Raw genomic sequence first — 72,089 nt, forward strand, 5'->3', positions numbered from 1 at the left:
TTAAGATGAAACCAATGCGAGATGGTCCAGTTAGATCCTAGCCGGGTTTAAGGGGGTTGGGGTCCCGGTCACATGTTGGTGTACGCTGGGCAGAATTTTGACTAGTTCTGAGCCTGCATTCGGACACCCCTGCACCGATTGGGATGAAACCAATGCGAGGTGATCCAGTTGGACCCTGGATAGGCTTTAGGGGGGTTAGGGCCCAGGTCAGACCTCCCGTTGGTGTGCGCTGAGCAGAACTTTGACCCAGGGAACCTGTTCTGAACCTGCATTCGGAAACCCCTGCACTGATTGGGATACAACCAATGCAAGGTGGTCCAGTTGGATCCAGAACAGGTTTTAGAAGGGTTAGAGTCCTGGTTGGACCTACTGTGGTATATGCTGGGCAGAATTTTGACCCAGGGAGCTTGTTTTGAGCATTCCACTAGATGAATTTGGATGAAAACTTAGACTGGTAACATTGGATCCCAGAAGACATACTAGGGGGTTGAGGACCCAGTTGGATGCTGGGCAGTACTTTGACCCCGGGAGCCTATTCTTGCCCTTCCACTGGATGGATTTAGATGAGATTTAATATAAAAACAAAAATGACACTTGCCAGCCACCTCATGGGTGTATTGGAAGCTAAGCTGCTAATTATTTTTAAAAGGATGACAGTTACATCCAACTCATTGATAAATTAAAGATTTAAATCCTGGCAACGCCAGGTACTTCAGTTAGTAATTATATAAATGTTTTGGTTAAAGTCCGTCCCACAGTTTCAAATATTGTAGAACATTTCTAAAAACTGGTGCAAAAGATGCAGATGGTCTTGCCCATAATGACCATATTCTAAATAATTTTTCTAGTCTATTTTAAAACTTAAAGTAAATGCCTGATGGGATCAAGAAGACTTCTTTGCACCAGTTTTCATAAATCTTGAATTGAACTATCAGACTGCATTATAACTGTTCTCGAAATTAGTCGAGCCGATTGTCTGCAACTGTCTCACCAGGCAACTCTTGAACAACTTCCTCCACAACCATCTTCAATCCGGCTTCCGCCCCCTCCACTCCATTGAAACCGCCCTGGCCAAAGTTACAAACAACCTTTTCTTGGCTTCATCCAGGGGTCACTTCTCCCTCATCCTCCTGGATCTCACCACGGCTTTTGACACCATCGACCACCCCCTCCTGTTGCAGACCCTTATTTCTCTCAGGTTTTCTAGCTCTGTTCTCGCTTGGTTTACCTCTTACCTCGCCAACCGCTCCTTCTTTGTATCTACATTTGGCTCACCCCCCCCCTCTGTTCTCCCTGTAGGAGTCCATCAGGGCTCCATGCTTGACCCTTTACTCTTCTCGCTGTACACTACCTCCCTGGGTGATCTTATCACTTCCTTCAGTCTTCAGTATCACCGCTACGCTGATGACATTCAACTTTACATCTCTTCCCCTGATCTCCCCCTCCCATCCTTTTCGCATATCTGACTGCCTCTCTGCCATTTCCTCTTGGATGGCTTCACGTTTTCTTAAAATCAACATTGACAAAACCAAACACATTGTCTTCCCTCCCTCTAAATCCTCATCCCACCTTGATCTCTCTATCACTGTTAACAACACCACCATCTCTTCTGTTTCCCAACTCCACTGCCTGGGTATCACCCTTGACACCTCCTCTCTTTTGCCCCTACATGCAATCTCTTACTTAATCCTGTCGTTTCCAACTATGCAACATCACCGGCATCCGACCCTTCCTATCTCAGGATGCCACCAAAACCATTATCCATGCACTCATCATTTCCCATCTTGATTACTGTAACCTTCTCCTCACTGGCCCCCACCGCTCCCACCTCGCCCCCTTTCACTCTATACTTAACGCGAATATGAGACTTATCTTCTTTTCTCGCACTTATTCTGCTTCCCCCCTCTGCCTTGCCCTTCACTGGCAGCCCTTCCCCTACATAATCCTTTTCAAACTCCTCATCCTCACTTACAAGGCCCTCTCCCACTCCACTGGCCCATACATCTCCAAACGCCTCTTCATTCACACCCACTCCCATTCCCTGCGATCGGCCAGCGACCGTCACCTCTCCTCCACTTTGATTACCACATCCAATGCCACAATCCAAAACTTCTCCTGGGCTGCCCTCCTCCACTGGGACGACTTCCCACATTTTATCCAACTGTCCCCCAATCTGTGCTCCTTCAAACAGGCACTTAAAACTCATCTGTTCCTCAAAGTCTACCAACCTTCCACCTAACCATTTCCTTACCTCTCTCTTTCCCTGTTTCTATACGCGCTCCTCTTCAGCGTGATCCCCTCCACTGACTCCCCATTATGCCTGCGTCTGTTTGCCCTCCCTTTAGTATGTAAGCTCTTTTGAGCAGGGCCCTCTTCCCCCCTGTCTTTTTATCATTTCTTCTTATCCAGCTTCACTGTACTAGCTATGCTTGGAGCTTCCGGAGTCTTGGTTTTACTCGGTAATTGTTGTGTACTGTTTTACCCTGTATGATCAACTGTTTGTATTCTGTACGGCACTGCAGAAACCATGTGGTGCCTTATAAATAAATGATAATAATAATGTTCATGCTCTCTGGGTAGTCATAGAATATGTGGATCCAATATACAATATTACAAGTGCTTACCTGGAAGAGCATAATCACAGAGTGAGCGAAACAGTATCCTCTCAACTTCCTGCAAGTTGGGACCAACATTCCGTTTCCAGTCTCCTTTTGTGAACTTAGTTAATATGAGGGTCGGGGCTAGTTTTCATAATTTCGGATATCAAATGTATGATTTTTAAGAATTTATAGAAATCTTTTGAAGAAAGGTTAAATTGCTCCTGTAATTGATCTAAAGGTAATAAACCATCTACATTAATTTAATTAATTTGGGATGCAATACCTCACGCATGCCACTCGTCCTTAGCACACATGTGGTGCAAATAAGTAATAATTATACTTACCCATCATCCACCGATATTTTCTGCCAGTGGGGACCGGGGAAATGCATACTGAGATCATCGCGCTTAGCCACTGCACTTTAAAAACACTAGAAGAGTCAGCAAGTGGGGGAATGGCACTAGAAGTTCCAAAACTCCCCCAATCCAGGCTCCTAGAGGAGACCCCTTTTTCAAGTAATGTGGCCCCTGAGAAGTTATTTTCTGGTGATTATGTGTAATCACCTCCTCCATCCTGGCTTCTATAAACTCAGGAAGAAAATGATGGGTCCACTTAGTCGTTATTGTTTGGTGAGCATATGAGATCACCAGACAATAACACACCACACTGTAGAAAACAGTAAGGAGTGCAGGGATGGGGAGGGGTGTTGTAGTGACAGATCTCCCCCAACCTGGCTCCAAGAAATTAGTCCACTCTTTCAAATGATATGTCTTTTTATTAGTTAATGTCTGTTGATCACCAGATAATAACACCCCACATAAAGTTAAAGTGTTTAGAAGACTAAAGTTTGGGGAGGGGGGGGGGGGGGGTTACAATGCTGAGGCCTCCCTATCCTGGCTTCAGTAAATAAAGGGATACCCTCATTTAATATGGTAAGTTGTGTATTTTTTTTTTTTGGAGGGTCAAATAACAAACAAAACCGATATGCAATGTCAACAAGGAAAAAGAAACACATCACGTAAAACATGATATAAAATCAACAGAATATCATAAAAAAATCAGTGCAAAGAGGTCAAGTTACGTGTATAACGATTGACCAGATTTTTTTTTTTTAAAAAAAGATGTAAGGGAGAAAGCAAAATGCCGCGAAAGAGGAGGGCATAACTGTTAGGAACTCTTCCAGCCGGCACAACACAACCCGGAGTCTACTCTGTCAGTCAGGTGTTCACTGGAGCCCCTGATGGTGGGGACAGACTGGGCTGCAGACTGACAGAGGGTCGTGAAGTGTGTACCGACTGGGGAGAACCCAGGCAAGAAGAGTCAGGTCCACGCAGAGGTCAAAAGGCCGGCAGCAGGTATCAGTATCGATGAACAAGCTGAGGTCAGAGGTCACAGGCAGAGAAGCGGAACGGGTAAACGAGCCAAGGATCAGGGTCACAGGAAACACAAGCGAAGTCCAATACAAGCCAAGGGTCAAACACGGGTAGTCAAAACGTAGGTAACAGGATACAGGAACTGGAACAAGCAGGTCAGCAGACTGGAGCACAGAAGCTATAACCGGCAATGAGGCAGCAGACCTCATTGCCTTAAATACAGACACAGACCAATCAGCAGTTGAACACACTCCTGCAGGCTAATTTACTAGTATCCAGCAGGGCCAATCAGGTCTTGCCCCTGACCTACACAGTTGCAGGCTAATGCCTGTTACTAAGCCTAATCAGCCCACAGGCTGCCTGCTACGCGCATGCGCCCGGCTACCAGCACCGCCGGGACGCAGCGCTAGTGTACTAGCGTCTGGCCGTTGCCCTGGTAACGGCCAGACAGGAAGAGGAAATGACGTCCCGGTCGTCAAGGTGACGGCCGGGACGCTGGGGCGCATGAGAAGCGAGCCGCGGGCGGCTGTGAGTACCGCCGCGGCTCGTGACAGTACCCCCCCCCCCTATGAGGAGGGGTCAAGGGACCCCGACACCCAGGTTTTCTTGGAAATTTCCTGAAGAATTCCTTCAATTGTTTGGGAGCATGGAGTTGTCTCCGCGGAACCCAAGAGCGTTCTTCTAACCCGCGGTTCCTCCACTGTACCAAAAAGTGCACCTGTCCTTGCACTTTTTTGGAATCCAAGATTTTCTGAACACTGTACCTCTGTGGCTTGCCTGAAGACTGGGCTTGAGCTGGATAAAGAACTGGTTTTAACAGAGAACAATGAAATGTGTTTGGAATTCTTAACGAGCCTGGAATTTTTAACCTAAATGCAACAGAGTTCACCTGCTTGATGATGGAAAACGGCCCGATGAATTTAGGGCCCAACTTTTTGCAAGGTTGCTTCAGCCTGATATTTTTTGTAGACAGCCAGACTCTCTGGCCAACCTTAAGAGAGCAGATGGTACGGTGTCGGTCCGAATTTTTTTTTGCAACAAGTGAGGCTTGTCTTAAAGATGAGTGCACTTTCTTCCAGATAACTCTGAGATCCCTGGCAGTGGAACGGATCTCCTGGATACCAACGGACTGGAGAGAATACAAAGAGTTCGATCTGGGGTGAAAACCATAATTGCAAAAAAACGGAGAGGTTTTGGTGGAGGAGTGACAGGAGTTGTTACAGGCAAATTCCGCCCAGGGCAACAAGGAGGACCAGTTGTCATGGAACTCCGACGTGTAGCATCGCAAGAACTTCTCCAAAGACTGGTTAACCCTTTCCGTCTGCCCATTTGACTGAGGGTGGTACGCTGATGACAAACTAATCTTGATTCCCAGGAGGGTACAGAATGATCTCCAGAACTGCGCAATGAACTGAGAACCCTGATCGGAGACGATGTCTGTAGGGAGTCCATGGAGGCGAAAAATGTGTTGAATGAACAGGACGGCCAAATCTCGAGCAGAAGGAAGCCTGGCTAGTGGAATGAAATGCGCCATCTTGCTAAACTGGTCTACCACAACCCAAATGGTATTGTGTCCCGCAGAGAGTGGTAGATCAACTATAAAGTCCATGGATAGATGTGTCCAAGGTTTAGCAGGAGCGGCTAACGGAACCAACTGCCCTACCGGGCGAGTCCTGGGAACCTTGTTCCTGGCACAAACTTCACAGGACAGGACGTGACCTTTGACGTCGGCAGATAGAGATGGCCACCATACGGTACGGGAAAGTATCTCTAGTGTTTTGTAGATGCCAGGATGTCCAGCAGTCCGACTGTTGTGTGCTTCAGCAAGAACTGTCTTCCTTAAATGAACTGGGATAAACAACCGTCCTACCGGAGTGTTGTCAGGAGCCAACTTCTGAAACCTTTGTAAGGTACAGCTCAGATCCTGAGTTAATCCGGCATGGACCATGGATACAGGAACAATGGGCTCTGGGTTAGTGACTGGGGCATGATGTGCCAGAAAACTTCTAGACAGAGCGTCCGCTTGAATATTTTTAGAACCAGGACGATAAGTGATAATAAAGTTAAATCGGGTGAAGAACAGTGACCACCGAGCCTGACGGGGGTTTAGGCGTTTAGCTGACTGAATATACTGCAGATTCTTATGATCCGTTATAACGGAGATCTGGTGTGCAGCGCCTTCCAACCAGTGTCGCCATTCCTCAAAGGCCCATTTAATTGCTAGCAATTCTCGATTTCCCACGTCATAATTGGTCTCCGCTGAGGAGAATTGGCAGGAAAAAAAGGCACATGGATGCAAGCGGTGAGTCTGAGGATCCTTTTGTGACAAGATAGCTCCAGCACCGACGTCAGAAGCATCTACCTCGAGAATAAATGGTACCTTTGGGTCCGGGTGTCTGAGGATCTGAACGGACACAAAAGCTTCCTTTAAGGTTTTAAATGCATTTATTGCTTGCCGTGACCAAACAGCCGGATCACCCCCTTTGCGAGTCAAGGAAACGATAGGAGCCACGATGTTAGCAAAACCGCCAATAAATCTCCTGTAATAATTAGCGAATCCTAGGAATCTCTGGACCGCCTTGAGGTTATTGGGTTGTACCCAATCCAGGATTGCCTGGACCTTGGTGGGGTCCATGGAGAAACCCTCTGAAGAGATTATATAGCCAAGAAAGGATACCTTCTTAACCTCAAACTCACATTTTTCGAGTTTAGCGTAGAGATGATGTTCCCGTAGTTTCTGTAGGACTTGTCTGACATGACTCCGATGTGCCGGCAATGAATTGGAATATATGAGAATGTCATCTAAGTAGACAACAACAAAGTGTCCCAGGAACTCACGTAACACCTCATTAATTAAATCCTGGAACACAGCAGGAGCGTTACTAAGGCCAAACGGCATGACCAAGTATTCGTAGTGGCCCGAGAGCGTGTTGAACGCCGTCTTCCACTCATCACCTGCTCTAATTCGTATGAGGTTATAAGCACCACGAAGGTCGATTTTTGTGAAGACCGTTGCTCCTCTTAATTGATCAAAGAGTACAGAGATGAGAGGAAGCGGATAGGTGTTTTTAACTGTAATAATATTCAGTCCCCGATAATCGATACATGGTCTGAGTCCACCGTCCTTCTTGGACACAAAGAAGCACCCAGCCCCTACTGGAGACTTAGATGGCCTGATGAAGCCTTTCTCCAGATTTTCATCAATGTACTCCTGCATGGATTTGGTCTCTGGACCGGAGAGAGAATACAAACGTCCCTTGGGTAGTTTAGTACCTGGAATTAACTCGATGGCACAGTCGAACTCCCGGTGTGGTGGTAAAATATCAGCAGCCTTTTTAGAGAAGACATCCCAGAAGTCATGATACTGGGAGGGAAGCTGCTCCGGAATGGACCGAACCACACGTAGAGGTACTGTCAAACAGGACTGTGAACAATGAGGGCTCCACTGGACAATCTCTCCTTTTGCCCAATCTATGACAGGGTTATGACAGGATAGCCAAGGATGACCTAGAATCAAAGGCACTGACGGGCATTCAATGAGACAAAAGACTATAGATTCGGAGTGGAGAGCCCCAATCCTCAATTGTAGTAGCGGGGTCTCCCAGGTAACCTTACCGCCTGGCAATGGAGCACCATCTAAGCCACATACCGTGATGGCAGATTTGAGTTTAACCCGCGGAATTCCAGCAGAGCGGGCAAACTCGAAGTCCAAGAAGTTACCTGCAGCTCCACTATCAATGAAGGCCGCCAGACCCACAGAACAAGCACTGAACGTGAGCTGTGCAGGAACCAATACCGCATTTTTTGGGGAGACAGTTTGTAGACCTAAGTGAACTCTCCCCTCGTTCCCTAGGCATGCTCGTTTCCCGACTTCTTTGGGCAAGAACGGGAGAAGTGGCCTCTTGCGCCACAATATAAACATAAGCCTTGTGACCGTCTCCTGTCTCTTTCCTCAGAGGAAAGACGGTATGCTCCCAACTGCATTGGTTCCTCACCATCCTGGGAGATAGGAACGAAGGCGGATGGAGGTGATGACGTTTCCTTTTCAGTTTTCCGCTCTTTATATCTCCTGTCAATTTTAATGGAGAGATGCATCAGATTCTCCAAAGAGCTAGGAGACGGGTATTGCACCAGCGAATCTTTAATCTGTTCGGATAGGCCGACACGGAACTGACTACGTAAGGCAGGGTCGTTCCATCCACTGTCAGGTGACCATCTACGGAATTCCGCGCAGTATTCTTCTGCCGACCGTCGGCCTTGTTTCAAGGACCGTAGATGAGCTTCCGTGGAGGCCACTCGATCCGGGTCATCATACAGTAAACCCAATGCCTCAAAGAAGGAGTCTACGGACTGCATGGCTGGACTGGTCTGTGGCAAAGAAAATGCCCAGGACTGGGGTTCACCTGTAGAAGGGAAATAATAATCCCAACTCGTTGCTGCTCTGAACCGGAGGAGCGGGGTCTCATCCGAAAATAGAGCTTGCAGCTCTCCCTGAAGTTCCGAAACAAGGTTCTATCTCCGGAGAACCGATCCGGTAAATTCATTTTGGGCTCACAGATGGGATCTGGAGGAGATTGTGAAGCTTTTGTGGCTTCTTCTTGAACAGACATACGCTCAGCCAATCCCTGCATCATCTGATACAAAGACTCAACATGGCCTGCTAGGGTTTGTGCCGGAGACGGTGTGGATCCACTTGCATCCATCCTAATCTTGTCTCCGTGAGTGGGCCGGTTATAATGTTAGGAACTCTTCCAGCCGGCACAACACAACCCGGAGTCTACTCTGTCAGTCAGGTGTTCACTGGAGCCCCTGATGGTGGGGACAGACTGGGCTGCAGACTGGCAGAGGGTCGTGAAGTGTGTACCGACTGGGGAGAACCCAGGCAAGAAGAGTCAGGTCCACGCAGAGGTCAAAAGGCCGGCAGCAGGTATCAGTATCGATGAACAAGCTGAGGTCAGAGGTCACAGGCAGAGAAGCGGAACGGGTAAACGAGCCAAGGATCAGGGTCACAGGAAACACAAGCGAAGTCCAATACAAGCCAAGGGTCAAACACGGGTAGTCAAAACGTAGGTAACAGGATACAGGAACTGGAACAAGCAGGTCAGCAGACTGCAGCACAGAAGCTATAACCGGCAATGAGGCAGCAGACCTCATTGCCTTAAATACAGACACAGACCAATCAGCAGTTGAACACACTCCTGCAGGCTAATTTACTAGTATCCAGCAGGGCCAATCAGGGCTTGCCCCTGACCTACACAGTTGCAGGCTAATGCCTGTTACTAAGCCTAATCAGCCCACAGGCTGCCTGCTACGCGCATGCGCCCGGCTACCAGCACCGCCGGGACGCAGCGCTAGTGTACTAGCGTCTGGCCGTTGCCCTGGTAACGGCAGGACAGGAAGAGGAAATGACGTCCCGGTCGTCAAGGTGACGGCCGGGACGCTGGGGCGCATGAGAAGCGAGCCGCGGCGGCTGTGAGTACCGCCGCGGCTCGTGACAATAACGCAGGGAGAGAGGAGAAGAGAGACTAGAACAGAGCAGGAAAGGAAGAAAAGGGTTCTCGAAAAGAGGACGGATATATGTAGGTGTAGAGTCAAGTGAAAGGGGAATAAGCCTGAAAAAACAAGAGCCATGGGCTCCATACCTTAGTGAACGATCTTGATGTCCTATTGATGATGCTGGTCATGTATTCCAGGCGCTGAACCTGCCAAACTCTGTTAATAACGGCCTGAAGTGATGGTGGAGACTGCTGCCTCCAGTCTGCTGCAATTTGGCAGGTAGCTGGCGACAAGATATGTCTAGCCAGCTTATTCTCGTGTCGAGACGCCGCGGGCGCTCCCAAGGGCGTAAGTTGTCTATTTTTATAAATGGGCTACCCATATTATTCCTACACACTTTGTGTTATTCTTTTAAGACTACAAATTTGCAAAACATATTTTTCAAGTGGAGATTTTATTCTGAAAAACTATTCCTCTTTTTTGCTGTTTCAAAGGGCCAAAGCAAGAACAATAAAGTATTTTTTCATGTTGTTTAGAAAAGAAATACACACATGCTTTTAGTTAATTTTATTGCAATTTCAATTAAGAAAACACTTGTTTGTCCACGTTGGGTAGATTTTCTTTGCAGTGTTAGGAGGTATAAGCAAACTAATGATATTTTATGAAATTTTAAAATCTTTTTGACTAAAAAGAAGGTGTCATTTATGTGAGTACTGCATAAACAAATTATTGATAATAATGTTGGATTATGACTAGCTCAAAAAGTGCCAGAATGGATTCAGTAGAGACAAAGGGGTTCCAATCCACTTCCAATGTGTCTAGAGTTAATGTAGTCATGTAATCATATTTTTAATAGCTAGTCTTCAACGGGCTAGTCTGAGTTTAAGGATTTTGAAGTAGTGAAAGAGACCAGTCTCATTATTGTGAATATATACATAAAGTTTGGAAGGGCTAAACCACCCTGATTTTTTTTAAGAGCTATATGGTGATATGCCGTTTGCTCTGTGTTTACAGATATAAGTAATCAGTATTGAATGGAGTTTATACAGTATATACATTAACATATACATTATTTTAGCATCATCTTGAAGGCTTCTAGCTGGCCTAACCTGAAGACCTCATATTTTGTCTAAGCTTTTGTTAAGTTAGTGAATTGTAGAATTAATGGGGAAAATTGGAGAGCTTTAGATATTTGTGTACACTTTATAAAAAGAGGCTTTGCTATAGTGGTCTAATATCTCATGTAGAGCCAACTTGACGTGATTACTTGACGTGAAATCTACTTCTACTAATATATTTAGGACCTTTCGGGAAATGTCTGATGCTTTGCATCTGGTTACAAACCCAACCTGTCCAGGGTGTATCAAATGTGGGAAAAAGGGGCTAATTCAGTTTGCTACAAATTTGACATGTTTTTTAATATCTGTATTTAATAAGGCGATTGGGCTATAGTTTTTGTAGTCAGCCTGGGTCCTTTCCTGGTTTAGGGATTAGCACGACTTGGGCATTCAGGATTTCCTCCGGAAAGCTTCCTCTCTGTGTCTGCGTTATATATAGATTTGTTAGGATAGGTTTAAGTTCAGCTTGAAAGGTTGTGTAAAAATTGCTAATAAAACCATCAGGGCCAGTGGCTTTATCTTTTGATAGTATTTTTGATTACTCCTGAATTTCCTGCTGTGTCCATGGTACATTTAGTGATTCCTTGCTATCTTAATTAAATGAGGGTTTTTGAGATTTAAATGATTGAGGAATGCTTAAATGGTATTCCCGGAAAGCTGGTATGTATCTTTATTATCCTTTAAATTGTTAAATAAATTCAGCAAAGTAGTTGGCGAACATATTGTGAATGTGGGATTAGAGATTTTAGAGGTCAATCAGGTGTTTTATTCTATTCCTAGCTTCTATTTCTAGCTTCACGTCCTCTAAGTTTCCTGGCTAACTGCCTGCTGGCTCTATTAACTGCGATGTAGAATTTTTGGTGTAATCAAGTCAGTGCTGCCTGCATGTGTGTCATAAATATTTTCTGTAATTGATTAAATTTAGTTATTTTCTAGGGGCTTTCGAGGAATGTTTTTTGTTCTGGTTTTCTAATGATTGCTCTGCATATATAACATCAGGGCTTCCGATAAGGCTGTTTTGAATTCTTAAGAAGTTAATAAGTAAATAGGAAGTTACAAAGGTTTTGGCTGTATTTTAGTTTGTTTAATGGCATATTGCTACATTAAAGGCTATATTTGGAGTATATTTATGAATGTGCTTTGTTGTAGGGCCCACATATCTGAGAGTGTAAAATATATGCATGAGTATGAGTTATGAACATTGGTAAAATGTGTATAATCATTTTCATCAAGAGCATTGGTTCTCCATATAACACATGGGTCATGTTCCGCTAAGAAGTTTTCTGAATGTGGTTAAAGAGCCTGATTTATCAATGGTTGTTTTGCATTGGTGTGTATGTGGTTTATCTAATATCGGATCTTATACTAGATTACAGTCACCTACAATTATTAACTATCTGCCATTTTAGCTTTAATTTTAGATTTAAAGATAAAAGAGTATTTTAAATCAATTAAGATGGCATCTCCATTGCGCTTGAATGAACCATTAGCAATTTTTTTCCCTTTGATAAATAGAGCCCAAATGCTCCATCTAAATGATACAATATATGTATTTATTTCACAGCATATCCAATAATATGAGGATTAATGAGCTTCAAAGATGTTGGAGCAATTATGTGGCGCAGATTCAACTTTGAGAATTTAGCATTTTCCAGGTCTTTCCATGTGGTCTTTCGTACACTACAGCCATCAAAAATCAAATTCCAGGTGGGATTAATGACTTTCTGAAAAAAACTAATCCAGCTGGACTCATCTGTGCAAGCCACATGTTCTAGGAAGTAGACGGCTCCACCCTGAAACAAAACAATAGAATAAATAGAAATATACATACATATAAATTGAACTACATTTGTTAAAACTACTTGAAGTAAAGTTAACTGTAAAAACAAGCTGGATGTATAAAATGTCATTTCATATAGAGATGCATTTGAAACCACGGTCTCCTCAGCATCAGTTTGACAGGAACCTTATATTAGTACTATGTACTATGTTTTCCTGCTTGACCCCATTCCCTTCCCAACATCATGACACTGCACCTGTTGCATGTTTCCCTGTCTGCACTAACATAATCACATGAGTGATACAGCTCACTGCTTCCAACATGACCAGCACACCCTTATTCCCACATGAAAACTGGGAACACAGACCTGCAAGAGATGAGGATTAATGACAAAAAGGTCCCCTTACCCTAGTCAAATGCAACATAACACATGGTATTTAATTGTGTACTGTACACTATTTTTTTACTTAGAAAATCACTTAATGTTGGTGATTAGGCATACTTGCCAACTCCCGGAAACAAGTTTCTGGGAGAGGGGGCGTGAGTGGAGGGCGGGAAGGGGCGGGGCGAGACCAATCTTGTCATTTTGTCCCCGCCCCCCGCGAAAACGTAATTTACATTGCGGGGGTCGGGCCAAAATGACGTGGTTGGTCTCGCCCCGCCCCCTCTCGCCCTCCAAAATGGCGTGATATCCAGGATCCGGCAGAAATGCTAGCTCGCCCGGGAGCCCAGGAGACTGACCCGAATTTCGGAAGTCTCCCGGACTTTCCGGGAGAATTGGCAAGTATGTGATAAGGTGCTGCAATATTTATAGAAAAAACAAATTGTGCGCACAGTAATTCTAATACAAGCACGGACAAACTGCTGTAGATCATACAGGTTGTCCAGACCTGTCAAAGATATCTGCAAACAAATGGAATAGATCTAGCTCTTAAACACCCGTACTTTGAGTAAGTATATAACTCATACAATATGGCTGATGAGATAAAATACTAGTTTAATAAATTAAATCCAGTAAAATAAATAGGCACAAACAAAAACAGAGATACTAAAATTAACACTTGTAACTGAAATATAAAACAATGTCTTGAATTTTAGGTGTGCGGTGTGTACAGCTGATTAGGTCCAAATAACACGTGACTTCCTGTAGGCGGGTGTAGGTCTGAACGTAGTGAAGGCGGTACCCAAACGTGTTTCTTCACTATTGTGACTTTCTCAATGGGGAATGCATCGGTCCTGTGTGTGTCAGTTTCAATAGTCCACAGGTTTATTGACAGATAGTGAATTGGTTCATCGTCCAATCGTTAACATAATTAGCTTATAAAACGGTACAATGTAGGAATCGATAAGAATACATGGCAGAAAATATTGACCAATAGGAAAGATAGACAATTGGTTACATTGAAAGTGTGGTACATCAACTAAAAGAATAAATATATGAATAAAAAGGGGATTCCTCTAACCTACCATTTTGCCTACTAAAATTACAATGGAAGTACTACTCAAAGTGCTATTCTGTTTAAATCTAATTATCCCAAACATCAAATAGATACTAAGAGCTGTAATGGAAATTGTTTCACATGTAGGTGACATTTTTATTCTGAGTACATATCACTTAACATCTGCCCATCTGTAAACTTTGTGATAAAACCTGCAGATAAAGGGGGATTGTGATTTTAGATAGCAGTTAGTACAATGCTGAAGCTCTAAGGCTTTTAGGAGATTCAGACACATACCGAACATTGAAGTCTGACCCCATTAGTATATATCAAGAACTACTAACTAGTTTAGTGAAAAATGGTTTCCACAAGGGCACCAAAAAAGAATATGATTTCCTCAATGTTAAACATCCAGTCATTCCAGTTTTTTATTATTTACCAAAGATACACAAAAACCTACAGAACCCTCCTGGTCGACTCATAATCTCTGGGATTAAATCATTAACAGCAAATCTTTCTCAATATCTGGATCAATTTCTTCAAAAATACGTGAAACAACAGACATCCCATCTTTAAGACATGATGCAAGTATTACAAATTTTACAAGATATTACGTGGCAGTCTGATTACTGGCTGGTCACAAGTGACGTTGTGTCTATATAAACGGTCATCGATTATTCACAAGGACTAGCCAGTAAACTTAAATTAAATTAAAAAGTTAAATATCATCTCACAAATGGCCATAATATCAAATTAGAGCAAACTGAATTTATTATTGAAGATATCAATTTCATACTCAAAAATTTTACCTGCAGGTTAGGGGCACAGCTATGAGGACCAGGTTCGCTCCGAGCTACGCCAATCTTTTCATGAGTAAATGGGAGGATGAGGCGATATGGTCAGACCATGGCGTTGGAGTGAGCCTGGTCCTCTGGTGAGCAGGTCAGATCCAGTCCATATCCCAGGTGGTCCAAAACCTTGATCAACAATTATCTGCTCAGGAAGAGGCCACCAGAGCCGCGCAAGTTCAAGTCCAGCAGAACCCGTCAGCTCCTGCCGTGGAGCCCAAGCTGAACTTGCCGGATCGATTATCTGGTGACAGAAGTCTCTTCCGTAACTTTAAGGAGAGTTGTAAACTTTACTTCCGTCTCCGATCCCGCTCCTCCGGCTCTGAACAACAAAGAGTGGGTATAGGGATTTTGTTGCTTCAGGGGGACCCGCAGTCTTGGGCCTTCAGCTTGCCTCTCGACAGTCCTTCGCTGAGGTCTGTGGATTCTTTTTCCGAAGCCCTAGGCCTCCTGTACGACGACCCGGATCGGGTAGCATCCGCTGAGGCCCACCTCAGATCCCTAAAACAAGGCCGACGCTCTGCCGAAGAATACGCTGCCGAATTCAGGCGCTGGTCCACTGACAGTGAGCGGAATGACCCAGCTTTACGCAGCCAGTTCCATTTGGGGTTGTCAGAACAATTAAAGGATTCCCTGGTACAGTACCCTTCACCTACCTCCCTGGAGGGACTTATGCAGCTCACAATCAAAATTGATAGACGCCTCAAGGAAAGAAGAGCTGAGAAGGAAGCACCCACTCCCAGTACATTCCTCTTTGTGCCTACTTCTAATATAGAAGCTGCGGAACCTATGCAGCTAGGCGCCTATCGCCTCTCCCAGGAAGTGAGAACTAGGAGACGCACCTTAGGCCTCAGCCTATATTGTGGAACCAAAGGTCACCTTCTGCGCTCCTGTCCCAACAAGTTGGGAAAAGATCAGGCCTAGAGAAGGTGGAAGAAATTCATCTAGGTCTGCAGTTCATTTTTTCCAAAAATGCATTATTAGTTCCTGCTCATCTTTCCTGTGGATCACACTCCTCTGTCATCTCAGCATATATTAATAGCGGTCCCGCAAGCAACTTTATGGATATCAGTTTGGCCAAGTCCATTGGAATCCCTTTCATGAAAATGAATTCCGCTATCACTGTTTGTGGTTTGGATGGGGGTCCCTTACCCGGAGGCAGGATTTCCTTCATGACTCCGCCCTTTACGACTTACAGTTGGGTCTCTTCATTCCGAAACCCTGTCTCTTCTCCTCATTGATTGCCCTTCCATTCCACTAATTCTGGGTCATCCCTGGCTCCACCTCCATAATCCCGTGATCAACTGGAATCTTGAAGAAATTACTCGTTGGAGTAGTCACTGTTCTCAAAATTGTTTGGCCATGTCTCTTCGGCTCCTGCAGCCGCTACCGGATCAACTGCCTTCTGCGTATCGTGAATTCCAGGACGTGTTTTCCAAGAAGGCGCTGATTCTCTACCTCCACATAGAGACTTCGATTGTGCCATTGATTTACTTCCAGGATCCAAGTTGCCCAAAGGAAGGTTATAATCCCTTTCTGGCCCTGAGACTGGCTTGAGGGAGCAGTTCATACAATTTCAGTCTTCACTGATCATAAAAACCTGTTGTACATTGAGTCTGCCAAACGGTTAAACTCCAGACAAGCTCGATGGGCCTTATTCTTTACCCGTTTTAATTTTGTCCTAACCTACAGACCTGGCTCTAAGAATACTAAGGCGGATTCTTTGTCCAGGAGCTTTCGACCTCATCAACTACCCACTGGTGAACCTTCACCTATAATTCCGGCTTCTATCATTCACACCGGGTTGACTCAGGACTTAGGAAACACCGTACGTCAGTTTCAAAAGATAGCCCCTGCTGAAAAACCTGTGGGGCATCTTTTTGTGCCGGTGCATCTACGTAGAGCTGTCCTCTTTGAGGTCCATGAGAACAAATCGGCCGGGCATCCGGGTATCTCTAGAACCCTTGAAACCCTTACACGTTCTGTATGGTGGCCTTCACTGTCCTCGGATGTTGAGAACTTTGTCCGCACTTGTGAAGCTTCCGCAAGAAACAAAACCTCCAGAATCTCTCCTTCAGGCCCACTTATGCCTTTGTCTACACCTATGAAACCCTGGACACATCTGTCAATGGATTTTATTGTGGATCTGCCATACTCTTCAGGAAACAACACTATTTGGGTGATAGTAGACCGTTTCAGTAAAATGTCCCATTTTGTTCCTCTGACCAAGCTCCCTAGCGCTCAGAATCTGGCTGTGTTATTTGTACAGCATGTTTTTCGTCTTCATGGTTTACCCATTGACATAGTTTCGGACCGGGGCCAGGGCCGGATTAACCATAGGGCTAACTGGGCTACAGCCCAGGGGCCTATGGCATCCAGGGGGCCCTTGAAAGTGCTCAGCAGCAGTATTGATCGGGCGGGGGCGCCCCTGGCCTGATCAATGCTGCTGAGCACTTTCACTGCGGTCCTTCTCCGGCGCGCTGTAGTCTCCTTACTGAGGAGACCTCGTGAGTCTCACTCTCACGAGATCTCCTCAGTAAAGAGCGTACAGCACGCCGGAGAAGGAGGTAAGTGCCGGTGGGGGGCGGGGAGCTCGAATCACTGGGGAGGGGCCCTCACAGGGGAATGGAGGCCCCCTTAGCCCAGGGGCCTCCATTCCCTTAATCCGGCCCTGACCGGGGCTCCCAATTTGTTGCTCAGTTCTGGAGGTCCTTCTGTAGTATCCTTGGGATTAACATCAGTCTCTCTTCAGCCTATCACCCTCAATCCAATGGACAGACTAAATACAGAAATGAACCAATGAGAGCCTAGCTCTCTAATTGCAGTCAGACTGGCCACTGTTTAATTAATTAATTAGCCCGCAGGCTGCTCGCATATTGCACATGCGCCCGGCTGCCCCATAGTTCATGGACGCGGCGCTGACCTACTTAGCGTCCGACCGTTGCTACGGCTGGCCCCGGAAGTGCCGTCCCAGTCATCATAGCGACGGCCGGGAAGCAGATGAACTAGGAGACGCACCTTAGGCCTCAGCCTATATTGTGGAACCAAAGGTCACCTTCTGCGCTCCTGTCCCAACAAGTTGGGAAAAGATCAGGCCTAGAGAAGGTGGAAGAAATTCATCTAGGTCTGCAGTTCATTTTTTCCAAAAATGCATTATTAGTTCCTGCTCATCTTTCCTGTGGATCACACTCCTCTGTCATCTCAGCATATATTGATAGCGGTCCCGCAGGCAACTTTATGGATATCAGTTTGGCCAAGTCCATTGGAATCCCTTTCATGAAAATGAATTCCGCTATCACTGTTTGTGGTTTGGATGGGGGTCCCTTACCCGGAGGCAGGATTTCCTTCAGGACTCCGCCCTTTACGACTTACAGTTGGGTCTCTTCATTCCGAAACCCTGTCTCTTCTCCTCATTGATTGCCCTTCCATTCCACTAATTCTGGGTCATCCCTGGCTCCACCTCCATAATCCCGTGATCAACTGGAATCTTGAAGAAATTACTCGTTGGAGTAGTCACTGTTCTCAAAATTGTTTGGCCATGTCTCTTCGGCTCCTGCAGCCGCTACCGGATCAACTGCCTTCTGCGTATCGTGAATTCCAGGACGTGTTTTCCAAGAAGGCGCTGATTCTCTACCTCCACATAGAGACTTCGATTGTGCCATTGATTTACTTCCAGGATCCAAGTGGCCCAAAGGAAGGTTATAATCCCTTTCTGGCCCTGAGACTGGCTTGAGGGAGCAGTTCATACAATTTCAGTCTTCACTGATCATAAAAACCTGTTGTACATTGAGTCTGCCAAACGGTTAAACTCCAGACAAGCTCGATGGGCCTTATTCTTTACCCGTTTTAATTTTGTCCTAACCTACAGACCTGGCTCTAAGAATACTAAGGCGGATTCTTTGTCCAGGAGCTTTCGACCTCATCAACTACCCACTGGTGAACCTTCACCTATAATTCCGGCTTCTATCATTCACACCGGGTTGACTCAGGACTTAGGAAACACCGTACGTCAGTTTCAAAAGATAGCCCCTGCTGAAAAACCTGTGGGGCATCTTTTTGTGCCGGTGCATCTACGTAGAGCTGTCCTCTTTGAGGTCCATGAGAACAAATCGGCCGGGCATCCGGGTATCTCTAGAACCCTTGAAACCCTTACACGTTCTGTATGGTGGCCTTCACTGTCCTCGGATGTTGAGAACTTTGTCCGCACTTGTGAAGCTTCCGCAAGAAACAAAACCTCCAGAATCTCTCCTTCAGGCCCACTTATGCCTTTGTCTACACCTATGAAACCCTGGACACATCTGTCAATGGATTTTATTGTGGATCTGCCATACTCTTCAGGAAACAACACTATTTGGGTGATAGTAGACCGTTTCAGTAAAATGTCCCATTTTGTTCCTCTGACCAAGCTCCCTAGCGCTCAGAATCTGGCTGTGTTATTTGTACAGCATGTTTTTCGTCTTCATGGTTTACCCATTGACATAGTTTCGGACCGGGGCCAGGGCCGGATTAACCATAGGGCTAACTGGGCTACAGCCCAGGGGCCTATGGCATCCAGGGGGCCCTTGAAAGTGCTCAGCAGCAGTATTGATCGGGCGGGGGCGCCCCTGGCCTGATCAATGCTGCTGAGCACTTTCACTGCGGTCCTTCTCCGGCGCGCTGTAGTCTCCTTACTGAGGAGACCTCGTGAGTCTCACTCTCACGAGATCTCCTCAGTAAAGAGCGTACAGCACGCCGGAGAAGGAGGTAAGTGCCGGTGGGGGGCGGGGAGCTCGAATCACGGGGGAGGGGCCCTCACAGGGGAATGGAGGCCCCCTTAGCCCAGGGGCCTCCATTCCCTTAATCCGGCCCTGACCGGGGCTCCCAATTTGTTGCTCAGTTCTGGAGGTCCTTCTGTAGTATCCTTGGGATTAACATCAGTCTCTCTTCAGCCTATCACCCTCAATCCAATGGACAGACTGAAAGAGTGAACCAATTGTTGTAACAGTGTCTATGTTTCTACACTACTGAGTTTCAAGACAATTGGTCATCATTGCTTCTGTGGGCTGAGTTCGCATATAATAACGCCTCTCATTCCTCCACTCAAACCTCTCCTTTTTTCTGTAATTTTGGCTTCCATCCGGGATCCAATTCCTTGTCCTTGCTCAACTCTTCTGGCTTTCCGGAGATCCGTTCCACAGCTTCATACCTCAAATCTGTTTGGAAAAGAGTGCATGCTGCATTAGTATGGGCCTCTTTCCAGTCTAAAAAATTTGCAGACCGTCATCGGAAGGACTGTTCATTTAAGGTGGGGCAATAAGTCTGGTTATCCACCCGCAATATCAAGCACAGACAGCCCTGCAAAAAACTGGGCCCTAGATTTATTGGCCCATTCCTGATCACCAAACAGGTCAATCCTGTCGCCTTCAGGCTAAAACTTCCTCGTTCACTTAGGATGCCGAACACCTTCCACTGTTCTCTTCTGAAGGCTGCTATTCCTGCATGCAAGTCTAGGCTCCGTTACTTACGAAAGTCTCAGCCTGTCATCCCAGAAGGCCACAAAAATTTGTGATGGAGAAGATTCTGGACCCTAAAAAGGTCCAGGGACAAATCCATTTCTTAGTTCAGTGGAAAGATCGTGGTACTGAGGAACAATCCTGGATTCCTTGGAGACGCCTGCACGCCCGCAAACTCATTGAGGAATTCTTCAAACAATTTCCTGGAAAACCTGGATGTCGGGGTGCCTCCCAGCCGCTGCGACTCTGTCATCTGCTTCCCGGCCGTCGCTATGATGACTGGGACGGCACTTCCGGGGCCAGCCGTAGCAACGGTCGGACGCTAAGTAGGTCAGCGCCGCGTCCATGAACTATGGGGCAGCCGGGCGCATGTGCAATATGCGAGCAGCCTGCGGGCTAATTAATTAATTAAACAGTGGCCAGTCTGACTGCAATTAGAGAGCTAGGCTCTCATTGGTTCATTTCTGTATTTAAGGCAGGGAGGGCTTAGCCTCCCTGCTGGTTATAGCTTCCAGACTTCTGTGTTGCTGCCTGCTGCTGTGCTGTTGGTGTTAAACCTTTGGACCGCCGTTTGCCGTATATGACCCCTGCCAGTACCTTGGATTTGTCTTTTTGCCTGTGCCCTTGACCTTCTGGCTTGAACCTCTGATACTGCTGATTTGCACGTGACCCCGACCCCTGGCGTATTTTCTGACGATTCTATCTAGCAAGTGACCCCTGACCTCGGCTTATTCTCTGGATACGCTGTCTGCCATAACCCTCTGCTCCTGGGTTCTCCACAACCAGTACACATCACACAACCCTCTGTTAGTCTGCGGCCAAGTCTGTCCCCACCACTAGGAGCTCCAGTGAACACCAGACTTTCGGAGTAGATTCCGGGTGTTGTTGTACTGGCTGGAGGGGTTTCTAACACAGAGGGGAGAGAAAACAAAAGAAGGAAGTTAGACAGCAGTAAGTAGATAGAATAGAGTAGAGGACGGTGTGGCGGGCCGCCATTAGATGAAAGGAAAAAAGAGAACAGAACAAAGGATCGCAAAGAGGAGGGGGAGGTAGGGAAAGTGAGGTAAGGGGCTGAGGAGAGGTAGCAGATGGAATGATGTAGAAAAATCATATGACAAAAGGAGTTTGAATTTGAAAAAATGATATCCAAGGCGCCCACACTTTATTAAATGATTTAGAAGTATTGCGCAATATGCATGTTATATACTCCATTTTGTAAGAATGCCATACTCTGTTAATAATTGTCTGCAGTGTAGGCACAGCGGATTGTTTCCAGTTAGTGGCAATTACAACAATTTATTTTAATCACTATGTAGAGCACAGAGAAGAAGGAGTCACATCAACATTTAACTGACTATAGTCCATGGAGTTAAGAAACTTGCTGAACAGTGCTGTACTTAGCTGAATGCCAATATAGATTTATAAAGAAATACAGTACAGAACAATTCACCTTTGTATTTGCTCTTCCATGCATATTTATTTGAGACCAAGCCATACTGGAAACAAACCAAAACCGGCCTGCCAAAACAAACAATACACATTTCTGTAAATGTACAAAATCAACTTAAGTAACTATAGTAGCACAGCAGGTACTGACCTCAGTACACACTGACACTTTAGAAGCATTCCACCAGTAGTCATTATCATACACTGATTAATTGATCAAGAGGGAAAAGTTATAAACAACATACAAAGTTACAAAGCGGAGCAAAAGAAACAAAGAGAACATGTACTATACTTTTCAGTTTAGCAATCATTTTCCCTGTGTTGCTCCACATGGCCCTTGTGATCTTCAGAGGAATCAAACATTCCTATTTTCTAAAGTACTGCTTAAGCTGCATTATGCTTCATTCAATTCTAGTTGTAGGGAATGCAGCTAAAGTGAAGGACCAATACAGGCTGACCACCATGTGCATACACCCTTAGTAATTATCCTTCCAAACCTTTGTCAGCCACCACTGATCAAAGTCCTAACCTTTTATCCACTAAACGATTACCTTAGAATCTCCAGTACAAATTGTCCTTTTTGTACTATAACAGCAGAGTTTTGGTTATTTAGTCAGATGTTGTGAAGTGATTTTTGTTGTCTGTGATGGAAGGGTAACAAAATATTCCAAAACATTATATTTTTGCCATACCTTACAACTGTATATATGTAAACTACTTGAAACATCATAATATAGTTTCTTTGTAATTTAGATATCCTATTGGAATTCAATATGTATCAATAGTTATTGCAGCTCTGTTTCTTGCTTAAGTAACTTAGCAGAATATCTTAATGTAATTTAAAATTAATTTGGCTGTGTAGATATCTTGAAATACTATTTAAAAGATGGACAGGCCTAAGCCTCCCTAAATTATTTAAGGCTTTAGGAGTAATTAATGACTAGTGTGCTAGGATTTTTTTCCTAGCTTTGCATTAAGTGCTCCTTTTCACATATCTACCCATCCTGCTGTCAATGCACTTTGCATCTGCTATAATCTGAAAAGAGCATTACAAATAGGATGAATGGTTTCTTTGGCCTATTATTATTATTATTATTATTATTATCATTTATTTGTTAGGCGTCACAAGGTATCCGCAGCGCCGCACACAGTACTAACAGTAGACTATACAGGGTGAAACCATACAGAACAATGAACAATGTACCAATACTTCAGAAACTCCGGCTAGTCATATGCAGTAAAGACGGAGCGGAAGAACAGGTATGGAGACAGGAGGGGAGGGGGCCCTGCTCATACGAGCTTACATCCTAAGGGAGGGTAAACAGACCAGGCACAAGAGGAGCCAGTTGAGGCAAGAGGAGAGAAGGGAGGACGAGCAAAGGGAGGAGATGGGGGTTAAGTAGATGGTTGGTAGGCTTTGAGGAAGAGGTGAGTTTTGAGTGCACGTTTGAAGGAGCACAGAGTAGGAGAGAGACGGATGAAACGAGGGAGGTCGTTCCAGAGAAGGGGGGCTGCATGGGAAAAGTCTTGGATTCTGGAGTGGGAAGAGGTGATAAGGGTGGAGGAGAGGTGGCGGTCGTTGGCCGAGCGCAGGGAGCGGCAGGAGTGTGAATGGAGAGGAGGTTAGAGATATAAGGGGCAGTAGAGTTGGAGAAAGCCTTGTAAGTTGTGGTGAGGAGTTTGAAAAGGATTCTGTAGGGGAAGGGGAGCCAGTGTAAGGCAGGCAGAGACGGGAGGCAGAGGAGGAGCGGCGTGAGAGGAAGATGAGTCTTGCGGCCGCATTGAGTATAGAGCGGAGGGGGGAGAGACGGGAGTGGGGGAGGCCAGCAAGGAGGAGGTTACAATAATCAAGGCGGGAGATGATGAGTGCGTGGATGATAGTTTTGGTGGCATCCTGAGAGAGAAAAGGAGGGATGCGGGCGATGTTGCGTAGTTGGAAGCGACAGGCTTGGGCAAGGGAATGAATGTGGGGGGCAAAAGAGAGAGAGGATTCGAGGGTAACACAAAGGCAGCGAAGTTGGGTGACAGAGGAGATGTTGGTGTTGTTGACGACAATAGAGAGGTCATCTTGGGATGGGAGTCTGGGCGGAGGAAAGACAGTTTTAGACAGTTTTATTTCAGTTTTAGAGATATTGATTTTGAGAAAGCGCTCGGACATCCAGGAGGAGATGGCGGAGAGGCAGTCGGATACCCGAGCGAGGAGTTTGGAGGAAAGATCAGGAGAGGAGATATAGAGTTAAATGTCGTCAGCATAAAGGTGATACTGAAGACCGAAGGAGGAGATGAGAGCACCAAGTGAGGAAGTGTAGAGCGAAAAGTGTAGAGGGCCAAGAACAGAGCCCTGCGGGCTCCTACGGTGAAAGGGTAGGGGGAGGAGGAAGAACCAGACGTGGATACAGAGAAGGAGTGATTAGCGAGGTATGAGGCGAACCAGGCATGGGCAGAACCAGAGAGGCCGAGAGAGAGAAGAGTTTGCAGCAGGAGGGGGTGGTCCACGGTGTCAAAGGCTGCAGAGAGGTCAAGGAGGATGAGTACGGAGAAGTGACCCTTGGATTTGGCTGATAGGAGATCATTAGTAACCAACTATTATGTTGTACTATTGTGTTGTAAAATTTGAGTGCCCCCTTTAAATTTTAGAATGTACCACATCCTATTTCAGTACAAGCTGTGGTATTGGTACAGTGTCAATACATAAAAAACACATGGAAAATGTGTTAAAAGCGAACCACTAAAGAATAGCCATTTTATAAACATATGTGTGGTCAAACCCTAAAGGTGATGGATGGGCCACCACAACTTATACTTATGGGGTTGTCATATTAAATAGTTTTTAGTAGACATAAATGTAATAAACACTATATACTAATCTACCATATATGTGTTTTTGTTTATTTTGCATGCATCTTATTTCCTTACTTAATCAGATGAGATGGAAATGGCAGGGGGTAGTACTAAATTGAATTTTCTGACTTTCACTGCCCTCCCAGAATGTCAATAACTTGTAGCAGGGACTACACTACAGCAATAACGTTCAATAAATGTTTTACTATTTTCTTGTTAACCGAATTCCAGTTAGAAGTAAAATGAATGGTTAACTGTACACAGCACAGATCTCTTAGACTGAACCACACCTTGAAAACAATGAGTTTCTTTTTTTTAAAGAATTCAGTCTTTGAGTCACAACCTTTTCAGTTTAGTGTCACACTTTGCCTCTGGACCCTTTGTTGCACTTTTCTTTCTCATTAAGGTATGCTTCCTCTCCTTATATGTCCCTCTTATTAACTGTTAACGCTCACTGCGGGGCACATTAAATATACATAAGTGTAAATAAATACACTTCATTACATACAACTTTATTCTTGCTTAAGTTCTTATTTTACTTTAGTCATTATCCCTTAACTTTTACTTTCAATAACTTCCTTTTTTTTTTTTTTATTATTCAACATTATTATTACACTCTGCCTAAACATTATTTGTAATATGTAGACAGACAGAACAGAGTGTAGGATATGCACATGCATATGTGCAATATAAAGGCACATCAAAACGCATGCGCAAAAAAAAAAAGATTTTTTTAAATAATTTAATTACTTAATAATAAGGTGTGCTGGAAGAACACAAGTATTCTCTGGTATTTTCTGATAAGGATTTCACGGTGTTGACTAACCTCTCTTTTACGACTTGTGAGAACTATTTGGAAAGTTGTGATATATTACATTATGTAGTGTTTTTTCCAAGTTTCAGTGAGAAATTGAAAGATTTTGGTACTTTTTCAGAAATTCTCAAACAGCTGCATATATGTACAATTTGTTCCTTTTATATATATTATAGTATTTTAGAAGAGAGTGCATTCTCTTCAATTGAGTACATATTGGGCAGCAGATTTTGGGGGTGCCACTAGGGATTAGTGTATTTTTTTGTTTTTTTGCCACTAAAGTATGTTTAAAGAGGACCTGTCACTTCTTTAGTACTTATAGGCTATGAAAAAGATTAATGGAGGGAACCCCCCTCAGTTGCATTGATAGGTTGGATGATTAAGTGGTAATTTAGCATGCTTAAAATCCGAGCTTACATTCTAATCGCTCTAATCGCTCTCATTAATGCCCCTCTCTCGATCAGTGCTGTTGTGGAGCAGGAGCTATCGGGGTTGGGACAGGACACAGCTAATAATGCTTCTTAGATACTCCTCTCCTGAGTGAACCAAGGGATTGTTGCTGGAAAATTTTATTTTTCAGTACACTTTAAATATATTCTTATTAACATAAGATGCCCTGTTTCAGAGGTGACAAGTGCTCTTTAAATTTATTCTGAATACTTTGATTCATATTTTGCTGTATACTTGTCCTTGCATTTTAAACAAATTCCTTTTAGCCATCATATGACCTACATATTGTATCCAATTTTGTTAAATTTCACAAACAAGTCTTGTTAGACAAACTTAGAGACTGGCAGGCCCCTACCCCACTTAAACCTTGGGTTAACATTGAATCCCATAAGTTTTCTCCATTCCCACTAGCCCGTGTCAGACTGGGGCATGAAGGGCCCACCGGGGGACTGCAATGCTAGGGGCCCACGAGAGGGGGTGTGGTCAGCCATCATACAGGCGAGACCAGACACTAGAGTGGGAGTGGTCAGCCCACGAAGGACAGCTAGCACCATAGTGTAGTATATAAGGAATGCAGTGTGTATATAAAGAGTTCACAGTCTTGACCTGCCCCTTAGATTGGGCAGAACAGTCACCAAAAATCGGGATTGTCCCACTAGACCAGGCTTGGCTAACCTGTGGCACTCCAGGTGTTGTGAAACTACAAGCCCCAGCATTCTTTGCCAATATATAGCAGCTTATTGCTGGAAGGGTATGCTGAGACTTGTAATTTCACAACATCTGGAGTGCCACAGGTTAGCCAAGACTGCACTAGACTCAGAACATTTGGCAGACTGTCCTACTTGTTCTTGTCACTTTTACCACCTGTGGCTGCTGGTTTCTTTAGTTGCGGCTTGTCTGGTTCTTGGAATGTTGAGGGCCCTATTTGGAAAAAATAATGGGTACATTTAGAAAACTCCAACCGTCCCCGCCATTAAATCAACAGCACCCACATTTAATAATTAGGCCTCTCTCCAGCCTCTACATTAAAGTAATAGTGCTCACATTTGATTAATAGATCTATTTCCCTCCAACCAACCCCAATATTAAATTAATAGTATTCCCATTTAATAAATAAACATATTACCCTGCCTCCAAACAGCCCCAGCAATAAATTAATAGCAATTTACGTTTAATACATCCATTTCCCACAACCATTCCTAGCATTAAATAATTAATATTCACATTTAATAGATAGCCCTCCTCCCCACACTCAGCCCCACATTCAATTATAGACCCAAACCACCTCAGCATTAAATTAAAGGCCCCTTCACCCCCTCCCTATAGTGTTCTTTGTGCAGGCCCCCTCCCTATAGTTTAGCATAGGCAGCCCCCCTCACTATAATTTAGCATAGGCAGCCCCCCTCACTATAGTTTAGTATAGTTAGCCCATCTATAGTTTAGTATACATAGGCAGCCCCCCTATGCCACATAGTAGTGCCCCCAAAATAATGTTATGCCACACAGTAGTGCCCCCAAAACTATGTTATGCCACACAGTTGTGCCCCAATGTTATTCCACACAATAGTGTCACCAATTCATATTATGCCCGCAATAGTGTCCCCAATTCACATTATGCCCGCAATAGTGCCCCCCATTTCACATTATGCCCGCAATAGTGCCCCCCAATTCACACACACACACATATATATATACCCACTATATATATATATATTATATATATATATATATATATATATACATACACACACATCATATATATACACACACACACACACACAATATATCTAATATATATAAGCCTAGCGGCGTGTGTTAGTGTGTGTGTGTGGAAAAAACTACCGGGTGACAGAGTGCTCAAGCTGCAGCGCCACCTGCTGGATGGAGTTATATACTACACTGACCTACTAAATTATTATTATTATTATTATTATCGTTTATTTGTTAGGCGCCACAAGGTATCCGCAGCGCCGTACATGGTACAAACAGTAGACTATACAGGGTAAAACAATACAGAACAGTAAACACAAAGTACCAGAACTTCAGAAACTCCAGGCAGGCAAATACTGTAAAGACGGAGCGGAAGAACAGGTCTGGAGACAGGAGGGGAGAGGGGCCCTGCTCATACGAGCTTACATCCTAAGGGAGGGTAGACAAAATCAGGCACAAGAGGGAGCCAGTGAAGCAAGGGGAAGAGAAAAAGGAGCCAGTGAGAAACAGAAGAGGTGAAAGGTTAGGTGGATGGTAGGTAGGCCTTAAGGAACAGGTGAGTTCTAAGTGCCCGCTTGAAGGAGCACAGATTGGGTGATAGACGGATGGAGCGAGGGAGGTCGTTCCAGTGAAGGGGGGCAGCTCGGGTGAAGTCTTGTATTCTAGAGTGGGAAGAAGTAATCAGAGTGGAGGAGAGGCGGCGATCATTGCCTGAGCGCAGGGAACGGGCGGGAGTGTGGATGGAGAGGAGGTTAGAGATATAAGGGGCAGTAGACTGGGAGAGAGCCTTGTAGGTGGTGGTGAGGAGTTTGTAAAGGATTCTGTAGGGGAAGGGGAGCTAGTGTAAGGCAAGGCAGAGAGGGGACGCAGAGGAGAAGCAGCGTGTGAGGAAGATGAGTCTCGCAGCTGCATTAAGTATAGAGCGGAGGGGGGCGAGGCGGGAGCAGGGGAGGCCAATAAGGAGGAGATTGCAGTAGTCGAGGAGGGAGATGATGAGAGCATGGATGACAGTTTTGGTGGCATCTTGAGAGAGGAAAGGACGGATGCGGGCAATGTTACGGAGTTGGAAGCGACAGGCTTGGGCAAGGGATTGAATGTGGGGGGCAAAAGAGAGAGGAGTCAAGAGTGACTCCTAGGCAGCGGAGTTGGGTGACAGAGGAGATAGTGGAGTTGTTAACAGTTATAGAGAGGTCATAGTGGGAAGGGCGTCTGGGTGGGGGAAAGACAATGAGTTCAGTTTTGGAGATGTTAATTTTAAGAAAGCGTGAAGACATCCAGGAGGAGATGGCTGAGAGGCAGTCAGTTACACGAGAGAGGAGGGAGGAGGAAAGATCAGGAGAAGAAATGTAGAGTTGAATATCATCAGCATATAGGTGATACTGAAGACCGAACGAAGAGATGAGAGCTCCAAGGGAGGAAATATAGAGCGAAAAGAGTAAAGGGCCAAGAACAGAGCCCTGAGGGACTCCAACAGGGAGAGGGGAGGGGGTGGAGGAAGAACCAGACGTGGATACAGAGAAGGAGCGGTTAGCAAGGTATGAGGTGAACCAGGCATGAACAGAGCCAGAGAGGCCGAGAGAGAGAAGAGTATGCAGCAGGAGGGGGTGGTCCACGGTGTCGAAGGCCGCAGAGAGGTAGAGGAGGATGAGTATGGAGTAGTGACCCTTGGATTTGGCTGATAGGAGATCATTAGTAACTTTAGCCAGGGCTGTTTCGGTGGAGTGGAGGGGGCGGTAGCCGGATTGGAGGGGGTCAAGGAGGGAGTTGTCAGAGAGGTGTCTGGTGAGGCGGCTGCAGACAATCCGCTCAAGTAATTTGGAGGCATAAGGGAGAAGAGAGATAGGGCGGTAGTTAGGAAGAGAGGAGGGGTCAAGATTGGGTTTCTTGAGGATAGGCGAGATAAGAGCGTGTTTGAATGAGGATGGGACAACGCCAGAGGAGAGTGATGGGTTGAAGAGGTGAGCGAGGTAAGAGCAGGCAGTCGGAGAGAGAGAGCGAAGGAGGTGGGAGGGGATGGGATCCAGAGGACAGGTAGAGGGTGGAGAGGAAAGAATAAGGGAGCGAACTTCTTCACCTGAAGTGGGGATGAAGGATGACCACAGCTGGTTAATGGCGGGGGGTGACGTGGTGAGGGGGGCGGGAGGGCAGTGGGAGGAGGAGATGTTCCGTCTGATGGCTTCAATTTTGGAAGAGAAAAATGAGGCAAAGTCAGAGGCAGAGAGGGAGGGTGGGACAGTGGGAGGGGGGGGAGCGGAGTGAGTTGAATGTGGCAAAGAGGCGGCGGGGATTTGAGGACTGAGAAGAGATAAGGGACTTAAAGAAGGATTGTTTAGCGAGGGACAGGGCAGAGCAGAAAGAGGAGAGGATAAATTTGAAGTGAAGGAAGTCAGCCAGGGAGCGAGATTTCCTCCAAAGGCGTTCAGCTGTGCGAGAGCACTTTTGGAGGGAGCGGGTGAGTTTGGAGTGCCATGGTTGGGGAATAAGGCGACGACGGCGGATAGAAGAGGCCGGGGCAACGGTGTCCAGGGCGGTAGCGAGAGATAGGTTGTAGAGAGAGGACGCCTGATCAGGGCAGGCCAGAGAGAGAAGGGGTGATAGGAGAGTATCCAGAGAGGAGGAGAAGGAGTTGGGGTCGATGGCGTCGAGGTTGTGCCTGGTGAGGGTGGCTATGGGCGGGGTGGGAGCGGGGGCGGAGGATAGAGTGAAGGAGAGGAGATGGTGGTCAGAGAGTGGGAAGGGAGAGTTGGAGAAGTCAGAGAGATCACAGAGGTGAGAGAAGACGAGGTCGAGGGAGTGACCAAGACAGTGGGTGGGGGAGGAGGTCCACTGTGTGAGGCCAAGGGAGGAGGAAAGAGTGAGAAGTTTGATGGTGGCGGGGTCAGAACGGTTGTCAATAGGGATGTTAAAGTCACCCAGTATGATGGAGGGCAGGTCAGAGGAAAGATAGTGGGGGAGCCAGGCGGCGAAGTTGTCAAGAAAAAGAGAGGAAGGGCCAGGGGGACGGTAGATGACGGAGATGCGGAGGTGGATGGGGGAGAAGAGCCGAATGGAGTGGACTTCAAAGGATGAGAAGGAGAGGGAAGGTAAATTGGGTATGACCCGAAAGGTGCAGTTAGGAGATAGGAGGAGGCACACTTCCCCACCTGGCCGCTCGTCTGGCCTGGTGGAGTGGGTGAAAGAGAGGCCGCCATAGGAGAGAGCGGCAGGGGAGGCAGGGTCAGAAGAAGTGAGCCAGGTTTCGGTTAAGGCAAGAAGATTAAGAGAGTTAGAGATGAAGAGGTCATGAATGGAGGACAGTTTGTTACGGACAGACCTGGTGTTCCAGAGGGCACACGAAAAAGGGAGAGATGGAGAAGGGGAGATATGGATCAGATTGTCAGGGTTGGCGGAGCGAGGGGGGGGTTGAGAGATGGTACTGAGAGATTTGGGCCCTTGGTGGGGGCAGGGGGAGAGGATGGGTATAGGAAAGGAGCGAGGCGGCATAATGAGAGGTAGGAGAGTAAGAGAACGGCCGGGGAGGTGGGAGGGAGGAGCACAGTCGGGAGGGCGGTGGTAGGGAGCCGAGGGGGAACAAAGCAAATTAGAGGGGACAAAGCAGTGTAACCAGTGTAGACAATGTAAATGGAGAGCAGTTGCAAAGCAATAAAACAATGTAAAGTGGAGGATAATGAAATCACAATCTAAGCAATGTAGACAATGTACAGTGGGGAACAATACAATAAAGGTGGAGTAAATAAAATAAATAGATTAAATTAAACAGTGTGGTGGTATGGTGAAATGAATGAAGTCACGATCTAAGCAATGAAGACCGTGTGCAGTGGGGAGCAATAAAATAAAATAAGAGGTGGAATAAATAAGATAAATAGATTATAAATAAAATAAATAAATAAATAAAATAAATAGATAAATTAAATAAATTAAATAAATGGATAGATGGTATGGTGGAATTGAGCACAAGAAAAGGCAGTGAGGGCTGCAGGTACCGGGAGAGTTCAGGAGAGGTCCATGTATTCACAGGAGCAGTTCGAGTGGACCAGCGTTCAGGAGCAGGAGGGTCCAGGAGTAGTTCGTGAAAGACCAGCGTTCAGGAGCAGGAGGGTCCAGGCAAAACGGATCGGAGATCAGTCCCCAGGGGCAGCGGTGGGTGAATAGATGCAGAAAGGAGAGATCCAAGTCAGGGAGGAGCACGTGGAGGACGGTCGGTGACAGGCAGGCCACGCGGGGTCCGGACAAGGAGAGCGGGCCAGGCGGTAACAGGAGGCTGAGGTGGTAGCAGCGGGGAAGCATCAAGCAGGAGACTGCGGGCACCAGGGATGCATCAGGAGCCAGGGGCAGGCGGCAGGAAGCTTGATCGGAGCTTGGTCGGAGACAGCAGGAAACAGCTGAGAGGTAGGCCCAAGCCGCGGCCTAGAGTGGGTGGAAGTGGTGGCGGTGGCCGGGAGTCAGGACGAGAGGCAAGGCAGCAAAACCCAATATCCAGGAAGAAGCGGTGGAAGCAGCTGGGCTGGAGCCGGACTGTGAGCCTGGTAGGAGCAGCAGGCCGGAGCCGGGGGCTCGATTTGGAGGCAGCCGTTCTGAGGATCGCCAACCTCGCTGGAGCAGGCTGGAGGCAGGAGTGAGTGGAGGTAAGTGAGGTAAATTCTTAGCATTATCTTCTAATCTAATATATAAAAGCCTAGCGGCGTGTGTTAGTGTGTGTGTGTGGAAAAAACTATTTTCTCAGAAAGGGCTCATCCAATTGACCTGAAATTTGGTATACTGACATTATTTGACAAAAAAATTATAATAGTGAAGTCAGTTAACTTCCATCATCCCCCCTTCCCCCCGTGGGAGGGGTAGTAAAGGCTAAATTTACGAGTTGAGGGGTCAAACTCATTTTTGTGAGGTAATTTTACCTCATGAACACACATGCTGTGTTAGTGTGTGTGTGTGTGGAAATAACTATCGGGTGACAGAGTGCTCAAGCTGCAGCGCCACCTGCTGGGCGGAGTTATATACTACACTGACCTACTAAATTCTTAGCATTATCTAATATATAAAAGCCTAGCGGCGTGTGTGTGTGGCGATGAAGATGACAAGAACCTTTTTAACACCTTAAGTAGCTTGATTTGACTAGAATGCATGAGTATCATGCACGGGTTAACATATATATATATATATATATATATATATATAGTGATAGCACAAAAAATATAAACAGGTGGTTAGAATCTACTTCCCCATATGTTGATTGCTGCAGCCTCTCTGCTCAGCTCAGCGGCGGCGGGAACATCAGCTGACAGAGGGAGGGGACGGGTCACATGATCTGAGCTGCGATCGCATTTGAAAGATGTCTGGCTGTCACTGCTGCAGCAGGGATGCCGGAGAGGACTGCGGGCCCCCTGGAGAGGACAATGGGACTCCAGGTGAGCTCCGTGTACTTCCAGAAGGGGGTGTGACCGACGCTGCCACTAGCAGAACTAGTATGGCTGGATAAGACTAGCAGACAGACTTCTGTAACTACTCTACGTAGTATCACAGACTCACTTATTATTTGGGAAAAAGATGAAGCTCTTGTCTCAAGACACTCGCTTCCACTCCTCTAGTCTCTCCATCGTTGCCTTCTCGCAACTGATTCCAGATCTTCACCTAGGTTATTGATATGTACAGGGAGTTACACGAATACAGGATCGGCTTAATTCTGCCCTTTTCCAGGTTCTGAGAACAGTACGACATTCACAGTCGGGACTTTTATAAATACCTCCAAATCAGATACTGGATACAATCTTAACCATCTCATCCCCCTTCACTGAAGCCTGCACCTCCCTTTGTTAGATTATTATTCTGCTCATCTACTCATGTGAGTGGAATCTCAACATGCTACCAGACCCTTTGTCTCCTACTGAAACACACGATCTGCTGGTTCAGGCTAAATGGGAGCATGATTTTGGGGTCACTATCTCTGTAGAGGATTGGGAGAAAATTTGTCGGAACATCTATAAAATGTTTAAGTGTATCAATCATTCAGAAATTATGATTAAGGTCGTACATAGGCTGTATCTCACCCCGGATAAGCTCCATAGAATCTGGCCCACAGTGTCTAAATACTGTTGGAGGGACTGCAGGAAGGTTGGCTCATTTAAGCATGTTTTCTGAATATGCCCGAGGCTCAGACCATTGTGAGAAACGATGTTCCATCTGATCTGTCAGGTCACTAAATCAAGTATCCTTCCATGCCCCGCCTATTACGTCTCACTGGAGACAATTACCAACCAGTATTGGCACTGGCCTTCCCAGGGCGCGAAGTCTAACGGACCCCCCAGTCTTCTCCAAGAACTGCCGCAAGGCGGGATTGTTTTAGCTACCGGAGGCCCGCAGGTCGCGGCCCCTGGGTTAGCCCACCGGCATGGTAGAGAGATGGTAGTAGGGTGAACGGTTCTGGGAACACAGTAAAAGGCCTCGTCTAGCTGGATATTAAACAGCTTAACTGTAAGAAGTAGGAAGCCAGAGATACCTTGCTGTCTAGTAGGGAGGCACGAGGAGACAAACACGAGAGGAGTCAGGAACTGTAGCCGGTTTGGTACACAGAGGATCAGCCAGTGCGTGTTGCCAGGGATTCAGCAGATGCAGGGTTAATCAGACTAGCCGGGTCGTTACACAGAAAGTCAGCCAGTGCGTGTTGCCAGGGATTCAGCAGATGCAGGGTTAAATAGACAAGCCGGGTCAGTACACAGAAAGTCAGCCAGTGCGTGTTGCCAGGGATTCAGCAGATGCAGGGTTAAACAGACAAGCCGGGTCGGTACACAGAAAGTCAACCAGTATTCACAGGGAGAAGTGCACAGGAAAAGCACAGGGATCAGGAGCAGCCAGACGCTAAGTACACTTGTTGTTCTGACACAGGAGAGTCTCAGAGTGAAGACTAAATAGTGGGGAAGTTTGAATTCCCCGCCTCTCAGGTCACCTGATCAGACGGACCTAAGAAATAGTGGGGAAGTTTGAATTATCCGCCTCTCAGGTCTCGTGATCAGACGGACCTAACACCGCCATGGCACTTTTACACCTCTACCCCCCAAAGCTCCAGCATCACAAGCACTATGTCACCGGGCACATCCTCATCGCCACAAGGGCGGCAATTGCCCAGCTTTGAAAGTCCCATTTGCCCTCGCTCATTTTTAAAATTGCTGCCAAAACACAAGGTATGTTATGTGATGGAAACCACTGGATTTAAATATGATGTGTCTTCCCCATTGATCAAGTGGTTCCCGTGGTATGAATATTACATGGAACATCAGCCCCCCCCAGGATCCTTAGTTCCTGATCTAGATCTTATAGGTCCTACTGCATTGGTGATCCTGAAATTACATTTTTGATATGTTACTTGTTTCTAAATATGTCTCCTCCCCTTCCTTACTGCCCCCCGCCCCATCTACTTCTGCCTTATGTTTTCTTTCTATATGATTTTTCCTTTTTCTTTCAGCAATGTTGATTGTACTGCTTTCAGTATTAACGACTGTATTTTGTATACATTGTTTTGTTTTATTTCAAGAATACAATAAAAAAAATTCAAGTTACATTTTTTTCACAATCACCAGCGGACATCAGTGCAATATTGTCCAAAGTGTTTATATCACCAACACTGGGTAAGTGCTTTTCAATATTTTAAAATAAATACTAATCTATAAGACAGAGTACACTATTGTAGTTCCTTTTTATCTTTGATTCTATATCATCATCATCATTTATTTATATAGCGCCAACATATTCCGTAGCGCTTTACAATTGGGGACAAACGTAATAAACTAATAAACAAACTGGGTAAAACAGACAAATAGGTGAGAAGGCCCTGCTCGCAAGCTTACAATCTATGGGACAATGGGAGATTGACACATGAGGTTAAGTATACATTTTGCATCTTGGCCCAGCCAGACTGCAAAGGTAGGGTGACTCATAAGCTAAATGATCCTGTCACACAACAATGTTGGTCCGGGGGTAGTTGTCTTGTGTGAAATTGTGTAACAGGCTGAAGGTAGTGAGGTTAAGATGGTGGTTGAGGAATATTATAAGCTTGTCTGAATAGGTAGGTTTTCAGAGAACGCTTGAAAGTTTGTAGACCAGAGGAGAGTCTTATTGTGCGAGGGAGAGAGTTCCATAGAGTGGGTGCAGCCCGAAAAAAGTCCTGTAACCGGGAATGGGAGGATGTAATGAGGGTGGATGAGAGACGCAGATCTTTTGCAGAACGGAGTTGCCGAGTTGGGAGATATTTTGAGACAAGAGAGGAGATGTATGTTGGTGCAGCTTTGTTGATGGCCTTGTAGGTTAGTAAAAGTATTTTATATTGGATTCGGTAGAAGACAGGCAGCCAGTGTAGAGACATACAGAGTGATTCAACAGAGGAATAGCTATTTGCAAGGAAAATCAGTCTTGCCGAAGCATGCAAAATAGATTTTAGGGGTTTGAGTCTGTTTTTGGGAAGACCAGTAAGGAGGGAATTGCAATAGTCAATGCGGGAGATGATTAGTGCATGAATTAAGGTTTTAGCAGTGTCTTGTGTGAGATATGTGCGGATTCTGGAAATGTTCTTTAGATGTATGTAACATGATTTAGATATAGAGTCAATGTGGGGAACAAAGGATAGGCGTGAATCAAGGATTACACCTAGGCAGCGAGCTTGTGGGGTGGGATTTATGGTCATGTTATCAACAGAGATAGAAATGTCAGGTATGCTCTTGTTGGCGGGTGGGAATATTATTAACTCTGTTTTAGAAAGATTAAGTTTGAGTTGACGAGAGGACATCCAAGATGAAATGGCAGAAAGACAGTCAGTTACACGGGACAACACAGATGTCGAGATATCAGGAGAGGATAGATAGATTTGGGTATCATCCGCATAGAGATGATACTGAAAGCCAAAGGAACTTATTAGATTTCCAAGAGAAGCGGTATAGATAGAGAACAGCAGAGGACCTAGCCCCGAGCCTTGTGGTACTCCAACTGATAGGGGAAGCGGAGCAGATGTGGCTCCAGAGAAATTAACAGTGAAAGAGCGATTAGAGAGGTAAGATGAGAACCAGGATAGAACTGTGTCTTGAAGACCTAGGGATTGCAGCGTTTGTATGAGAAGAGAGTGGTCAATGGTGTCAAATGCAGCCGAGAGATCAAGGAGAATTAGGAGAGAGTAATGGCATTCAGTCTTAGCAGTGATCAGATCATTAACAACCTTGGTCAGCGCAGTCTCTGTGGAGTGTTGAGAACGAAAGCCAGACTGAAGAGGATCCAACAGGTTGTTTGCGGAAAGAAAGCGTGTGAGGCGAGTGTAGGCAAGTCTCTCTAGAAGCTTGGAGGGGCAAGAGAGCTGAGAGATGGGACGGTAATTTGAGAGAGAGTTAGGGTCGGAGTTTTGTTTTTTTAGAATAGGAGTAATCACTGCATGCTTGTATAGTGATGGAAAGATGCCAGTAGAGAGTGAGAGATTACAGATTTGAGTTAGAGGTGAAATGAGCACAGAAGACAGGGATCTACCAATTTGCGAGGGAATAGGATCAAGAGGACAGGAGGTAGAGTAGGAAGATAAGAAGAGCGTAGAAATTTCCTCTTCATTTGTGGGGTCAAATGAAGAAAGGGTGTCAGAGGGTAGTGGGAAGGAAATGAGCTGATGGCTTGTTGAGGAGGAGGATACCATTTCTAGTCTGATCTTATCAATCTTGTCCTTGAAGTAGGTAGCAAGATCCTGAGCACTGATAGTAGATGGAGGGTTCGGGGTGGGAGGATTGAGAAGATGATTAAATGTATTGAAAAGGCGTTTGGGGTTAGAAGCCTGAGCATAGATAAGAGATTGAAAGTATGTTTGTTTTGCAGTGTCCAGAGCATTTCGATAGGAGTGGTAGACAGAAGTATATGTGAAGAAGTCATTAGAGCTTCGAGATTTACGCCAGTGACGTTCTGCTTTACGGGACAGTTTTTGAAGATTTCGTGTTGCTTTGGTGTGCCACGGTTGACATCGAAGTCGACGTGTAGTATGAAGTGTCGCTGGAGCCACTTGATCAAGGGCCGTTGCTAAGGTTAGGTGAAAATGAGGTACTGCCATCTCAGGGGATGAGAATGTAGAGATAGGGGAGAGAAGGTGTTGGAGAGAGGTGGAAAATTGTTGAAGATTAATAGAATTAAGATTTCTACGAGTATGAGGAGGCTTGGTAGAGTTAGACAGTAGAGAGGTTAGAGCAGTGGGGGTGAGAGTGTAGCTGATAAGGTGATGATCCGAGAGGGGGAAGGGTGTATTAATAAAATTAGAAACTGAGCATAGTCTAGAGAAAACAAGATCAAGGCAGTGGCCATCCTTATGAGTAGATGATTCAATCCACTGGGAGAGGTCAAGTGAGGATGTTAGAGAGAGTAGTTTGGAAGCAGCTTTGGAAGGTGGGTTATCAATGGGGATGTTGAAGTCACCCATGATGATGGTGGGGATGTCTGAAGATAAGAAGTGAGGGAGCCATGCAGAGAAATCCTCAATAAATTGTTGGTGTGCTCCAGGGGGACGATAGATCACCGCAACACGTAGGGAGAATGGATTAAAAATGCGAATAGCATGTACTTCAAAAGATGTGAACGTGAGTGATGGGACATTTGGTAGAACTGTGTATGTGCACTGTGGGGAGAGAAGTAGTCCAACCCCACCTCCTTGTCTGCCTTCAGGTCTGGAGGTGTGGGTGAGATGGAGGCCACCATGTGAAAGTGCTGCAGGTGAGGCAGTGTCTGATTGCATGAGCCATGTTTCTGTTATTGCCAGAAGGTTGAGGTTTTTTGAGAGGAAGAGATCATGAACGGAGGTAAGTTTGTTACAAACAGATCGTGCATTCCAAAGGGCACATTTAAAGGACTTGGGAAGAGAGGGTAGACAGGTGATGTGTTTGAGGTTTGCTATAGAACGGTATATTAGAGTTCTAATGACCTTTATTCGCTGGAATAACCCTCCCCATTGAACAAGATGAACTATAGCACCATGGATACAAGCTTTGCTGTTTACCTGGCTGCTATCTTTGATCTTATGAACATGTCCTTTGGCACTAGTCACCATTTCTGTTTACACCAATAATTTGCAGCCTGCAGCAAAAGCTTCTGAAGCTCGTCTAACTCTCAGCTGACACCGTTTGCAGGCAAAGAGAAGCTGCTATTTTTTGATCTAGAAAGTTGTTTTCAAATAGTACAAAACTGATTAAATAGATCAGTAAATAAACGTATTCACTGCATAAGCAGCAGTACTTCATTGGACAGCTTCAATTGTCAATATCAGGCAAATGTGATAAATATAAAACAAAAAGCACTGCGCAGATGACACTTGAATCATGATCAATACAATGTGACAAACCAATATAAATAAACACAAACAATTTATTTAACATAAAATAAATACAATTCATCAAATTGACATAATATAAAGACTAAACGACATTACGGAGTAATATTAGCTAAATAGCGCGGTATATTCATCAATGGAGACTGTGTTTCATTATCAACCAACCAAGGTAGTTTTAGGTAATATTAGTAGCCTGTTCAGAAAAGTTTGAGTATTAATGTGGCATCTTATTCCATCCAAAATATAGAAAACCATAATCAGGTGAAAATGAAAAAATACTGCACTAGAGTTTCCTCTTACTAGCATCAGCGGGAGGATCGAGCGTGAATGAAGTGCAATGTCCACACCCCACCAGAAACTCAAAGCTTCCGATTACATGCTCCTCTGCTGTAATGCCGGCTCACTGCCATGGACAGATATTTAGTAACCGCAAATAGGTTCCTCTCTGAGGCAGTTCGTAGTTAGTAGCTCCCAATTTCAGAATATCTTCACTGCTTGAAATCCTCACACACAAATAATATTGGTTGGAAATAAAGGGATTGAAACACACAGATTGTGACGCGTCTCGTCTGCCTCATGCAGACTTTCTCAAGCAGTATAGCTTGGTCTCCAGATAACTGTCTTTAAGTAGAGGGAATAACTCTCATTAAGCGAATTAGGCTCATCTGTTATAAATATATACATAAAAACCACTAAAATATAATACACTATAAAAAACATATATAGAAAACATATACCTAATAATAAATGATTATTTATACAATAAAAGATTTATACAATAATCAAAAATATCTAAAAATCCAGCAATATATTCTTGGCAAAAGGCACACATAGATAATAAACGGTAAGTATTGTCAACAGGGAGCCTCCAGCATGAGCAGTGATATTTAATGCTACTTAATACTTGCATTGCAATCTTGACATTGTTCTTTTCAGTAAAAGACATTACTCTCATTTACTGACATTGCATTTAAGTATTATTAAACCACTGCTACCAATCAGGCACTTATTTCACTATGGTTCAGTGCAAATTTTACTCCCAAATGCAATATTAGTAAATGAGTCATACTGAGCCTTCTTTATCACAGCTGTACACATTGTAATAATGATGCAGGGAAAACATGCACTTACTTTATAACGCAAATTCTCAATATACTATCCAACTGTCATAATACATAAAAATTACAGTGTTTAAATAACATAGTTAATTTGTTTATCAAGCAAACACATGAGTAAAATATAAGAAAATACCCTTACAAATCATATGCGACTCACCGGCTTTAGAACTCTATGTATCTCCTTCAGTACTGCTGGTGAGCTCGGTACTGAACAAAATACCAAGGTACAAACCACCACGTCCATAGATGCATCAGCCACAGGAGTCATGTTGTCTGCAGAAGCTACCAAAAACCCCTCATATTTAAGGTGGTCATTCTCTGCTTGACTTTTGCAGAGATATGTTTTGAAATTTGGGTTGAGATCCAAACAGGTCACTCTGCAGCCACTGGGATAGAATTTGAAGTTGGCACCTGTGCCGCAACCAACCTCTAGGAGCCTGAGTTCCTTAGAGGTACTTGCGTAGTCAGAGATGTTGCTAAAAAGGTTCCTCTTGTGGTCTTCCATCAACTTGTTATATATGTTAGTGAATTTGACCAAGATATGAGGATGAACTTTCTTTGCTAATGAATCCCACATTCCAAGGTAGTAAAGGACATGGAGAGGCAGTGTTAATACAGCTACTATAAGCTGTAAAGTGATTATGATTACAGACATGTTTTGAAATTCAGCTGCTGCTGCTGCTGCATGCAGTGAATGAAGTAATCCTGGACTGAGGCTTGGCTCTCTATGCCTGGGAATTTAGTGGCTTTGCAGGATCCGCCTCCCTTTCTTAGGATCAGAGAGAGAGGATCGTTGTATACCGCAGGGTGTATACAAAGTTCTTTTCTTGTATTTATATAATCTGATGTATTCTACATCACCCAATATATGAACAGTTCTAGGGGTGCTTTCCAATTGGTTAGGTGAATCTAAAATAAAACAATATTAGTCCACAATCTGACAGTAATAGTTTACAAAGTGAGATTAGTACATTCTCAAACAACTTAAACTAACTATCAAAAATTAAGAAGTAAGAAACTAAATTGCAACATGAAAATACAAGTTGCTATGTATAAAATTAAATGCTTAGCGCACCCTTCCATTATTTTTTATTAATCACATACCCTGCACCCAACTAGTAGAAATGTGTGGGTCATGTCAATGACCCCTGCAGTTCAGGAGAATTATGCTACAGGTACTTTGATGTAAGACACTCTAGTTCTATGGAAGATTTTTTTACCAACTTTGTGAAAAAAAGAAAAAGAAAATGAAGAATAAACCAGCTTTGCATAGGTGTAGGAATTCTCAACATTAACCAGCAGGTGGTGATATTAGTCCAGCACCACAGTCACTTCTTTATTTCACCTGTTTCACAAGAACAGTACTTGCCAAATTTGCCAAATCAGCACTTTCAACAAACTGTGCATTGTCTGACAGTGCTCTCAATCACAGGACTGTCATAAACAGTGCCTTTAATAACAGAATAGTGGTAGCAAGGGCCAGAGGCATAACTACCGTATTTGCTAGGATGGCCACCTACACTGTCAAAACACAATGTTTATATGTGTTTTTTCACCCTTGGGTACTACAGGGGGTCCTTACACAATCTGTCTACCTATGCCCCTGGCTACAGCAATTGGCTTTAGTACCGTGTACCCATTTTGTTTCTCTCCCACTTCCTTTAGTCTGCTCTCTTGTCTTTATCTCTCTCTTTCCTTTTCTCTGCAGCTTTTATTCAATGTCCATCTTGCTCATTTTTGTATTGTTTGTCTTGCTTCTCTTGGTGTGTCTCATACACTGTGCCTGGTCCTGGCCACAGCATGCCTACACTGTGCACTCTCTAGTCTGAATGAGCAGACTGTCCCCTTTTGTGTTACATCACTGCTGATAGGGCCTCATTTAGTGTTAAAAACAAAGCAAAAAAGAGGAGCAAATATGCTCCTGGTCTATCAATATCACAATGCAAATGGTACAAATGCATCTATTTGCATGTAGGGAAAATACTGACTGTTTTTGCATGTAGTACACTGGATAGCATTATTTTTACATTGCACTTAAGAGTTGAGCTTGGATACGCAGGTCTAAATGTGCACATTTTAGATTTGTCCACCTTGCAGTGCAACATGGTTTTGCTAAGGTAGAAATTTGCTTTTTTTTGCTTTGTTCCTAATTCTAAATAACACCCATAATACTCTAGATTAGTGATGCTCAACAGGTGGCGCTAGGGCCGCATGGGGTCCTCTGGGTCTTCACCTGTGGCTCCCAGCTGCCTTCCTGCTCTATTGTCAGATTTGTTTGTTTGTTTTAGCTTGTAATACTTAATAAACATTTATGCATGGTTTTAGGCTTGATAAATAGACCCATAGACACCTCTGAAGGAGTATTTGATGTAGCCACTAGGAGGCTCACAAGATTGGAGGATTTTGCAATGATAGTGTTCCCTCCTGAAAGCATTATAGCACACTTTCTTTTACAGCACTGTACAAGTTTAAACTATCTTCTATATACAGTGTAAATGGTAGGTACTTTTTTTTATTTATTATAAACTACCTTTGTGTGGATTACTTTTTCAATCAAATCACATAATTTGTACCTGGTATTTGTTTGTGCTGTATTTGTTCACTAGTAAAATACTTCCAGGGCTAAATTTACTAAAAATTGTGTTTGGTGGTGGTTGTAAACCGCCACACATCGCTGTCGGTTTAGTGCTCCACTACTATAGGGCAGTTTGAGGCTGCAATGTAAAATAACTGGCGGATTGAAAACAGCTAAATCGGAAAAAACACCAGGAAAAGACAGGTTTTTCTATGCCTGCTTCTGATTGGTTCGATAGCTCAAACATGCCATTCAGAACATAAAAGGAAGCACCACTGACATATAAATCATGGGGGCAATCATTATTTATTGATTAAGGGTCAAAATTATTTTTTTGTTGTTGCTGAATTAAGTTTTTCATTATATTAAGGGGACAATATTATTTTATTATTATATCAAGGAAGTACTATGTAGTGCCACATGTGTGCATCATAAATATGTTTTGTCCCTATTAGCAGTCAAAGAGTATTGGCCAATTAATATAATTATATATTCATAATTCCCTCATAATATAATTCAAAAATAGTGCTCCCTTAATATAATGAATAATAAAATTTGCCCCTATATTATTATTATTATTATTATTATTATCATTTATTTGTTAGGCGCCACAAGATTACCGCAGCGCAGTACATAGTACAAACAGTAGACTATACAGGGTGAAACAGTACAGAACAATAAACAAAAATACCAATACTTCAGAACTCCAGGCAGGCTGCTGCAATAAGCACGGAGCAGAAGAACAGGTTAGGAGACAGGAGGTAAGAGGGCCCTGCTCATGTGAGCTTACATCCTAAAGGAGGGTAGACAGAATCAGGCACAAGGGGAGCCAGAAGGGAGAGCGAGTGGTGGAGATGAGGGGTTAAGTAGATGGTTGGTAGGCTATGCGGAAGAGGTGAGTTTTCAGTGCACGTTTGAAGCAGCACAGAGTAGGAGAGAGACGGATGGAACGAGGGAGGTCGTTCCAGTGAAGGGGGGCAGCACGGGAAAAGTCTTGGATTCTGGAGTGGGAAGAAGTGATAAGAGTGGAGGAGAGGCGGCGATCATTGACTGAGCGCAGGGAGCGGGCCGGAGTGTGTATGGAGAGGAGGTTAGAGATGTAGGGGGCAGTAGAGTGGGAGAGAGCCTTGTAAGTGGTGGTGAGAAGCTTGAAGAGGATTCTATAGGGGAAGGGAAGCCAGTGTTGGACGAGGCAGAGAGGGGAGGCAGAGGAGGTGCGGCGTGAGAGGAAGATGAGTCTTGTAGCCGCGTTGAGTATAGAGCGGAGGGGAGAGAGATGGGAGTGGGGGAGACCAGTGAGGAGAGGGTTGCAATAATCCAGGCGGGAGATGATGAGTGCGTGGATGATAGTTTTGGTGGCATCCTGAGAAAGGAAGGGACAGATGCGGGTGATGTTGCGTAGTTGGAAGCGACAGGACTGGGCAAGGGAATGAATGTGGGGGGCAAAAGAGAGAGAGGAGTCGAGGGTGACAATAAGGCAGCGGAGTTGGGTGACAGAGGAGATGGTGGTGTTGTTGACGACAATAGAGAGGTCATGGTGGGATGGGAGTCTGGGCGAAGGAAAGACAATGAGTTCCGTCTTGGAGATATTGATTTTAAGAAAACACTCGGACATCCAGGAGGAGATGGCGGAGAGTCAGTCAGATACCCGAGAGAGGAGGGTGGAGGAAAGGTCAGGAGAAGAGATGTAGAGTTGAATGTCGTCAGCATAGAGGTGATACTGAAGACCAAAGGAGGAGATGAGAGCGCCAAGTGAGGAAGTATAGAGCGAGAAGAGTAAAGGACCGAGAACAGAGCCTTGCGGGACTCCAACAGGGAGAGGGTAGGGGGAGGAGAAGGAACCAGACGTTGATACAGAAAAGGAATGTTTAGCAAGGTATGAGGTGAACCAGGCAAAGACAGATCCAGAGAGGCCAAGAGAGAGAAGGGTTTGCAGCAGGAGGGGGTGGTCCACGGTGTCAAAGGCTGCGGAGAGGTCAAGGAGAATAAGTAGGGAGAAGTGACCCTTGGACTTGGCCGTTAGGAGATCATTAGTAACCTTGGCTAGGGCAGTTTCGGTGGAGTGGAGGGGACGGTAGCCGGATTGGAGAGGGTCAAGGAGGGAATAGTCAGAGAGGTGTTTGGCAAGGCAGCTGCAGACAACCTGCTCGAGAAATTTGGAGGCGTAGGGGAGTAGTGAGATAAGACGATAGTTAGCAAGAGAGGTGGGGTCGAGATTGGGTTTTTTGAGGATAGAGGAAATAAGACCGTGTTTTAAAGAGGAGGGGACTATACCAGAGGAGAGTGATAAGTTGAAGAGGTGAGCGAGGTAAGAACAGGCAGTGGGAGAGAGAGAGCGAAGGAGGTGAGAGGGGATGGGGTCGAGAGGACAGGTAGAGGGTGGGGAGGAGAGAATAAGGGAGCGGATTTCTTCACCTGTAGTGGGGCAAAAAGAGCACCAGAGTTGGTTGTTGGGGGGAGGTGAAGCAATGAGGGTGGCGGGGGAAGGGGAGGAGGAGGTGTTCAGTCTGATGGCCTCAATTTTGGACGAGAAAAAGGTGGTGAAGTCAGAAGCGGAGAGGGAAGGCGGGACGGGGGAGGGAGAGAGTAGGGAGTTAAAGGTGGCAAAGAGGCGGCGGGGATGGGAGGACTGAGAAGAAATGAGGGACTTGAAGAAGGTTTGTTTAGCGAGGGAGAGGGCAGAGCAGAAAGAGGAGAGGATGAATTTGAAGTGAAGGAATTCAGCCAGGGAACGAGATTTTCTCCAGAGGCGTTCGGCAGTGCGAGAGCACTTTTGGAGGAAGTGGGTGAGTTTGGAGTGCCATGGTTGGGGGATAAGGCGGCGTCGGCGGATAAAGGGAGGCCGGGGCGACCGTGTCAAGGGCAGTAGTGAGGGAGAGGTTATAGAGAAAGGACGCCTGGTCAGGAGAGGCCAGAGAGGGAAGGGATGATAGGAGAGTTTCAATAGAGGAGGAGAAAGAGGTAGGGTCAATAGCGTCAAGGTTGCGCCTAGTGAGGGTGGCCTTAGGCGGGGCGGGAGAAGGGCAGGAGGAGAGAGTGAAGGAGAGGAGATGGTGCTCAGAGAGTGGGAAGGGAGAGTTGGAGAAGTCAGAGAGATCACAGAGATGAGAGAAGACAAGGTCGAGGGAGTGACCAAGACAGTGGGTGAGGGAGGAGGTCCACTGAGTAAGGCCTAGAGAGGAGGAAAGAGCGAGAAGTTTGATGGTGGCGGGGTCAGAACAGTTGTCGATGGGGATATTAAAGTCGCCAAGTATGATGGAGGGAAGGTCAGAGGAAAGGTAGTGGGGGAGCCAGGCAGCGAAGTTGTCGAGGAAAAGGGATGTGGGGCCAGGGGGACGGTAGATGACAGAGACACGGAGGTGGATAGGGGAGAAGAGACGGATGGAGTGAACTTCAAAGGAGGAGAAGGAGAGGGAAGGTAAGGTGGGAAGGACCCGAAAAGTGCAGTTAGGAGACAGGAGGAGGCCCACTCCACCTCCTGGATGCTCGTCCGGTCTGGTGGAGTGGGTAAAGGAGAGGCACCCGTAGGAGAGAGCTGCAGGTGAGGCAGTGTCAGAAGAAGTAAGCCAGGTTTCGGTAATGGCAAGAAGGTTAAGAGAGTTGGAGATGAAAAGGTCATGGATGGAGGATAGTTTGTTTCGGATGGACCTGGAGTTCCAGAGGGCACATGAGAAAGGGAGGAAGGGAGAGAACTGGGGAGATGCGGATGAGATTATCTTGGTTGATGGAGCGAGGGGGATGGTGAGAGTTGGGCCAGAGAAGGGGGCTAGGGGAGAGGACAGGTATAGGAAAGGAGCGAGGCGGCATGGTACAGAGCAGGAACAAAGGCTGTGGCAAAAACAATATGAGATGCAGCAAAATTAGAAACGCAGTAAAAATTAAAATACAGTGCGGATAAAATGAATGAAATGAAAAGCCGATAAAATTAAAATGAAATGCAAGTGGAAAAAACAACAAAAAAAACAACAAAAAACCTAGAATACAAACAAAAATAAAATGGAGTACAAACAACACGATAAAATTAAGTTGAGGTAGAGTCAGCTAATGAACTGCAGGTAAATGCAAAATGAAAATGCAATATGAGACACAAAAGTCGGTACCAGGTGTGAAGGAGGGGAACCGGAGAGTCCAGGCTGTCTAGGGCAGGCCAGGAGAGTCAGGCTGAAGAGACCCGGGCAGGAGAGTCAAAGGCAGGAGTCAGGCTGGAGAGACTAGGGAGACAAGAGTAGGAGAGTGTGCACGCAGTGTGGCGTTGGAGTCCGGGGTCACAGCCGGAAGTAGGTTGCAGGAACCGAGCAGCTCCCAGAGACCGGGGAGTGGATGTGAAGTAGGCGGCAGGATCAGACTGTAAATAGTACATCCAACTGAGGACCCGGCAGCAGGAGATGTGGCAGACCAGGCAGCGGGACAAAGCAGCGGGAGGCGAGACGATGGCAGACAGTAGGAGACCAGGCATCAATCAGGCAGACGGGAGACCAGAGGACGTGGCAGGCACAGTAGGACACCAGGCATCGGAGCGGAATGCCAGCTGGAGTGGCAGGCAGGCAGTGGCAGCGGAGGCCAGCCGGATGGCAGGCAGTAGGAGCAGAGGCCAGCTGGAGTGGACTGGAGGGCGGAGCAGGCAGAAGACCTACTACCGCTGACGGCATCCGGACCGGGGATAGCAGGAGATGGCAGGTAGGTGCAATGGGACCAGAGCAGCAGACGGAGGAGGAACAGCAGTACTACAGACCCGAGCGGAGACCAGACGAGGCAGCATGGAGACAGCATCAGCGTCAGAACATGGGCCGGAGCAGCACGTGGGAGCCGCGGCGTGTATGATGGCGGGAACGGAGGCAGCACAACGGCAGGCGATCCAGGTAAGATTCACCGGGATTAGGCCACGTGTAGTGGTAGTAGAGGTGGTAGCAGTCCAGGTGGTTTAGCGGGCTAGCAATGGTAGTAGTCCAGGTGGTTCAGAGTACTAGCAGCAGAAGGTAGGGCCCAAGCCGCGGCATAGAGTGGAGGTGGCAGCAGGGGAGCGGGCACGCGAGAGGTGACCGACATTGTGGGCTGCAGTAAGCAAGTAGCAGCAGGCAACATTAGAGAGGCATCTCGGTGAAGTGAATTGCGGGCCCAGAGAAGGATCAGGCTGGGCTCAACGGAGAGCAGCAGGACACGTCTGTCCTGTTCGGAGTCCAAGTATGTACAAAGTTAATTATTAATTAATTTTGCCCCTTAATCCATAAATAATAATTACCCCCTAATTTATATGTTCCTCTTACATTCTGAATGGCAGGGTAGCTCAAACAGCATGCAGTCTGAGCAATCTCACCTCTCATAACCTACTCTTTTTTCTGGATGTTTTGCTGGCGGTTTTCCCAGCAGTTTGTCAAACAGCAGCTTAATAAATCTGGCTGTTTGTATTTTGATCATGTTAAAAATAGGGATGTCGATCTGTAAAGTGGAGGTTTGTAAAACTTGTTTTCAGCCTTTCAACGGTTTGGCCTTAAGGAGAAATGGCTGAAAACTTCATCAACCCGTCCTTTAGTAAATCTAGCCCCTAATGTTTCTATGTTACCCAGATTTTTTTCTCAATGGAAAAACTCAATTTCCCATGTCAAAAAGTTATCTATCAAATGCATGATAGTTTAAAAACATTGGCTATAATAAGTCTATACAACATGTATTGAAATTGCAGGTGTTTGTGATGTAACGCCTTAAAACAAGATAAATAATCCCTTTTTATCCGCATTTAATGTGATCTTGCAACATATTTGCCTCACATGACTTATCTTGACCAATGCAATGAATGATAAAGTATCCCTAATGGAAGCACTCGAGCTAGATACATTAAAAACACATTTTATTGATATGCATTAAAAATATTTTCAATTTTTTTGTCTTTACAGACCCACCAAATTCCTAAACTTGGAGAAATATAAAACCATGAAAATAAATGACCAGTGAAGAGTGAATAATAAATTAAAACTGAAAAGTTATGATCTGTCAGTTATTTATTATCTTTCTATATTTTTCTCTTTCAGTCTTATCTATTTTATTTCTGACGGCAAATAAACTAATGTATTTTTGAGAATAAAGTAGTTAATTTCTAAAAAGTCCATAAATCAACAATTGTTGTGCTACCTTCTTAATATTATCTCTTGTGTGGAGTTATTACGATTATGTATATGTAAACTTTGAACGCAAAAAATGTTGAATCAGTGCAATTTAGTGAAAGTGTTTACCGAAGACAGGTGGCTGCCAGACACAACTGCTCAGGCGAAGCCCTCTGCTATCATTTTATCGAGGGCAGTCTTATCTGTCCCAATATCAGCTTGGAGAATAACAGAAGTAATTCACTGGTAATTGTCTGCTTAAAGGCTGGCCAGCCTCTCTTGTGTACATCAAGAGGCCATAAAAACATCCAAACAGTGACGAGAGTGGAAACCTACCATGATCTAAGATTGGAATCACAATGTCCTTATTCAGATGGAACTTAGAAACCACCTTGGTTTGAATAGAAAGCATAGTCCGAAGGGCATAGTCCGAAGGGCAGCCCTGTGTTAATTAAAGATTACTATAGGACACTTACAAGAGACAGTTCTGAGCTATGAAACTCTCCTAGCTGTGCAGATGGCCAAGGGGAAGGTAGTATTCTAGGTAAGGAACTAATTCCACAAAATCCAATGGCTCAAGTAAAGAGTGCTACAGAGAAGGTGCTACAAAGATTAATATCTTAAAGAGCTACTGGGGATTGTATGGAGCTTCTCGTATGCATCTCTCCGTGTTAGAAGGTCTTCAATTCTGGTAAAAGTATGTAACGCTCTTACTTTTTCCCCTCTCCAGTGCTGTCTCCTTCGTGCCACGATCGGCACTTCCGGCTACCATCCTCTGCCTGATTTCCTGTGTACCTGATCCCAGCCTGTCTGACCATTCGCTTCCTGATCTTACGTGTACCTGATTCTGGCCTGCCTGACTACCCGTGCACTGTCCTTTATCTGCCAGACCTCCAGTGCAGATTTCTGTGTGTTCCTGCCTATCCTCTAATACGGTCTGAGCTTCTCCAGGAATTCTCCGTCTTCATCCTCGGGCCTTGTGTTACATCCAGAAGCACTCCAGAGTGCCGCGACCTGCGGGTTCCTGGCAGCAAAGTCCATCCTGCCTTGTGGTGATTCTTGGTGAATACCAGGGAATCTGCACCTCAAGTATGCTAGTGCTAATCAGGATTGACACAGGTACATTCAGAGTTGAAACAGTTTGCACTGAACAATATGGACCCAACAGGAGATCCTTCTCCAAAGGATTTATTACAGCATTTGCTGGGAAGAGTAGAGAAGCAAGAGGTCAACCAGGAAAGCCTCATGCAGTTTCTGCATGAGTCTAGATTCTTTACAGAATACTCTAGTGCCTCCACATACCTCTGATACCTCGTCTTAGTCTGTTTCTGCTCCAGCCACTACCTCTACTTCTCAGATGTGGATTTCTAATCCTCTGATGCTTGATGGGGACCCCAAACTATGTAGAAGTTTCGTAAACCAATGGGCTATCCAATTCGAACGTCTATCTGGAAGCTTCCCTACCAAGAAGGCTAAAGTTGCTTATATCATTTCTGTTTTCTCCAGACAGACTTTGGCCTGGGCTTCACCTTTATGGGAGAGGAATGATTTGCTACTACAGGATTGTGCCACATTTCTGAAAGCTTTCAAAAGAATTTGTGATTAACCTGGTCGGGTTTCCAATGCTGCCACTGGGATCCTTTGCCTACGACAGGGCTCACAATCTGTTGGCCAATATGCCGTCCAGTTTAGGACCTTAGCTTCTGAGCTGCACTGAAATAATGAGGTGCTTGTGGCTACTTTCTGGCAAGGCTTATCAGATAAGATTAAAGACGAGTTGGCTTCCCGCGATCTTCCATCCTCTCTAGATTTACTCTTGCAGGATTTCCTTCTGCGTTCAGAATGTACAGAAGGTACTGAGCCTGACAAATTCCCAGCAGGCCCTAGATTCCAGGACATGCTGGTGCTTGTCATGAGATCCGACAATGCAACAATGACGTTTTGCTTCTATTCAGATCTGAGGATGCACGAAAGTAACGAGCCAGCTCGCGAACCTACTCGGATCCCCTAAGTTCAGGTGGGGTCGGTTTTCCGAAAACTATATATATATATATATATATATATATATATATATATATACATATATAATATATATATATATATATTTATATTTATTTTATTAGTATATATCTTAATTATTAAAAAATAGCTCTCATACTTCAACACTAATGTGTCTGAGTGGTGGTGTGCATTTTCAAACCCCGCCCTGGCCAGAATGTACAGAACAACTATGTGGAACCTCCATATCAATTCTGCAGAATTTGCAGAGCTGAATCTATTTTGTTCCTCCAGACATTACAATACCACACAAGAATTATAGGCATTTTGGGAGTCAGATAAATCATTGCAGAACTTCTAATTGTAATGTTATTTTCCCACCTGGGGTGGTTAAACAAACACAACAAACATCAGCAGTATCTTGTCATCCTGTTTCTACAAACCGTTTGCATACTAAATCGCACCTGTGCAAGCAGTCACAAGGTAGTCGCATGGTACTGATAAATAAGGCATTTTCATTGGTGAAACTTTTTTTTTTTTATTTAAAGTGCATCTGTATACTTTAAATCTCTATTTAACTAGAATATGCTTCAATTTAATATTTTGTGAAACATTATGAGTTACTTTTTTATATATTCAACTAGGAGCAATGTGCCGTTGAGCATCTCCTTGATGTTTGGATGTGGATATGCAGCTTGAACTAAATTCTGGAGGGAATGGTAAGCCAATGAAGGCATTTGCAGAGCAGTGTAGCGCATAAGGAAGGAAGGGAGAGGAGGATTAGCCTCACTGTTGTGTTCAGAACATATAATAGTTGGAAAGGCGTCTGAGGGAAAAACCAGTAAGGAGGAGCTTGCTGTAGTCGAGGTTGGAGATGATGAGAGAATGGACTATGGTTTTGGTTACATCCTGAGAGAAAGGAGCGTATTCAGGCTATGTTGCAAAGGAGCAGGCAAGAGGGACTGAATGTATGGTAAGAAGCTGAGGGCAGATGATGGTGACATCAAGTCGTGAGGAATAGGACAGAGCATGATGTTATCATTCATGAGGGAGAAAGAGGATTAAGTAATAGTTAAAAATCAGTAAAGTGGGGGGGGGGGGGGGGCGTGGCCTGTCAGCCATCTAGAGATGACGTGTGGCAGAAGAGCTCCTCACAATAATAGTTAAAACAACAACTAAAACACATCCAACTGCTGCCTAAGCCGGTGAATGATAGCAAAACCTGTGGCTTTTTTCCTGCTATTAAAATATCTGCCCAGAGAGACAGCTGGCGACACAATAGAAGCGGGGACATACCCGTTCAGCACCGCTGCCCCTTCGCTGCTGTAAGATCGCTGAGCATTGCCGGTCCTGTCCCTCTCACTAGCATACTGAAGGCTGTCTGACATCTAGCGAGCCCGGGGGATGCTGCACAGCTGCAGGCACGAGCGGGACGTTGCGCTTGGGACCAGCTGAGGCTGCAGGAGCGGGTCCTGCTGTTCGGTTCCAGCCACCTTTCTCCTGTACAAACATGGGAATAGCCGCCCAGTCAGAACCGCCCTTACCTTCCTCGCTCCGAACAACATCACCTGCATTAGACCGGAAATAGCGAGTGCCATTACTGCCATCTCTTCCGGTGGTTTGGTGGCTGCTGTGCCTGCTGGGAGGTCCGCTTGAGTCGGGGGCTAGTGCAATACACCTGGAAAGCTGTAACGGGCCAGCGGCGCTGAACTCCCTGTACACGTCAGGGGAGCTGAGGTAAGAAACCTGCCAGTGTGGGGCATCGGTTACCTGCTAGAGGACAGACCTTCTCAAGGGTCATTAACGGAGTGCCACACTTTAGTAAGCCTATACTGGCTGCCTGGAATGCATATTCAGCTCCTTAACTGATCTACTGTGATATAGAAGACCTTGTAGTGCTGCTGCCACCTAGTGGTCGAAATATAATACTGTCTTGAAAGGACTTACATATGTAAAGCCTGCAAGTCAAGGGATACATGCACACAGCTAGAGCTTGGCACTAAAAGACTAGCAAACAATAACTACAGGAGGCTGGTGACCTAATAAACGACATAAAAGTCTTATCCATCTACTAGAGAGCTTGACAGCTACCCAGGCAGCCCTACCATTGTCACGCTACGCTGCTCAATTAACCTCTTCCTGTGGCTCAGTCCTTGTGGTTGCGGGCAGTCAAATGCTCTGGCTCTTTGGGACTAAAAATATATGTAAAGCACCATCTCCACCAAACATCCCTTACACGATTACTCACGACTGACTTCCTCCTAGACTAGAATGTTCTAAATGCTCCGTGCAGGGGCACCAACCCTCCACAACTGCGACATTGTCATATTATAGAAGCAAAACAGTCCTGTTATGACTTCCAGAGCAAAGCGAACCTCCACAGTAGACACTTCCAACTTCTTCGATAGAAGTAAAAACTAAACCACAAGCGTCTGCCACAAATCAACAGCAACCGGACCATTCGCCGGGCTCAGACACGATGGGAGAGGATGAAGTACCCCCGGCCATGAGACTCCTGATCAGCTCACTGGTTCAAGATATTAAGACAACTTTTCAAAGTGAGTTGAGACAAGCAATGTCAGAGTTCCGGAAGGAGATCGGCGAGCTGGGTGATCGCACGGATGCCTTAGAATGTAAGGCGGACGAGATCTGTAAGACGGTGGCTAACAACTCACAAGAAATCACAACATTACGCTCCGATGTGGACTCCCTAACGAAAAAATGTGAAGATATCGAAAATAGAGCCCGGAGGAATAACATCCGCCTTAAAAACATCCTGGAGTCGGTGGACATCTAGGCTCTTCCTGGCTTTCTGCTTGGCTTCTTTAAGACCATAATAACAGATGCCACAGACGACGAACTACTCCTGGATAGGGCTCACAGATCTCTGCGCCCTAAGTCTGCTCCAGGCCAGCAACCAAGGGACGTCATCCTTCGTATGCATTTCTACCACATAAAGGAGAAAATCATGCAGGCCACGAGGAACAGAGACTCTATCCCCTATCAAGGCAGTGATATCCAGCTGTTTGCAGACCTGGAACCTCTTACCATCCAGAAGCGTCGGGAGCTGAAAGATATCACAAAGACTTTGCGACAACATGGGTATCGATACAAGTGGTGTTTACCTTTTCGGCTCCAAGTCTTCACAGAAACTAGACCTCTCTTCCTCTCTTCGCAAAGACCCCAGCAGAGGGCGCTTTGATACTGGAAAAACTGGGACTGTCCTCCAACTCTCTATCGCCTACAGATAGGCCGGCGGTGACGCAAACCCCGAGAGCCTCACCACGACCAGAATGGAACACGGCTTGATATGGCAGAAGCTTCAGCCTCTAGAGATAGACCTCCTCAAGCTGAAGCAGAGGTGTGATCCTCCTGAGAACAATGGACAGAGACTTTACCCTAAATGGACTATTTTTCTTTTAAGGTCACTAGAGATTGCTCTTTTCTTGTCCTTTGTTTTCTCTACCCCCTTCCCCATTTTTCTTTCCTGACAGGTACGAGCATAGCATAATCGTGATCTCTACATGGTTTGATCAGATGTGTCCTGTCTTACTGTTGTGAGAAGTTTCTCCTGTTCATCTCTGACACACCCCTCTAGTTCTACAGTGAGAGCTCAGCTCACTCCAAGGTCTTGGCAAAGACTCCTGCCAGTGCCACATGTGCTATGAACAATTCTATACTGGTGATATTTAAGCCTTAATTACCATATTAAGCTGCTAAACTTATATAGTTCTTACATAGTTGATTTATTGTTGTATACTTCTGTACTTTCAGAGGATTCTTTAATGTGTCAATGTTAATGTTAATATTATTTTATTGTACTCTAACCAAATTGGTTGGTGCCACTCTCTTCCCACTATCCGAACTCAACCTACGCCAACCCACCCCCCTGCCCAGCCCTCCCCCCCTTGGTGCGACTCCTGGAGCAACCATAGGTCGGATACATTATGACCGGCCTGCACACCCCCCCCCCCCTGACAGGTTGCAGACACCTACACCCTACACCTTTTCCTCCCCCACTGATCCATCCATCCTCCACCCTTTACTAGGTAACCATAATCCATTCCATGCATCCCTGATTTTATGGCATTTCGCTGGAACTGCAGACTCGGACGAGTCCCTCAATGTTGTATCTTACACCCTCATCACAATATGTCTCTACACTTATTGACAATAAATGTTAAGGGGTTGAATACCCCCCAAAAGCGCTCCACGCTAATGGCCGCACTTAAAAAGACACGAGCAGAAGTGGTCTTCCTTCAGGAAACCCATCTAACTCAACCACACACAACATTCCAGGGGAAACTTTTCTCTCAAACATTTTTGCTTCAGCAGCATCTAAACATCGAGGGGTAGCAATCCTTGTGCGACCATCAGTGCCCCTTACGGTTCAACGTTCAATAGCAGACCCCGAGGGTCGGTTCCTCAAGTTAGTGGGCATATTGGGCCAGCTTCCGGTCAAACTGGTTTGCTGCTATGCTCCAAATCAAGGTCAGATCCCATTTCTTCAAAAACTATTTAGCCTCATTAACAAACAGGCAGAGGGCCACCTGCTGTTGGGAGGTGATTTTAATGCAATACCGGATCCCAATTTGGATAAATCCCCAACTGTCACAACATCTGCATAAACGCCAATACACCCCACGCGGCTTTCCAAACAATTTGCTCTCTTACTTAAAGAATATTTTCTCTTGGATGCATGGAGGGTCATCAATGGTACTGATAGGGAGTACACGTTTTACTCTCACCCTCATAACGTATATACTCGTATAGACTATTTTTTCGTAGACTCACAATTAGCAACCAAACTTTGTAAAGCTGAGGTTCATCCGTTTACCTGGACAGATCATATGGGGGTATCACTTGAGTTAAAAGTAGCAAATCTCGCTAGGCGAAGCCTAACATGGAGGCTGGATGACACCCTCTTACTTAACCCTAAGACATGCTTAGACCTAGCGGAGGCACTTAATGATTACTTTGCTTTGAATGAATCCCCCGATTAATCGCCATCCGTGGTTTGGGAGGCGCATAAAGCCACAATCCCTGGGAGGCTCATTAGCCTTGCCTCTGCCCAACACAGAGAGGAAAAAGAGCTGATAGCCACACTGGAGACTAGACTTATCTCCCTCTTCGCTCAATACCAGGGCTCACTAGACCCATTGCACTTACGGGAGCTGACGGAAGTGAGGGGCCAGCTCAACGCGGTCTTATCCGAGAAAACAGCTCGCAGTCTTAAATGGACCCAGCAGCTTTTCAACGAAAAAGTGATAAGGCGGATTCTCTCCTGGCTAGGAGGCTGCGGCAGAAATGTACACGTAATATGATTACATCAATAAAAAATTCACAGGGTGTACTAACATACAATCCTAGTCAGATAGTGAAAGAATTTCAGATGTATTACTCGTTGTTATATAATATAGATGCCTCATCGCTGCCCCCCCCCCCCCTGATTTAGAAGACAGAACAAATACTTACCTACACTCTTTCCGGCTCCCGCAGCTCTCTGAAGCAGAGATTGAATTCCTTAAATTAGACATAACAGAGAAGGAAACTACTGCTGCTTTACGCGGCATGAAAGTGTCCTGTGCACCAGGCCCAGACGGCTTCACAGCCAAATATTATAAAACATTCGCAGGTGTCCTTGGCTCTAAACTCACCACATGGTTTAACGCCATCCTCGATGGAACCCCCTTTGACCCGGCGACGACCCGAGCCCGGATATCAGTAATCCTAAAAGAGGGTAAGGATCCCTCCCTTTGTAGCAGCTATCGTCCCATATCACTCCTAAACGTTGACCTCAAGATATATGCTAAAATTCTTGCGAATAGGGTTAATTCTGTGCTCCCCAGGCTAATACACCCAGATCAAGTTGGGTTTGTCCCAGGTCGACAGGCTGCGGACAATACTAGACGGATCATAGATCTTATCCAACATATTAATGATAACAAACAACCCTCCCTCCTCATGTCACTTGACGCGGAGAAGGCGTTTGACCGCGTTGGCTGGCCCTTCATGATGCAGGCTTTAACTGTGCATGGCTTTCAAGACCACTTTCTCAGGGGGGTGTCAGCCCTGTACCATAACCCATTGACTTCGGTCCAGGTGAACGGAGGCTCCTCCCTATCTTTCACTATTTGAAATGGAACCCGACAAGGGTGCCCCCTATCTCCCCTTCTGTTTGCCTTGGTGATAGAACCCCTAGCTATGAGAATTCCTATTAATCCTAATATAATGGGGATACAGTTACCTTTCAGTACTCACAAGATAGCCCTCTATGCGGACGATATTCTCCTTACCCTAACTAACCCTTTAACTACTCTCCCCAATCTATTTCAAGAACTTGAAACTTTCTCCATAATTTCAAACTTTAAGATAAACACAACCAAAACAGATATCCTGGACCTCCATATTCCCCCTAAGCTAAAGCAACTTCTAGAATTAAATTTCCCCTTCCATTGGAATTCCGAACACATAAGATATTTGGCCATAGCCCTTACCAGAAAGGTGGAAAACATCTACCACGCTAATTACCCCCCCCCCCCTCATAGCCTGTATTAAAAAAGACCTAAAAACATGGGACAAACTCATGATATCCTGGGTTGGACGGATTACGTCTGTGAAAATGAACTTGCTCCCAAGGTTATCATACCTTTTTCATACTCTCCCCATTAGGGTCCCCCCCCCCAGAGGCAGGGGGGGCAGGGGGGCATCCACCCCCGTGGATGCATGTTTTTGCTTTAATATTACTTGCGGCCGCATCACAAAACAAGCGATGCGGCCGCATCATCAATGGCAGCGCACAGGCGGCCACGTCGCATGTCATGTGATGCGGCCGCCTGTGCGTCCCCCGGACTGAACTGTGCCAGCCCGTGCCTGCCCCCCCAATCCTGAAAATGTTGCAAACCCTCATAATGCGGTTCATATGGTCAAACAAAAGGCCCAGGATCTCTGCTCGCATCTTGCAGCGCTCTCCCGCGGCGGGTGGTCTTGGCATCCCTAGCATTCGCAACTACTATTAAGCTGCGAGGCTGGCTCAGTGTGTACAATGGCATTCTCCTCCTGGAACTAGGATATGAGTGAACATAGAGTCGGACATCTTGGGTGGCTCACCAATTTGCTCAGTCCTATGGCTTCCAGCCACACAACGCCCAGTCTCTGTTCGAGCCCACCCAGTCCTGGCCCTGTCTCTATCAGTCTGGTCTAGATGTAACCGTATAGCATCCCTCTCACCTACTACTTCGATTCTGGTACCCTTATGGTCTAATCCAGCCTTTACGCCCGGGTTATATCCTTCCATGTATACGAAATGGGCAGGTAAGGGCAAGTTGCTGTTACTCAATCATATAACTAAAACAGCAATATTTCCACAATTTTCGGAGTTGGTAGAACAGTGTGGTTTTGTTCCGGGACAGTTCCATCAGTATCTTCAGATTAGGCACTACCACCAAACAGTTAAAGCTCAACTCTCTTCTAGACCACCCACCACATTTGAGAACCTGTGCCTTTCGGGCCCAGCTTTCAAAGGTCTTATATCTGTTCTTTATAATACCTTACTCCCTGCCACTCCGCCTGTTAAGGATCACTTTCAGACGCAGTGGGAGGCGGACCTGGGGACCGAACTAGATCAGTAAGAGTGGTCGGATATATTTGATTGTACAGCTCACTGTTCTATAAATGTCTGCATCAAAGAAAATGCTAACAAACTGTTACATAGATGGTATTATGTTCCCTCGAGATTACAAAAAATATACCCACAGACTAGCGCTGACTGCTGGAGAAACTGTGGTCAGACAGGAACGTTCATGCATATATGGTGGAACTGTCCCGGGATCCGCCAATTCTAAATACTCATATACCACCCGACCCTAAGCGTATTTTACTGCCGCTACCCCTCCCAGACCTCACCAAATCTGAGCATAAACTCTTCAGACACATGATCAGCGCTGACACATGTCAAATAGCGGCCTCTTGGAAAAACTCTACACCACCAACACTTCAGATGGTCTGCAGTTGGATCTGGCATACTTACCAGATGGAGCACATTACTAGTGTGCTGAGGGGCTCCTCTGTCTCCTTTTACAAAATCTGGTCCTCATGGGCCCTATATCACAACCAGCCTCCACTTCAGTTTTAGTGTAATCTGAGCATGGAATGATATCTCTAAACAAGTTCTTTTTTTCTCTTACTTGATGCGTGAATCCTTAACCCCCCATCCCTTCCTCTGGTCCCTACATGTCCCCCTTCCATTCATTACCCCCCCCCCCCTCCTATATACCCTATTATTCTGAAATGTTAAAACAACATCTTTACAGTACTAGATAAAAACGCAATTATCTCCTGAATAAGAGGGTTTAAGTGTTCTGTTGTATGTAAACACGTGTTATCTGTTATTGATTAACCTCTCGAGATTTTGTAATGCCTTTTCTATTGGAAAAAGATGTTTCTAATAAAAAATATTTTAAAAATAAATAAATCAGTAAAGTGTTGAAATTGGTACCCTGTAGTTGCAACTATCACATACCAGTGATCCTATTATAATTTGGGGTTTTCTGTCTCCTTACATATAAACAATGATGATGATGATAATAGGATTGAAGTCATTCTTATTCCTCCCCTTAATTAACATGCATAAGTAATGATGGTAACTTAAACACCAATAAAGAGGTTACTGTGACACTGACATACAATGGTGTAGAGTAGACACATGCAGCACTGTAAGGTATGAATGTGAAAATATCTTGAACATTATCATGACTCATGCTATAGAAGAAAATTTCTGCTATATCTTGCTGGAGTTTTTTGAAAGATAATATTGGGGTGCAATATTATTCACACAACTAGGAGTACTCCTGGAAATTTATATTTTGAAGTTTTCAAATCAATATTATACTATATGTCAGTTATGGATGATTAATGTAGGTGTTCATTTGATAAACCCAGTGTTCTTAGTTTGTGCAGTATATGTAAAACTTCAGCATGCATCAGGGATAAATTACCCCTTTAGAATGGCTATGGAAAGGAGTGAGAGGGAACACCAATTAGAAGTAATGTACATGTTTGCTAATTACACAGGTCTGCAACCAAAAAGCTGTTTTCATAATTTTATCTGATTCTTTTGTTTTTTGGTGCGCTGAATTTGAAAATGACCACCGTTTTTTCCTGGAACATCAGGTTTTTTCACAATCGAAATATGCCTTGGTCAAACAGGTAGCTGGAAATCGCAAAATTTCAAATTCATCATACTTGGGGAAAAAAAACTGAACATCGAAAAACAAATTTATTTTCACTGCCAGTGCTCCCAAAAACATGAAAATATATGTTTATTGGTCCTGATGGTGATCACTGCATTGTTGAGTGTGCTTGCTAGGGCTGGCCTGGACATGTTCTTTCATGCATTATCTTGTTCTCTGATTCCTGCACAATCTTGTATTTCATTTCAGTCGTCATCCTGCTATTGTCTGTGTGGTTCAAAATTAGTGCAATGCCTCCAAGAAAGTGTGTAAATTCGCCTGACAGTTTCTGTTTCATATATGGAGAGTTCATGGTGATTTAGAGGGGTTGATGGCTCAGTTCCACATTCAGTATGATTCTTCTGAATGGAGGCTTTTCATTGACTCTTCCAAAAGAAGCTTAAAAGCAGTTTTACTTCACAATGGTGGCCATTATGCGTCCATTCCTGTTGCTCATTCGGTGTACTTGAAGGAGACTTATGAGAACTCGGAGTTGATACTCAAGAAAGTGGGTTATCAAAACCAAAACTGGTTGGTATGTGGGAGTTTAAAAGTATTGTGTATGTATTGCTGCTGGGACAACAGGCTGGGTACACCAAATACCCTTGTTTTCTATGTTTATGGGACAGTAGAGACCGACAAAATCACTGGAAGCAAAAAAATTGGCCACCAAGAAGTCTAGTTGTTGGTGAAAAGAATGTTCACAGAGATACATTGGTACCCCTGAGAAGGTTTTATTGCCATCACTCCATATAAAATTAGGATTAATGAAGCAATTTGTTAAGGCACTTCCCAAAGATAGCGAATGCTTCAAGTACTTGGGATCCAAGTTTCCAGGTTTAAAGGAGGCAAAACTGAAAGAGGGGGTTTTTGTTGGCCCGGATATTAGAAAACTCATATCCGACAAAGATTTCATCAGTTCAATGACTTCAACTCAAAAAGAAGCGTGGGTTGCCTTTACTGTGGTCATAAAAAACTTGTTTGGAAAACCAAAAGGACCCAAATTACAAGGAAATGGTGGAAACAATGTTGAAAGCGTTCCACAAGCTTGGTTGCTCCATGAGCTTAAAAGTCCATTTTCTCAACTCACACCTTGACTATTTTCCTGAAAATTTGGGAGCAGTGAGTGAAGAGCAGGGAGAACGTTTCCATCAAGATATAAAAGAAATGTAAAGAAGGTATCAAGGGACATGGAGTGTTACGATGATGGCTGACTAATGCTGGATGTTGTACAGGGATCTTCCGGGAGCCACCTACAAGAGGAAAAGCTCAAAAAGAAGTTTAGAGTTTAAAAAAAGACGATTTCACAAGCAATCTACTTGACTGTGGTGTTAATTTTGTCGTCACCTGTGCAAATATTTTTCATGTAAATAAAATAGTTGCGTAAAGAGATTTTTTTAAACGATGACCACCCGTTTGTTCGAAAACCTGGCGTCCCAGGACAAAACGGCTGTCATTTTTGGATTCAGCACACCAAAAACCGTAAGAATCAGTCAACTAAACCAAAACAGCTGTCCAAATTTTTTTTTTTGCAGACCTGTGTTATCATTAGCCCTCATGATGACACTGAGTACATAGTATATTATATATATATGTATTATATATATAATAATATTTATATACTTCACTTTTTGGATCACATGGAAGCGCCTATTATTATCCATTTATTTGGCTAACAAAAATTGTTGTTTGGTCTGTAACAGGATAGTCCAGTTCCCATGTACATGTAAGAGATCAAATTAAACTGATCAACATTGCTGTAAGGAAGTGACTAACCTCTAAGAGAAGAATTAGCTACTCAGTCTGCAGGGGGTGGCTGCATACAGGGTTAAGTCCTTGCCCAGTAAAACTCCTAGGCTGGTGGTTCCCAAACTTTTTCAATTTGAAGCATCCTTAGGGTCTCCATAATTTTTCCAAGGTACCCCTAAGCCACGATAATTACCAGGTAGTCCCGATTTTTAAGTAGTTGGGTCAAATAACGTAAGAAGCATTTAGGCTCCTTCACCATATCACACTGCGCCCCTTTCAACATATCATACTGCGCCCCTTCAAAATGCACCCCTTCACAATATCACGATATGCCCCTTCGCAATGCGTCCCTTCACAATATCACAATATGCCCCTTCACAATGCGCCCATTCACCATCACAATGAGCCCCTTCACTATCACAATGTGCCCTTTCACAGTATCACAATGTGCCCCTTCACAATATGCCCCTTCACCATCACACTGGGCCCCTTCACAGTATCACAATGTGCCCCTTTACAGTACCACAATGCGCCCCTTTACAATACCACAATGCACACCTTTGCAATATCACAATGTACCCCTTCACAATATCACAATGTGCACCTTCACCATCACACTGAGCCCCTTCACAATGTGCCCCTTCATAATATCACATTGTGCCCCTTAACCATTTTACATTCTGTGTCTCCTTTTCCCCATGTCACACTCTGTGTCTCCCCTTCACCAGTTCCCACACTCTGTGTCCCCTGTTCTTTTACTTACCTTTTTTCCTCTTTTTCTGCTGTCTTCTTTCTTGTTGCTCCTCTCTGCTGCTGCTCCTCACTGACACTGATGACATCACGCCCGACAGTCAGTGAGAAGAGAACAGTGAGAAGGAAGGAGGATGATCCTGTGCTGCTGGAGTGTTATTATTTTTTTTGTGGACAAGCAGCCCTGGCCCCGGTACTTTTGTGACAGAGCCGCGACTCCCCAGGGAGCCGCAGTGCACACTTTGGAAACCACTGTCCTACGCTGTACACACATAGGTGGTATAATGAGGTATTTAGATCAAAGGAAGAGGTGTTAGTTTCTTTGACAGTGACCGGTGTCTAAACACGAGGACTATATCAAGCCAATGTTCGGTTGGCTAGTGTCATCCTGATGGAGGTGTATGCTGTTTTGTTGTGATGTAACAATAAAAGCACAATTTTTACATGAAGAAGTTGTCGATGTTTGCATTACCAAAAGGCTGCCCATGTCACAATTGCTCCGTTCTTTGGTGGGGGAGCACGGTAGTAAAAAAAATAAAATAGAGATACTACTCACCTGATCGCGTCGCTGGTGTCCCTCCTCCTTCCTCTCTGCACTGTTAACACTGAATGACAGGCGTGACGTCATTAAGTCACGTCTGTCATTCAGTGAGGAGCAGCGCGGAGAGGACCAAGGAAGAAACAAGAAGACAGAAGAGAAGAAAGAAGCTAATAGAACGGTAAGTAAAAAAAGGGAATAACGCAGAAAGGCAAACTATGAGGAAAAAGGAAAGAAGAGAGGCACAGTAAGATAAAAGGGGGAGAAGAGAGGCACAGTAAGAAAAAATGGGGAGAAGAGAGGCACAGTAATAAAAAATGGAGAGAAGAGAGGCACAGTAAGAAAAAAGGGAATAACACAGAAAGGCACACTGAGGAAAAAGGAAAGAAGAGAGGCACAGTAAGATAAAAGGGGGAGAAGAGAGGCACAGTAAGATAAAAGGGGGAGAAGAGAGGCACAGTAAGATAAAAGGGGGAGAAGAGAGGCACAATAAGAAGAAAGGGGGAGAAGAGAGGCACAGTAAGAAAAAATGGGGAGAAGAGAGGCACAGTAAGAAAAAATGGGGAGAAGAGAGGCATAGTAAGAAAAAAGGGGGAGAAGAGAGGCACAGTAAGAAAAATGGGGAGAAGAGAGGCACAGTAAGAAAAAAGGGAATAATGCAGAAAAGCACACTATGAGGAAAAAGGAAAGAAGAGAGGCACAGTAAGGAAAAAGGGGGAAGAGAGGCACAGTAAGATAAAAGGGGAAGAAGAGAGACACAGTAAGAAAAAAGGGGGAGAAGAGAGGAACAGTAAGATAAAAGGGGGAGAAGAAAGGCACAGTAAGAAAAAAGGGCGGTAAAGAGGCACAGTAAGAAAAAAGGGGGAGAAGAGAGGCACAGTAAGAAAAAAGGGGGGAGAAGAGAGGCACAGAAAGAAAAAAGGGGGAGAAGAGAGGCACAGTAAGAAAAAGGGGGGGAGAGGCACAGTGAGGAAAAAGGGAAGGAGAGAGGCACAGTAAGAAGAAAGGGGGAGAAGAGAGGCACAGTAAGAAAAAATGGGGAGAAGAGAGGCACAGTAAGAAAAAATGGGGAGAAGAGAGGCATAGTAAGAAAAAAGGGGGAGAATAGAGGCACAGTAAGAAAAAAGGGAATAACGCAGAAAGGCAAACTATGAGGAAAAAGGAAAGAAGAGAGGCACAGTAAGATAAAAGGGGGAGAAGAGAGGCACAGTAAGAAAAAATGGGGAGAAGAGAGGCACAGTAATAAAAAATGGAGAGAAGAGAGGCACAGTAAGAAAAAAGGGAATAACGCAGAAAGGCACACTGAGGAAAAAGGAAAGAAGAGAGGCACAGTAAGATAAAAGGGGGAGAAGAGAGGCACAGTAAGATAAAAGGGGGAGAAGAGAGGCACAGTAAGATAAAAGGGGGAGAAGAGAGGCACAATAAGAAGAAAGGGGGAGAAGAGAGGCACAGTAAGAAAAAATGGGGAGAAGAGAGGCACAGTAAGAAAAAATGGGGAGAAGAGAGGCATAGTAAGAAAAAAGGGGGAGAAGAGAGGCACAGTAAGAAAAAATGGGGAGAAGAGAGGCACAGTAAGAAAAAAGGGAATAACGCAGAAAAGCACACTATGAGGAAAAAGGAAAGAAGAGAGGCACAGTAAGGAAAAAGGGGGAAGAGAGGCACAGTAAGATAAAAGGGGAAGAAGAGAGACACAGTAAGAAAAAAGGGGGAGAAGAGAGGCACAGTAAGAAAAAAAGGGGAGAAGAGAGGCACAGTGAGATAAAAGGGGGAAGAGAGGCACAGTAAGATAAAAGGGGAAGAAGAGAGACACAGTAAGAAAAAAGGGGGAGAAGAGAGGAACAGTAAGATAAAAGGGGGAGAAGAAAGGCACAGTAAGAAAAAAGGGCGGTAAAGAGGCACAGTAAGAAAAAAGGAGAAGAGAGGCACAGTAAGAAAAAGGGGGAGAAGAGAGGCACAGTAAGAAAAAAGGGGGAGAAGAGAGGCACAGTAAGAAAAAAGGGGGGGAGGCACAGTAAGGAAAAAGGGGAGGAGAGAGGCACAGTAAGAAAAAATGGGGAGAAGAGAGGCATAGTAAGAAAAAAGGGGGAGAAGAGAGGCACAGTAAGAAAAAATGGGGAGAAGAGAGGCACAGTAAGAAAAAAGGGAATAACGCAGAAAAGCACACTATGAGGAAAAAGGAAAGAAGAGAGGCACAGTAAGGAAAAAGGGGGAAGAGAGGCACAGTAAGATAAAAGGGGAAGAAGAGAGACACAGTAAGAAAAAAGGGAGAAGAGAGGCACAGTAAGAAAAAATGGGGAGAAGATAGGCACAGTAAGATAAAAGGGGGAAGAGAGGCACAGTAAGATAAAAGGGGAAGAAGAGAGACACAGTAAGAAAAAAGGGGGAGAAGAGAGGAACAGTAAGATAAAAGGGGGAGAAGAAAGGCACAGTAAGAAAAAAGGGCGGTAAAGAGGCACAGTAAGAAAAAAGGGGGAGAAGAGAGGCACAGTAAGAAAAAAGGGGGGAGAAGAGAGGCACAGTAAGAAAAAAGGGGGGGGAGAGGCACAGTAAGGAAAAAGGGGAGGAGAGAGGCACAGTAAGAAAAAATGGGGAGAAGAGAGGCATAGTAAGATAAAAGGGGGAGAAGAGAGGCACAGTAAGAAAAAATGGGGAGAAGAGAGGCACAGTAATAAAAAATGGAGAGAAGAGAGGCACAGTAAGAAAAAAGGGAATAACGCAGAAAGGCACACTGAGGAAAAAGGAAAGAAGAGAGGCACAGTAAGATAAAAGGGGGAGAAGAGAGGCACAGTAAGATAAAAGGGGGAGAAGAGAGACACAGTAAGAAAAAAGGGGGAGAAGAGAGGCACAGTAAGAAAAAAAGGGGAGAAGAGAGGCACAGTGAGATAAAAGGGGGAAGAGAGGCACAGTAAGATAAAAGGGGAAGAAGAGAGACACAGTAAGAAAAAAGGGGGAGAAGAGAGGAACAGTAAGATAAAAGGGGGAGAAGAAAGGCACAGTAAGAAAAAAGGGCGGTAAAGAGGCACAGTAAGAAAAAAGGGGGAGAAGAGAGGCACAGTAAGAAAAAAGGGGGGAGAAGAGAGGCACAGTAAGAAAAAAGGGGGAGAAGAGAGGCACAGTAAGAAAAAAGGGGGGGAGGCACAGTAAGGAAAAAGGGGAGGAGAGAGGCACAGTAAGAAAAAATGGGGAGAAGAGAGGCATAGTAAGAAAAAAGGGGGAGAAGAGAGGCACAGTAAGAAAAAATGGGGAGAAGAGAGGCACAGTAAGAAAAAAAGGGAATAACGCAGAAAAGCACACTATGAGGAAAAAGGAAAGAAGAGAGGCACAGTAAGGAAAAAGGGGGAAGAGAGGCACAGTAAGATAAAAGGGGAAGAAGAGAGACACAGTAAGAAAAAAGGGGGAGAAGAGAGGCACAGTAAGAAAAAATGGGGAGAAGAGAGGCACAGTAAGATAAAAGGGGGAAGAGAGGCACAGTAAGATAAAAGGGGAAGAAGAGAGACACAGTAAGAAAAAAGGGGGAGAAGAGAGGAACAGTAAGATAAAAGGGGGAGAAGAGAGGCACAGTAAGAAAAAAGGGGGGAGAAGAGAGGCACAGTAAGAAAAAAAGGGGGAGAAGAGAGGCACAGTAAGAAAAAAGGGGGGGGAGAGGCACGGTAAGGAAAAAGGGGAGGAGAGAGGCACAGTAAGAAAAAATGGGGAGAAGAGAGGCATAGTAAGATAAAAGGGGGAGAAGAGAGGCACAGTAAGAAAAAATGGGGAGAAGAGAGGCACAGTAATAAAAAATGGAGAGAAGAGAGGCACAGTAAGAAAAAAGGGAATAACGCAGAAAGGCACACTGAGGAAAAAGGAAAGAAGAGAGGCACAGTAAGATAAAAGGGGGAGAAGAGAGGCACAGTAAGATAAAAGGGGGAGAAGAGAGGCACAGTAAGATAAAAGGGGGAGAAGAGAGGCACAATAAGAAGAAAGGGGGAGAAGAGAGGCACAGTAAGAAAAAATGGGGAGAAGAGAGGCACAGTAAGAAAAAATGGGGAGAAGAGAGGCATAGTAAGAAAAAAGGGGGAGAAGAGAGGCACAGTAAGAAAAAATGGGGAGAAGAGAGGCACAGTAAGAAAAAAGGGAATAACGCAGAAAAGCACACTATGAGGAAAAAGGAAAGAAGAGAGGCACAGTAAGGAAAAAGGGGGAAGAGAGGCACAGTAAGATAAAAGGGGAAGAAGAGAGACACAGTAAGAAAAAAGGGGGAGAAGAGAGGCACAGTAAGAATAAATGGGGAGAAGAGAGGCACAGTAAGATAAAAGGGGGAAGAGAGGCACAGTAAGATAAAAGGGGAAGAAGAGAGACACAGTAAGAAAAAAGGGGGAGAAGAGAGGAACAGTAAGATAAAAGGGGGAGAAGAAAGGCACAGTAAGAAAAAAGGGCGGTAAAGAGGCACAGTAAGAAAAAAGGGGGAGAAGAGAGGCACAGTAAGAAAAAAGGGGGGAGAAGAGAGGCACAGTAAGAAAAAAGGGGGAGAAGAGAGGCACAGTAAGAAAAAAGGGGGGGAGAGGCACAGTAAGGAAAAAGGGGAGGAGAGAGGCACAGTAAGAAGAAAGGGGGAGAAGAGAGGCACAGTAAGAAAAAATGGGGAGAAGAGAGGCACAGTAAGAAAAAATGGGGAGAAGAGAGGCATAGTAAGAAAAAAGGGGGAGAATAGAGGCACAGTAAGAAAAAATGGGGAGAAGAGAGGCACAGTAAGAAAAAAGGGAATAACGCAGAAAGGCACACTATGAGGAAAAAGGAAAGAAGAGAGGCACAGTAAGGAAAAAGGGGGAAGAGAGGCACAGTAAGATAAAAGGGGAAGAAGAGAGACACAGTAAGAAAAAAGGGGAAAAGAGAGGCACAGTAAGAAAAAATGGGGAGAAGAGAGGCACAGTAAGATAAAAGGGGAAGAAGAGAGACACAGTAAGAAAAAAGGGGGAGAAGAGAGGAACAGTAAGATAAAAGGGGGAGAAGAAAGGCACAGTAAGAAAAAAGGGGGTAAAGAGGCACAGTAAGAAAAAAGGGGGAGAAGAGAGGCACAGTAAGAAAAAAGGGGGGAGAAGAGAGGCACAGTAAGAAAAAAGGGGGAGAAGAGAGGCACAGTAAGAAAAAAAAGGGAGGGAGAGGCACAGTAAGGAAAAAGGGGAGGAGAGAGGCACAGTAAGAAAAAATGGGGAGAAGAGAGGCACAGTAAGAAAAAAAGGGGGGAAGAGAGGCATATTAAGGAAAAAAGGGTGAGAGACACATCATGAGGAAAAAGGGGGGGGGAGAGGCACAATAGTGGGGACAATTAATTAATTTAAGATGGGGTGGTTTGGGTGCTACTGAATGTGGGGGTGAGTTTGGGGAGAACGAGGTCCCTTTATTAAATGTGTCTATGAATTATTTATTGCCAGTGACGGTTGTGGGAAATAGGTATATTTCTGAAATGTAAATACTATTCTACCATGGGCAGCACAGTGGCGTAGTGGTTAGCACGTCTGCCTCACACCACTGGGGTCATGAGTTCGATTCCCGACCATGGCCTTATCTGTGTGGAGTTTGTATGTTCTCCCTGTGTTTGCGTGGGTTTCCTCCGGGTGCTCCGGTTTCCTCCCACACTCCAAAAATATACTGGTAGGTTAATTGGTTGCAATCAAAAAATTGACCCTAGTCTCTCCCTCTCTGTCTGTATGTGTGTGAGTGTGTGTCTATAGTAGGAAATTTTGACTGTAAGCTCCAATGGGGCAGGGACTGATGTGAATGAGTTCTCTGTACAGCGCCTCAGAATTAGTGGCGCTATATAAATAAATGATGATGATGATGATGACTATTAATTTATTGCTGGGGCTGTTTGTAGGGGGGGAAATAGGTTTATTTATTAAATGTGAATACTATTATTTTAATGTTGGGGCTGGAGGAAGGCCTAATTATTAATCATGGGTGGTACTGATTTAACGCCGGGGGTGGCTGTAATTTTCTAAATGTACCCATTCTTTTCCAAATAGGGCCCCTAACATTCCAGGATCCAGACAAGCCACAACTAAAGAAAGCTGCAGCACAGGTGGTGAAAGTGAGAAGAACAGGTAGGAGAGAGCAGCAAAGTCTGTGAAATGTTGTGATTCTAGTGGGACAATCCCAATTTTTGGTGACCGGTCAATGGTGTACACAACAATGCAGGTTCTTTTTCTGTAGGAGGGTGGCCTGGCCACGCCCAATGATGCATTATCAATGGTATTTTTAATTTGCGGTATCATTGCTAGTTTTAATGTGCATTATAAATTTTATTTTTAAAGTGCGGTATCATTGCTAGTTTTAGAGTGAGGTATCATTGCTAGTTTTAGTGTACGTTATCAATGGTATTTTTAATGTGTGATATGATTGCTAGTTTTAATGTGTGGTGTCAATACCCATTTTAATGTGGTGTTTTGATGATTGTTTTAATGTACAGTATTTTATTTTGTGGAAGCAATGATTTTTCTTATGCAGACATCCTAAGCGAGCCCTCTGGGAGAGCTGTAAGTGTCATACTCTGGGCTGTAGGTGATGTAATGCAGGATGTGTCACTATGCCCTTAATTTTAGATCTTAGGGTCCCCCTGTCTTAAGTGCCCTGGGCCCCCCGAAGCCTTAATCCAGCTCTGAGTTGCATACATTGTAAGAGATATATGAAGAAAGAGGAAAAGCAGTAGAGGCTCCTAGCAAAACTGCTGCGAGATTGCAGCAGAGAGAGCAGGAAACTGTGATTTTTGAATTCTTGAAAGATGAGTTGCATAAGTCATGTTGAAAGAAGGAAAAACGTGAGAGCTCTTAAAGTGATAGTAGCAGAAAAAGACCAAAAAATTGTTGTTTTGAAATAAAAGCCTGTCACGGTTCAGCAAGGGGTGCACACATGGAGAGAGTCTTTAAAGGAACTTGTGCCATGTCAGTTAGAGAAGCTTTTTCTGGCTGTAAAGCATGAATACTTTGAATGATTGCTGCATGAAGAAAAGACTCTTATACTATGCTGTGGAACGTGACAAAGCTGTGGCCAAAGCATCATCTGAGGGACTTAGTAAACACCAAGGACTAAGTATGAGAGCGTCAAATTGGGAAAAGCCAAAGCCCAATACCTCAACGAAAACACTGCTGCTAGTCAAGGTCCAGTTGTAAAGGTGTCAGACTTGAAGTATTTCAAGTGCGTAGAGCTTGGACACTTTAAAGCCAAGTAAACTAGACCCAAAAAAGAATGGACTGTTCACTTGCCCATGCTGGGCCTGTCTTTTGAAGTTACTGTTCCTGTGGTTTCGCAACTAGTGGTCCACCTTTAATTAAGTGACTGTGTAGAAGAATAAAAAAGTTTTGTAGGCAGTCATGGACTCTGGGCGTGGTCTCTAGTTCTGTTCTGGCTGGATCCAAGGTGTCACACATCGAAGTCCGGCAGTTGCTTTTCAAACCCACTGTCCGGCATGCTTACTTTATTCGTTCCTCCACTCCAGGCGCAGAACCTTGTGTTATAATAACAATACGTGGCACAACAGAAGGCGCATGGCCCTTGAGAGCTCTGAAGCTGTGATCATGTGTTCTGTCCAGTGACCCGCCCTGCTCTTCAGTTCAGCTATTTAAACCTGCTCAGGCCTGTGCCTGAGTACTAGGATCCATATCTTTATGCCAGCATTCCTGTGCAACTTGTGGCTGATTCCTGTGTATCCTGACCTGGATTGTTCCTGACTATTCTTCTGCCTATTGTTTGGTACTGTGTGTTCCCGATTGTGGCTGACCTGGCTTGTTCTGACAATTTGTCGGTTTCCTGATTTGGCATTCTGCAGTCTGTTGTGTAGCAGTCCCGGGTCCGTTGACTAATCTCTTGCACTTGATACCACCTCATCACGACTGGAGTCAACGCAGACGGCCGTGACCTGCAAACTTACGTGCAGCAAAGCAAAGCTCAAGGGGCGCCTTGTGAAAACCGGTGGTTCTGCGCCTCTTTTACTGCCAGTGCTAATCCATGCAGACTAAAGTGAATCCACTGTTAGAATTGTGACAGTATACTCTGGCCATGGATTCTGCTAGTAATTTGTCTCCTCAGGACCTGCTGCAACACCTTGTCAGCAGGGTACAATAGCAAGAAGCTAATCAGGATTAGATGATACACTTTCTGCATGGTCTTTCCTGTCATGTGGACACATTTCAGACTACCCTGGGCTCTCAGCCACCTGCTCCAGTACAAGCACCTATGGTTGTGTCAGTGCCATCAGAACTTTGTATCCCAGACCAGCCTAAATACTCAGGGGTCCCCAATGCCTGCTTTCTGAACTAGTGCATTATTCAATTCGAGCTCCTTCCGGGGAACTTCCCTTCTGAAAAAATGAAAGCATCCTATATCATATCCCTACTTTCTGGTCAAGCACTTGCCTGGGCCTCCCCGCTCAGGGAATGTAATAATCCGCTTCTGCACAAATTCACCTCCTTTTTGGAATCTTTTAAGAGAATCTTTGATGAACCTGGTCGTATCTCTTCAGCTGCCTCGGGAATTCTTCGCCTGTGTTAAGGTTCTGACACAGTGGGCCAGTATACAGTTCAGTTCCGGACTGTAGCATCTGAACTGCAGTGGAATAAAGAAGCTCTTGTGGAAACATTCTAGCAAGGGTTGTCTGACCGTGTTAAAGACGAACTAGCTTCTCAAGAGCTTCCCTGGATGACCTTATTATTCTCTGCAACAGAGTGGACAACCGCTTAAGGGAGCGCATTCAAGTGAAGGAATCCTCTTGCCATTTTGCGGTCAAATTGGCACCCTGCTTTCAACCTCCAGTTGGTCCACTAAAGAACCTGTGCAGTTGGGGCGATCTCGTCTTACGCCAGAGGAACAATAGAAAAGGTTAAAAAACAACCTTTGTCTATATTGTGCAGAGCCTGGACACCTACTTAAATCCTGCACCAAGCGTTCAGGACTTCAGAGCCTATCTGGTACCAGTGAGGCCATGTTATGTACATCTGTAAACTCTCCCTCTTCTGATCCCAGTTCCTGTTTTGCCACTCCGGTGACTTTGTATTATCCCACAGGGTCAGTCACATTGTCTGTCTTTCTGGACTCAGGTACAGCTGGCAATTTTATTTCAGCTTCTCTAGTCACTAAGCTGTCTCTTCACACTCACTCTCTAGAAACTCCACTCTCCTTGACAGCAATCAATGGTATTAAGTGTCACATGCCGGCCCTGCGGACGGGCACCGGCATTGTTAACTTCCTCCTGTAAGCGGTGACTCCGGTATCCTGATGACACCTTTGGATGCATTTATTATTATTATTAATTTTTATTTATAAGGC

The 72,089-nt window shown here is 45.0% G+C and overlaps 1 protein-coding gene across 1 annotated transcript; it reads right to left on the reverse strand.

Annotated features, from left to right (window-relative positions):
* Positions 1–12,119: 12,119 nt before the first annotated feature.
* On the reverse strand, positions 12,120–40,652 carry LOC142141139 (thiol S-methyltransferase TMT1A-like). The gene is made up of 2 exons (XM_075199293.1): positions 40,012–40,652; positions 12,120–12,380 (listed from the first exon to the last, which is right to left on the reverse strand). Exons 1-2 carry the CDS (start codon positions 40,507–40,509, stop codon positions 12,141–12,143), a joined length of 738 nt encoding a protein of 245 aa, XP_075055394.1. The 5' UTR covers positions 40,510–40,652; the 3' UTR covers positions 12,120–12,140.
* Positions 40,653–72,089: the final 31,437 nt, after the last annotated feature.

This window comes from Mixophyes fleayi, chromosome 2 (genome assembly GCF_038048845.1).
Source record: "Mixophyes fleayi isolate aMixFle1 chromosome 2, aMixFle1.hap1, whole genome shotgun sequence".
Taxonomy (NCBI): Eukaryota; Metazoa; Chordata; class Amphibia; order Anura; family Limnodynastidae; genus Mixophyes; species Mixophyes fleayi.

Coding starts and splice junctions, on each gene's coding strand:
- LOC142141139 (XM_075199293.1), bottom strand. CDS start 40,509: ATGTCTGTAATCATAATCACTTTACAGCTTATAGTAGCTGTATTAACA. Junction 12,381..40,011: donor TACATAGAGTTCTAAAGCCG/GTGAGTCGCATA, acceptor GTTTTGTTTCAG/GGTGGAGCCGTCTACTTCCT.